The following is a 72,089-nucleotide window of genomic DNA, read 5'->3' on the forward strand; positions in this document are numbered from 1 at the left end:
CGTGAACACTATCACCATGAGCACTGTCACCATGAGCACTATCACCATGGGCAGTGTCACTGTGAACACTATTACCATGGATACTATCACGAAGGGCACTGTCACCGTGACCACTATCACAATGGGCACTCTCACCATAGGCACTGTCACCATCAACACTATCATCATGGGCAGTGCCACCATGAGGAATTTCACCATGGGAACTCCAACCATGTACATCGGCAGCTTTAGCACAGTCACCATGGGCTGTGTCACCATGTGCACTGTCACCATGGGCAGTGTCACCAAGCGAACTGTCACCATGAGCACTGTCACCGTGGGCAATGTCACCATGAGCACAGTCACTGCGGGCACTGTCACCATGGGAACTGTCACCATGAGCACTATCACCGTGAGGACTATAACCATGGGCACTGTGACCGTGAGCAATATCACCATGAACACTGTCACCATGGGAAATGTCACCGTGGGCAATGTCACCGTGTGCACTGTCAACATGAGCACTGTCACCATGGGAAATGTCACCATGGGCACTGTCACCATGGGCAGGGTCATCATGAGCACTGTCACCATGGGCACTCTCATGATGGACACTGTCACCATGAGCACTATCATCATGGGCAGGGCAACCATGAGGAATTTCACCATGGGAACTCCAGCCATGTATACCGCCAGCTTGAGCACTGTCACCATGGGCACTTTCAACATGGCCACTGTCACCATGTACACTGTCACCATGGACACTGTCATCATGAGCTCTGTTTCCATGGGAAATGTCACCATGAGCACTGTCATCTTGGGAACTGCCACCATGGACACTGCCACCATGAGCACTGTAACCATTGGCTCTGCCACAGTGAGCATTGTCACCGTGAGCACTGTCACCATGGGAACTCTCACCATGAGCACTGTCACCATGGGAAATGTCATTATGGGCAGTGTCACCATGGGCACTATCACCGTGAGCACTGTCTCCATGAGCACTATTACCATGAACACTATCACCATGAGCACTATCACCAAGGGCATTGTCACCATGAGCACTATCACCGTGAGCACTATCACCATGGGCAGTGTTACCTTGAGCAATATCAGCATGGGCACTGTCACGGTGAGCACTATTACAATGGGCACTTTCCCCTTGAGCACTATCACCGTGAGCACTGTCATCGTGGGCATTGTCACCATGTGCACTGTCCCCATGAGCACTGTCACCATGAGCACTATCACCATGGGTACTGTCACCATGGGAACGGTCACCATGGGCAATGTCAACATGAGCACTATCACCATGCGAACTGTCACCATGAGCACTATCACTAAGGGCACTGTCACCATGAGCACTGTCACAGTGGGAACCTTCACCATGAGCACTCTCACCATGGGTACTGTCACCATCGGCAATTTCAACATGGGCACTGTCACCATGCGAACTGTCACCATGTACACTATCATCATGGGCAGTGCCACCATGAGGAATTTCAACATGGGAACACCAACCCTGTACACCGCCAGCATGAGCACAGTCACCATGGGCATTATCACCATGAGCACTGTCACCGTGGGAACTTTCAACATGGGCACTATCAGCATGTGAACTGTCACCATGGGCAGTGTCACCATGAGCACTATCACCAAAGGCACTGTCAACGTGAGCACTATCACCATGAGCACTATTACCATGGGCAGTGTCACCGTGAGCAATATCACCATGGGCAGTGTCACCATGGGCACTATCACCATGAGCACTATCACCAAGGGAACTGTCACCGTGAGCACTATCATCGTGAGCACTCTCACCCTGAACACTGTCACCATGAGCACTGTCACCATGAGCACTGTCACAGTGGGAACCTTCACCATGAGCACTCTCACCATGGGTACTGTCACCATCAGCAATTTCAACATGGGCACTGTCACCATGCGAACTGTCACCATGAGCACTATCACCATGAGCACTATCACCAAGGGCACTGTCACCGTGAGCACTGTCACATTGAGCACTGTCACAGTGGGCACTGTCACTATGAGCACTATCACAATGGGCACTGTCACCATAGGCCCTGTCACCATGGACACTGTCACCATGAGCACTATCATTATGGGCAGTGCTACCATGAGGAATTTCACCATCGGAACTCCAACCAGGTACACCGCAAGCATGAGCACAGTCACCATGGGCAGTGCCACCATGAGCACTGTCACCATGGGCACTTTCAACATGGGCTCTGTCACCATGTGAACTGTCACCATGAGCACTATCACCATGAGCACTGTCTCCATGAGCATAGTCACCGTGGGCACTGTCGCCATGAGCACTGTCACCATGGGCACAGTTACCATGGGAACTGTCACCATGAGCACTATCACCATGGGTAGTGTCACCGTGAGCAAAATCACCATGGGCACTGTCACTGTGAGCACTATTAACATGGGTATTATCACCAAGGGCACTGTCACCGTGAGCACTGTCACCATGAGCACTGTCACCGTGGGCACTGTCACCATGAGCACTGTCATCATGGGCACTGTCACCATGGACACTGTCACCATGAACACTATCACCATGGGCAGTGCCACCATAAGGAATTTCACCATGGGAACTCCAACCATGTACACTGCCAGCATGAGCACAGTCACCATGGGCAATGTCACCATGAGCACTGCCATCATGGGGACTTTCAACATGGGCACTGTCACCATACGAACTATCACCATGAGCACTATCACCATGAGCAGTATTACCATGAGCACTATCACCAAGGGCATTGTCAATGTGAGCACTATCACCGTGAGCAATATCACCATGAGCACTGTCACCATGAGCATTGTCACCGTGGGCAATGTCACCATGGGCACTGCAACCATGGGAACTGTCTTCATGAGCACTGTCACCATGAGCACTATCACCATGGGTAGTGTCACCATGAACAATATCAACATGGATGCTGTCACCGTGAGCACTATTACTATGGGCCCTATCACCATGGGCACTGTAACTGTGAGCACTGTAACTATGAGCACTGTCACCGTGGGCGCTGTCAACATGAGCACTGTCTCCATGGGCATTGTCAACATGAACATTGTCACCATGGGAACTCTCACCATGAGCACTGTCACCATGGGCAATTTCAACATGAGCACTGTCACCATGCACACTGTCACCATGGGCACTCTCACCATAGGCACTGTCACCATGGACACTGTCACCATGGGAACTGTCACCATGAGCACTGCCACCATGGGAAATGTCACTATGGGCAGTGTCACCATGGGCACTGTCACCATGGGCAGTGTCACCATGAGCACTATTACCATGAGCACCATCACCATGAGCACTATCTCCATGGGCACTGTCACATTGAGAACTATTACCAAGGATACTATCACCAAAGGCACTGTCATCGTGAGCACTATCACCATGAGCACTGTCACTGTGGGCATTGCCACCATGAGCACTGTCATCATGGCCACTGTCACCATGCGAACTGCCACCCTGAGCACTATCACAGTGGGCACTGTCACCATGAGCACTGTCACCATAGGCACTGTATCCATGGTAACTGTCACCATTGGCACTATCACGGTGAGCACTATCACCATGGGAACTGTCACCTTGGGAAAGGTCACCATGCGCACTGTAACCATTGGCACTGCCACAGTGAGAACTGTCACAGTGAGCACTATCACCATGGGCACTGTCACCATGTGCACTGTCACCATGGGAACTCTCACCATGAGCACTGTCACCATGGGAAATGTCACTATGGGCAGTGTCACCATGTGCACTGTCACCATCGGTAGTGTCAACACGAGCACTATTACCATGAGCACTATCACCGTGAGCACTGTCACCGTGGGCTATGTCACCATGTGCACTGTCACCATGAGCAATATCACCATGGGAAGTGTCAACATGGGAACTGTCACCATGGGCACTGTCAACGTGAGCACTGTCAGCATGGGAACTCTCACCAGGAGCACTGTCTCCATCGGAAATGTCACCATGGACACTGTTCACCATGGGAAGTGTCACCATGAGCACTGTCACCATGGGAACTGTCACTATGGACACTGTCTCCATCGGCACTCTCACCATGGGCACTGTCACTGTGGAAAATGTCACCATGGGCACTGTAACCATCTACACGGTCCCGAGGAGCACTATCACCATGGACACTGTATCCATCAGCATTGTCCCCATGGGCACTGTCAACATGAGCACTGTCATCCATCAGCACTGTCGCCATGGGAACTCTCACTATGAGGACTGTCACAATTGGAAATGTCACTATGGGTATTGTCACCAAGGGCACTGTCACCATGGGCACTGTCAACATGAGCACTGTCACCATGGGCACTGTCACCATGGGCACTATCACAATGGACACTGTCAACATGGGAAATGTCACCATGGTCACTGTCACCATGAGCACTTTCTACATGGGCACTGTCACCTTGTGAAATGTCACCATGGGCAGTGTCACCGTGAGCACTGTCACCATTGGCACTGTCACCATGGACACTGTCACCATGTACACTATCATCATGGGCAGTGCCACCATGAGGAATTTCAACATGGGAACACCAACCCTGTACACCGCCAGCATGAGCACAGTCACCATGGGCATTATCACCATGAGCACTGTCACCGTGGGAACTTTCAACATGGGCACTATCAGCATGTGAACTGTCACCATGGGCAGTGTCACCATGAGCACTATCACCAAAGGCACTGTCAACGTGAGCACTATCACCATGAGCACTATTACCATGGGCAGTGTCACCGTGAGCAATATCACCATGGGCAGTGTCACCATGGGCACTATCACCATGAGCACTATCACCAAGGGAACTGTCACCGTGAGCACTATCATCGTGAGCACTCTCACCCTGAGCACTGTCACCATGAGCACTGTCACCATGAGCACTGTCACAGTGGGAACCTTCACCATGAGCACTCTCACCATGGGTACTGTCACCATCGGCAATTTCAACATGGGCACTGTCACCATGCGAACTGTCACCATGTACACTATCATCATGGGCAGTGCCACCATGAGGAATTTCAACATGGGAACACCAACCCTGTACACCGCCAGCATGAGCACAGTCACCATGGGCATTATCACCATGAGCACTGTCACCGTGGGAACTTTCAACATGGGCACTATCAGCATGTGAACTGTCACCATGGGCAGTGTCACCATGAGCACTATCACCAAAGGCACTGTCAACGTGAGCACTATCACCATGAGCACTATTACCATGGGCAGTGTCACCGTGAGCAATATCACCATGGGCAGTGTCACCATGGGCACTATCACCATGAGCACTATCACCAAGGGAACTGTCACCGTGAGCACTATCATCGTGAGCACTCTCACCCTGAACACTGTCACCATGAGCACTGTCACCATGAGCACTGTCACAGTGGGAACCTTCACCATGAGCACTCTCACCATGGGTACTGTCACCATCAGCAATTTCAACATGGGCACTGTCACCATGCGAACTGTCACCATGAGCACTATCACCATGAGCACTATCACCAAGGGCACTGTCACCGTGAGCACTGTCACATTGAGCACTGTCACAGTGGGCACTGTCACTATGAGCACTATCACAATGGGCACTGTCACCATAGGCACTGTCACCATGGACACTGTCACCATGAGCACTATCATTATGGGCAGTGCTACCATGAGGAATTTCACCATCGGAACTCCAACCAGGTACACCGCAAGCATGAGCACAGTCACCATGGGCAGTGCCACCATGAGCACTGTCACCATGGGCACTTTCAACATGGGCTCTGTCACCATGTGAACTGTCACCATGAGCACTATCACCATGAGCACTGTCTCCATGAGCATAGTCACCGTGGGCACTGTCGCCATGAGCACTGTCACCATGGGCACAGTTACCATGGGAACTGTCACCATGAGCACTATCACCATGGGTAGTGTCACCGTGAGCAAAATCACCATGGGCACTGTCACTGTGAGCACTATTAACATGGGTATTATCACCAAGGGCACTGTCACCGTGAGCACTGTCACCATGAGCACTGTCACCGTGGGCACTGTCACCATGAGCACTGTCATCATGGGCACTGTCACCATGGACACTGTCACCATGAACACTATCACCATGGGCAGTGCCACCATAAGGAATTTCACCATGGGAACTCCAACCATGTACACTGCCAGCATGAGCACAGTCACCATGGGCAATGTCACCATGAGCACTGCCATCATGGGGACTTTCAACATGGGCACTGTCACCATACGAACTATCACCATGAGCACTATCACCATGAGCAGTATTACCATGAGCACTATCACCAAGGGCATTGTCAATGTGAGCACTATCACCGTGAGCAATATCACCATGAGCACTGTCACCATGAGCATTGTCACCGTGGGCAATGTCACCATGGGCACTGCAACCATGGGAACTGTCTTCATGAGCACTGTCACCATGAGCACTATCACCATGGGTAGTGTCACCATGAACAATATCAACATGGATGCTGTCACCGTGAGCACTATTACTATGGGCACTATCACCATGGGCACTGTAACTGTGAGCACTGTAACCATGAGCACTGTCACCGTGGGCGCTGTCAACATGAGCACTGTCTCCATGGGCATTGTCAACATGAACATTGTCACCATGGGAACTCTCACCCTGAGCACTGTCACCATGGGCAATTTCAACATGAGCACTGTCACCATGCACACTGTCACCATGGGCACTCTCACCATAGGCACTGTCACCATGGACACTGTCACCATGGGCACTGTCACCATGAGCACTGTCACCATGGGAACTGTCACCATGAGCACTGCCACCATGGGAAATGTCACTATGGGCAGTGTCACCATGGGCACTGTCACCATGGGCAGTGTCACCATGAGCACTATTACCATGAGCACCATCACCATGAGCACTATCTCCATGGGCACTGTCACATTGAGAACTATTACCATGGATACTATCACCAAAGGCACTGTCATCGTGAGCACTATCACCATGAGCACTGTCACTGTGGGCATTGCCACCATGAGCACTGTCATCATGGCCACTGTCACCATGCGAACTGCCACCCTGAGCACTATCACAGTGGGCACTGTCACCATGAGCACTGTCACCATAGGCACTGTATCCATGGTAACTGTCACCATTGGCACTATCACGGTGAGCACTATCACCATGGGAACTGTCACCATGGGAACGGTCACAATGGGCAATGTCAACATTAGCACTGTCACCATGGCAATTCTCACAATGAGCACTGTCACCATGGGCACTGTCACCATGGGCACAGTCACCATGGGTACTGTCACCATGGGCACTTTCAAAGTGGGCACTGTCACCATGCGAACTGTCACCATGAGCACTGTCATCATGAACTCTGTTACCATGGGAAATATCACCATGAGCACTGTCATCTTGGAAACCGCCACCATGGACACTGCCACCATGAACAATGTTACCATTGGCACTGCCACAGTGAGCACGGTCACCGTGAGCACTGTCACCATGGGAACTGTCACCATGTGCACTGTCACCATGGGAACTCTCACCATGAGCACTGTCACCATAAGAAATGTCACTATCGGGAGTGTCACCATGGGCACTGTCACCATGGGCAGTGTCACCATGAGCACTATTACCATGAACACTATCACCATGAGCACTATCACCAAGGGCAGTGTCACCCTGAGCGCTATCACCATGAGCACTATCACCATGGGCAGTGTCACCATGAGCAATATCAACATGGGCACTGTCACGGTGAGCACTATTACAATGGTCACTATCGCCATGAGCACTATCACCGTGAGCATTGTCACTGTGGGCATTGTCACCGTGTGCACGGTCACCATGAGCACTGTCACCATGAGCACTATCACCATGGGAACTCTCACCATCGGAAGGGTCACCATGGGCAATGTCAACCTGAGCACTCTCAACATGAGAACTCTCACCATGAGCACTGTCACCATGGGAAATGTCACCATGGACACTGTCACCATGAACACTATCATCATGGGTAGTGCCACCATAAGGAATTTCACCATGGGAACTCCAACCATGTACAACGCCAGCATGAGCACATTCACCATGGGCAGTGTCACAATGAGCACTGCCACCATGGGCACTTTCATCATGGGCACTGTCACCATACGAACCGTCACCGTGAGCACTATTACCATGAGCACTATCACCAAGGGCACTGTCAGCGTGAGCACTATCACCGTGAGCACTATCACCGTGAGCACTGTCACCATGAGAAATTTCACAGTGGGCACTGTCACGATGAGCACTGTCACCAAGGGCATTGTCAACATAAGCATTGTCATCATGGGAACTCTCACCATGAGCACTATCACCATGGGAAATGTCACCATGGGCACTGTCACCATAGGTATTGTCACCATGGACACTCTCACCATGAGCACTATCATCATGGGCATTGCCACCATAAGGAATTTCACCATGGGAACTCCAACCATGTACACCGCCAGCATGAGCACATTCACCATGGGCCGTGTCACCATGAGCACTATCACCATGAGCACTGTCACCATGGGCACTATCACCATGGGAACTGTCACCACCGGAACGGTCACCATGGACACTGTTAAGGTTAGCACTGTCACCATGGAAACTCTCACCATGAGCATTGTCACCGTGGGCACTGTCAACATGAGCACTGTCACCTTGGACACCGTCACCATGGGCACTGTCACCATGGGCACTCTCACCATAGGCACTGTCACCATGGACACTGTCACCATGGGCACTTTCACCATGAGCACTATCATCATGGGCAGTGCCACCATAAGGAATTTCACCATTGTAACACCAACCATGTACACCGCCAGCATGAGCACAGTCAACATGGGGACTGTCAACATGAGCACTGTCACCATGTGAAATGTCTCCATGAACACTATCACCATGAGCACTATCACCAAGGGCACTGTCACCATGAGCACTATCACCGTGAACACTATCACCATGAGCACTGTCACCATGAGCACTATCACCATGGGCAGTGTCACTGTGAACACTATTACCATGGATACTATCACGAAGGGCACTGTCACCGTGACCACTATCACAATGGGCACTCTCACCATAGGCACTGTCACCATCAACACTATCATCATGGGCAGTGCCACCATGAGGAATTTCACCATGGGAACTCCAACCATGTACATCGGCAGCTTTAGCACAGTCACCATGGGCTGTGTCACCATGTGCACTGTCACCATGGGCAGTGTCACCAAGCGAACTGTCACCATGAGCACTGTCACCGTGGGCAATGTCACCATGAGCACAGTCACTGCGGGCACTGTCACCATGGGAACTGTCACCATGAGCACTATCACCGTGAGGACTATAACCATGGGCACTGTGACCGTGAGCAATATCACCATGAACACTGTCACCATGGGAAATGTCACCGTGGGCAATGTCACCGTGTGCACTGTCAACATGAGCACTGTCACCATGGGAAATGTCACCATGGGCACTGTCACCATGGGCAGGGTCATCATGAGCACTGTCACCATGGGCACTCTCATGATGGACACTGTCACCATGAGCACTATCATCATGGGCAGGGCAACCATGAGGAATTTCACCATGGGAACTCCAGCCATGTATACCGCCAGCTTGAGCACTGTCACCATGGGCACTTTCAACATGGCCACTGTCACCATGTACACTGTCACCATGGACACTGTCATCATGAGCTCTGTTTCCATGGGAAATGTCACCATGAGCACTGTCATCTTGGGAACTGCCACCATGGACACTGCCACCATGAGCACTGTAACCATTGGCTCTGCCACAGTGAGCATTGTCACCGTGAGCACTGTCACCATGGGAACTCTCACCATGAGCACTGTCACCATGGGAAATGTCATTATGGGCAGTGTCACCATGGGCACTATCACCGTGAGCACTGTCTCCATGAGCACTATTACCATGAACACTATCACCATGAGCACTATCACCAAGGGCATTGTCACCATGAGCACTATCACCGTGAGCACTATCACCATGGGCAGTGTTACCTTGAGCAATATCAGCATGGGCACTGTCACGGTGAGCACTATTACAATGGGCACTTTCCCCTTGAGCACTATCACCGTGAGCACTGTCATCGTGGGCATTGTCACCATGTGCACTGTCCCCATGAGTACTGTCACCATGAGCACTATCACCATGGGTACTGTCACCATGGGAACGGTCACCATGGGCAATGTCAACATGAGCACTATCACCATGCGAACTGTCACCATGAGCACTATCACTAAGGGCACTGTCACCATGAGCACTGTCACAATGGGAACCTTCACCATGAGCACTCTCACCATGGGTACTGTCACCATCGGCAATTTCAACATGGGCACTGTCACCATGCGAACTGTCACCATGTACACTATCATCATGGGCAGTGCCACCATGAGGAATTTCAACATGGGAACACCAACCCTGTACACCGCCAGCATGAGCACAGTCACCATGGGCATTATCACCATGAGCACTGTCACCGTGGGAACTTTCAACATGGGCACTATCAGCATGTGAACTGTCACCATGGGCAGTGTCACCATGAGCACTATCACCAAAGGCACTGTCAACGTGAGCACTATCACCATGAGCACTATTACCATGGGCAGTGTCACCGTGAGCAATATCACCATGGGCAGTGTCACCATGGGCACTATCACCATGAGCACTATCACCAAGGGAACTGTCACCGTGAGCACTATCATCGTGAGCACTCTCACCCTGAGCACTGTCACCATGAGCACTGTCACCATGAGCACTGTCACAGTGGGAACCTTCACCATGAGCACTCTCACCATGGGTACTGTCACCATCGGCAATTTCAACATGGGCACTGTCACCATGCGAACTGTCACCATGAGCACTATCACCATGAGCACTATCACCAAGGGCACTGTCACCGTGAGCACTGTCACATTGAGCACTGTCACAGTGGGCACTGTCACTATGAGCACTATCACAATGGGCACTGTCACCATAGGCCCTGTCACCATGGACACTGTCACCATGAGCACTATCATTATGGGCAGTGCTACCATGAGGAATTTCACCATCGGAACTCCAACCAGGTACACCGCAAGCATGAGCACAGTCACCATGGGCAGTGCCACCATGAGCACTGTCACCATGGGCACTTTCAACATGGGCTCTGTCACCATGTGAACTGTCACCATGAGCACTATCACCATGAGCACTGTCTCCATGAGCATAGTCACCGTGGGCACTGTCGCCATGAGCACTGTCACCATGGGCACAGTTACCATGGGAACTGTCACCATGAGCACTATCACCATGGGTAGTGTCACCGTGAGCAAAATCACCATGGGCACTGTCACTGTGAGCACTATTAACATGGGTATTATCACCAAGGGCACTGTCACCGTGAGCACTGTCACCATGAGCACTGTCACCGTGGGCACTGTCACCATGAGCACTGTCATCATGGGCACTGTCACCATGGACACTGTCACCATGAACACTATCACCATGGGCAGTGCCACCATAAGGAATTTCACCATGGGAACTCCAACCATGTACACTGCCAGCATGAGCACAGTCACCATGGGCAATGTCACCATGAGCACTGCCATCATGGGGACTTTCAACATGGGCACTGTCACCATACGAACTATCACCATGAGCACTATCACCATGAGCAGTATTACCATGAGCACTATCACCAAGGGCATTGTCAATGTGAGCACTATCACCGTGAGCAATATCACCATGAGCACTGTCACCATGAGCATTGTCACCGTGGGCAATGTCACCATGGGCACTGCAACCATGGGAACTGTCTTCATGAGCACTGTCACCATGAGCACTATCACCATGGGTAGTGTCACCATGAACAATATCAACATGGATGCTGTCACCGTGAGCACTATTACTATGGGCACTATCACCATGGGCACTGTAACTGTGAGCACTGTAACCATGAGCACTGTCACCGTGGGCGCTGTCAACATGAGCACTGTCTCCATGGGCATTGTCAACATGAACATTGTCACCATGGGAACTCTCACCCTGAGCACTGTCACCATGGGCAATTTCAACATGAGCACTGTCACCATGCACACTGTCACCATGGGCACTCTCACCATAGGCACTGTCACCATGGACACTGTCACCATGGGCACTGTCACCATGAGCACTGTCACCATGGGAACTGTCACCATGAGCACTGCCACCATGGGAAATGTCACTATGGGCAGTGTCACCATGGGCACTGTCACCATGGGCAGTGTCACCATGAGCACTATTACCATGAGCACCATCACCATGAGCACTATCTCCATGGGCACTGTCACATTGAGAACTATTACCAAGGATACTATCACCAAAGGCACTGTCATCGTGAGCACTATCACCATGAGCACTGTCACTGTGGGCATTGCCACCATGAGCACTGTCATCATGGCCACTGTCACCATGCGAACTGCCACCCTGAGCACTATCACAGTGGGCACTGTCACCATGAGCACTGTCACCATAGGCACTGTATCCATGGTAACTGTCACCATTGGCACTATCACGGTGAGCACTATCACCATGGGAACTGTCACCTTGGGAAAGGTCACCATGCGCACTGTAACCATTGGCACTGCCACAGTGAGAACTGTCACAGTGAGCACTATCACCATGGGCACTGTCACCATGTGCACTGTCACCATGGGAACTCTCACCATGAGCACTGTCACCATGGGAAATGTCACTATGGGCAGTGTCACCATGTGCACTGTCACCATCGGTAGTGTCAACACGAGCACTATTACCATGAGCACTATCACCGTGAGCACTGTCACCGTGGGCTATGTCACCATGTGCACTGTCACCATGAGCAATATCACCATGGGAAGTGTCAACATGGGAACTGTCACCATGGGCACTGTCAACGTGAGCACTGTCAGCATGGGAACTCTCACCAGGAGCACTGTCTCCATCGGAAATGTCACCATGGACACTGTTCACCATGGGAAGTGTCACCATGAGCACTGTCACCATGGGAACTGTCACTATGGACACTGTCTCCATCGGCACTCTCACCATGGGCACTGTCACTGTGGAAAATGTCACCATGGGCACTGTAACCATCTACACGGTCCCGAGGAGCACTATCACCATGGACACTGTATCCATCAGCATTGTCCCCATGGGCACTGTCAACATGAGCACTGTCATCCATCAGCACTGTCGCCATGGGAACTCTCACTATGAGGACTGTCACAATTGGAAATGTCACTATGGGTATTGTCACCAAGGGCACTGTCACCATGGGCACTGTCAACATGAGCACTGTCACCATGGGCACTGTCACCATGGGCACTATCACAATGGACACTGTCAACATGGGAAATGTCACCATGGTCACTGTCACCATGAGCACTTTCTACATGGGCACTGTCACCTTGTGAAATGTCACCATGGGCAGTGTCACCGTGAGCACTGTCACCATTGGCACTGTCACCATGGACACTGTCACCATGTACACTATCATCATGGGCAGTGCCACCATGAGGAATTTCAACATGGGAACACCAACCCTGTACACCGCCAGCATGAGCACAGTCACCATGGGCATTATCACCATGAGCACTGTCACCGTGGGAACTTTCAACATGGGCACTATCAGCATGTGAACTGTCACCATGGGCAGTGTCACCATGAGCACTATCACCAAAGGCACTGTCAACGTGAGCACTATCACCATGAGCACTATTACCATGGGCAGTGTCACCGTGAGCAATATCACCATGGGCAGTGTCACCATGGGCACTATCACCATGAGCACTATCACCAAGGGAACTGTCACCGTGAGCACTATCATCGTGAGCACTCTCACCCTGAGCACTGTCACCATGAGCACTGTCACCATGAGCACTGTCACAGTGGGAACCTTCACCATGAGCACTCTCACCATGGGTACTGTCACCATCGGCAATTTCAACATGGGCACTGTCACCATGCGAACTGTCACCATGTACACTATCATCATGGGCAGTGCCACCATGAGGAATTTCAACATGGGAACACCAACCCTGTACACCGCCAGCATGAGCACAGTCACCATGGGCATTATCACCATGAGCACTGTCACCGTGGGAACTTTCAACATGGGCACTATCAGCATGTGAACTGTCACCATGGGCAGTGTCACCATGAGCACTATCACCAAAGGCACTGTCAACGTGAGCACTATCACCATGAGCACTATTACCATGGGCAGTGTCACCGTGAGCAATATCACCATGGGCAGTGTCACCATGGGCACTATCACCATGAGCACTATCACCAAGGGCACTGTCACCGTGAGCACTGTCACATTGAGCACTGTCACAGTGGGCACTGTCACTATGAGCACTATCACAATGGGCACTGTCACCATAGGCACTGTCACCATGGACACTGTCACCATGAGCACTATCATTATGGGCAGTGCTACCATGAGGAATTTCACCATCGGAACTCCAACCAGGTACACCGCAAGCATGAGCACAGTCACCATGGGCAGTGCCACCATGAGCACTGTCACCATGGGCACTTTCAACATGGGCTCTGTCACCATGTGAACTGTCACCATGAGCACTATCACCATGAGCACTGTCTCCATGAGCATAGTCACCGTGGGCACTGTCGCCATGAGCACTGTCACCATGGGCACAGTTACCATGGGAACTGTCACCATGAGCACTATCACCATGGGTAGTGTCACCGTGAGCAAAATCACCATGGGCACTGTCACTGTGAGCACTATTAACATGGGTATTATCACCAAGGGCACTGTCACCGTGAGCACTGTCACCATGAGCACTGTCACCGTGGGCACTGTCACCATGAGCACTGTCATCATGGGCACTGTCACCATGGACACTGTCACCATGAACACTATCACCATGGGCAGTGCCACCATAAGGAATTTCACCATGGGAACTCCAACCATGTACACTGCCAGCATGAGCACAGTCACCATGGGCAATGTCACCATGAGCACTGCCATCATGGGGACTTTCAACATGGGCACTGTCACCATACGAACTATCACCATGAGCACTATCACCATGAGCAGTATTACCATGAGCACTATCACCAAGGGCATTGTCAATGTGAGCACTATCACCGTGAGCAATATCACCATGAGCACTGTCACCATGAGCATTGTCACCGTGGGCAATGTCACCATGGGCACTGCAACCATGGGAACTGTCTTCATGAGCACTGTCACCATGAGCACTATCACCATGGGTAGTGTCACCATGAACAATATCAACATGGATGCTGTCACCGTGAGCACTATTACTATGGGCACTATCACCATGGGCACTGTAACTGTGAGCACTGTAACCATGAGCACTGTCACCGTGGGCGCTGTCAACATGAGCACTGTCTCCATGGGCATTGTCAACATGAACATTGTCACCATGGGAACTCTCACCCTGAGCACTGTCACCATGGGCAATTTCAACATGAGCACTGTCACCATGCACACTGTCACCATGGGCACTCTCACCATAGGCACTGTCACCATGGACACTGTCACCATGGGCACTGTCACCATGAGCACTGTCACCATGGGAACTGTCACCATGAGCACTGCCACCATGGGAAATGTCACTATGGGCAGTGTCACCATGGGCACTGTCACCATGGGCAGTGTCACCATGAGCACTATTACCATGAGCACCATCACCATGAGCACTATCTCCATGGGCACTGTCACATTGAGAACTATTACCATGGATACTATCACCAAAGGCACTGTCATCGTGAGCACTATCACCATGAGCACTGTCACTGTGGGCATTGCCACCATGAGCACTGTCATCATGGCCACTGTCACCATGCGAACTGCCACCCTGAGCACTATCACAGTGGGCACTGTCACCATGAGCACTGTCACCATAGGCACTGTATCCATGGTAACTGTCACCATTGGCACTATCACGGTGAGCACTATCACCATGGGAACTGTCACCATGGGAACGGTCACAATGGGCAATGTCAACATTAGCACTGTCACCATGGCAATTCTCACAATGAGCACTGTCACCATGGGCACTGTCACCATGGGCACAGTCACCATGGGTACTGTCACCATGGGCACTTTCAAAGTGGGCACTGTCACCATGCGAACTGTCACCATGAGCACTGTCATCATGAACTCTGTTACCATGGGAAATATCACCATGAGCACTGTCATCTTGGAAACCGCCACCATGGACACTGCCACCATGAACAATGTTACCATTGGCACTGCCACAGTGAGCACGGTCACCGTGAGCACTGTCACCATGGGAACTGTCACCATGTGCACTGTCACCATGGGAACTCTCACCATGAGCACTGTCACCATAAGAAATGTCACTATCGGGAGTGTCACCATGGGCACTGTCACCATGGGCAGTGTCACCATGAGCACTATTACCATGAACACTATCACCATGAGCACTATCACCAAGGGCAGTGTCACCCTGAGCGCTATCACCGTGAGCACTATCACCATGGGCAGTGTCACCATGAGCAATATCAACATGGGCACTGTCACGGTGAGCACTATTACAATGGTCACTATCGCCATGAGCACTATCACCGTGAGCATTGTCACTGTGGGCATTGTCACCGTGTGCACGGTCACCATGAGCACTGTCACCATGAGCACTATCACCATGGGAACTCTCACCATCGGAAGGGTCACCATGGGCAATGTCAACCTGAGCACTCTCAACATGAGAACTCTCACCATGAGCACTGTCACCATGGGAAATGTCACCATGGACACTGTCACCATGAACACTATCATCATGGGTAGTGCCACCATAAGGAATTTCACCATGGGAACTCCAACCATGTACAACGCCAGCATGAGCACATTCACCATGGGCAGTGTCACAATGAGCACTGCCACCATGGGCACTTTCATCATGGGCACTGTCACCATGCGAACCGTCACCGTGAGCACTATTACCATGAGCACTATCACCAAGGGCACTGTCAGCGTGAGCACTATCACCGTGAGCACTATCACCGTGAGCACTGTCACCATGAGAAATTTCACAGTGGGCACTGTCACGATGAGCACTGTCACCAAGGGCATTGTCAACATAAGCATTGTCATCATGGGAACTCTCACCATGAGCACTATCACCATGGGAAATGTCACCATGGGCACTGTCACCATAGGTATTGTCACCATGGACACTCTCACCATGAGCACTATCATCATGGGCATTGCCACCATAAGGAATTTCACCATGGGAACTCCAACCATGTACACCGCCAGCATGAGCACATTCACCATGGGCCGTGTCACCATGAGCACTATCACCATGAGCACTGTCACCATGGGCACTATCACCATGGGAACTGTCACCACCGGAACGGTCACCATGGACACTGTTAAGGTTAGCACTGTCACCATGGAAACTCTCACCATGAGCATTGTCACCGTGGGCACTGTCAACATGAGCACTGTCACCTTGGACACCGTCACCATGGGCACTGTCACCATGGGCACTCTCACCATAGGCACTGTCACCATGGACACTGTCACCATGGGCACTTTCACCATGAGCACTATCATCATGGGCAGTGCCACCATAAGGAATTTCACCATTGTAACACCAACCATGTACACTGCCAGCATGAGCACAGTCAACATGGGGACTGTCAACATGAGCACTGTCACCATGTGAAATGTCTCCATGAACACTATCACCATGAGCACTATCACCAAGGGCACTGTCACCATGAGCACTATCACCGTGAACACTATCACCATGAGCACTGTCACCATGAGCACTATCACCATGGGCAGTGTCACTGTGAACACTATTACCATGGATACTATCACGAAGGGCACTGTCACCGTGACCACTATCACAATGGGCACTCTCACCATAGGCACTGTCACCATCAACACTATCATCATGGGCAGTGCCACCATGAGGAATTTCACCATGGGAACTCCAACCATGTACATCGGCAGCTTTAGCACAGTCACCATGGGCTGTGTCACCATGTGCACTGTCACCATGGGCAGTGTCACCAAGCGAACTGTCACCATGAGCACTGTCACCGTGGGCAATGTCACCATGAGCACAGTCACTGCGGGCACTGTCACCATGGGAACTGTCACCATGAGCACTATCACCGTGAGGACTATAACCATGGGCACTGTGACCGTGAGCAATATCACCATGAACACTGTCACCATGGGAAATGTCACCGTGGGCAATGTCACCGTGTGCACTGTCAACATGAGCACTGTCACCATGGGAAATGTCACCATGGGCACTGTCACCATGGGCAGGGTCATCATGAGCACTGTCACCATGGGCACTCTCATGATGGACACTGTCACCATGAGCACTATCATCATGGGCAGGGCAACCATGAGGAATTTCACCATGGGAACTCCAGCCATGTATACCGCCAGCTTGAGCACTGTCACCATGGGCACTTTCAACATGGCCACTGTCACCATGTACACTGTCACCATGGACACTGTCATCATGAGCTCTGTTTCCATGGGAAATGTCACCATGAGCACTGTCATCTTGGGAACTGCCACCATGGACACTGCCACCATGAGCACTGTAACCATTGGCTCTGCCACAGTGAGCATTGTCACCGTGAGCACTGTCACCATGGGAACTCTCACCATGAGCACTGTCACCATGGGAAATGTCATTATGGGCAGTGTCACCATGGGCACTATCACTGTGAGCACTGTCTCCATGAGCACTATTACCATGAACACTATCACCATGAGCACTATCACCAAGGGCATTGTCACCATGAGCACTATCACCGTGAGCACTATCACCATGGGCAGTGTTACCTTGAGCAATATCAGCATGGGCACTGTCACGGTGAGCACTATTACAATGGGCACTTTCCCCTTGAGCACTATCACCGTGAGCACTGTCATCGTGGGCATTGTCACCATGTGCACTGTCCCCATGAGCACTGTCACCATGAGCACTATCACCATGGGTACTGTCACCATGGGAACGGTCACCATGGGCAATGTCAACATGAGCACTATCACCATGCGAACTGTCACCATGAGCACTATCACTAAGGGCACTGTCACCATGAGCACTGTCACAGTGGGAACCTTCACCATGAGCACTCTCACCATGGGTACTGTCACCATCGGCAATTTCAACATGGACACTGTCACCATGCGAACTGTCACCATGTACACTATCATCATGGGCAGTGCCACCATGAGGAATTTCAACATGGGAACACCAACCCTGTACACCGCCAGCATGAGCACAGTCACCATGGGCATTATCACCATGAGCACTGTCACCGTGGGAACTTTCAACATGGGCACTATCAGCATGTGAACTGTCACCATGGGCAGTGTCACCATGAGCACTATCACCAAAGGCACTGTCAACGTGAGCACTATCACCATGAGCACTATTACCATGGGCAGTGTCACCGTGAGCAATATCACCATGGGCAGTGTCACCATGGGCACTATCACCATGAGCACTATCACCAAGGGAACTGTCACCGTGAGCACTATCATCGTGAGCACTCTCACCCTGAACACTGTCACCATGAGCACTGTCACCATGAGCACTGTCACAGTGGGAACCTTCACCATGAGCACTCTCACCATGGGTACTGTCACCATCAGCAATTTCAACATGGGCACTGTCACCATGCGAACTGTCACCATGAGCACTATCACCATGAGCACTATCACCAAGGGCACTGTCACCGTGAGCACTGTCACATTGAGCACTGTCACAGTGGGCACTGTCACTATGAGCACTATCACAATGGGCACTGTCACCATAGGCCCTGTCACCATGGACACTGTCACCATGAGCACTATCATTATGGGCAGTGCTACCATGAGGAATTTCACCATCGGAACTCCAACCAGGTACACCGCAAGCATGAGCACAGTCACCATGGGCAGTGCCACCATGAGCACTGTCACCATGGGCACTTTCAACATGGGCTCTGTCACCATGTGAACTGTCACCATGAGCACTATCACCATGAGCACTGTCTCCATGAGCATAGTCACCGTGGGCACTGTCGCCATGAGCACTGTCACCATGGGCACAGTTACCATGGGAACTGTCACCATGAGCACTATCACCATGGGTAGTGTCACCGTGAGCAAAATCACCATGGGCACTGTCACTGTGAGCACTATTAACATGGGTATTATCACCAAGGGCACTGTCACCGTGAGCACTGTCACCATGAGCACTGTCACCGTGGGCACTGTCACCATGAGCACTGTCATCATGGGCACTGTCACCATGGACACTGTCACCATGAACACTATCACCATGGGCAGTGCCACCATAAGGAATTTCACCATGGGAACTCCAACCATGTACACTGCCAGCATGAGCACAGTCACCATGGGCAATGTCACCATGAGCACTGCCATCATGGGGACTTTCAACATGGGCACTGTCACCATACGAACTATCACCATGAGCACTATCACCATGAGCAGTATTACCATGAGCACTATCACCAAGGGCATTGTCAATGTGAGCACTATCACCGTGAGCAATATCACCATGAGCACTGTCACCATGAGCATTGTCACCGTGGGCAATGTCACCATGGGCACTGCAACCATGGGAACTGTCTTCATGAGCACTGTCACCATGAGCACTATCACCATGGGTAGTGTCACCATGAACAATATCAACATGGATGCTGTCACCGTGAGCACTATTACTATGGGCACTATCACCATGGGCACTGTAACTGTGAGCACTGTAACCATGAGCACTGTCACCGTGGGCGCTGTCAACATGAGCACTGTCTCCATGGGCATTGTCAACATGAACATTGTCACCATGGGAACTCTCACCCTGAGCACTGTCACCATGGGCAATTTCAACATGAGCACTGTCACCATGCACACTCTCACCATGGGCACTCTCACCATAGGCACTGTCACCATGGACACTGTCACCATGGGCACTGTCACCATGAGCACTGTCACCATGGGAACTGTCACCATGAGCACTGCCACCATGGGAAATGTCACTATGGGCAGTGTCACCATGGGCACTGTCACCATGGGCAGTGTCACCATGAGCACTATTACCATGAGCACCATCACCATGAGCACTATCTCCATGGGCACTGTCACATTGAGAACTATTACCATGGATACTATCACCAAAGGCACTGTCATCGTGAGCACTATCACCATGAGCACTGTCACTGTGGGCATTGCCACCATGAGCACTGTCATCATGGCCACTGTCACCATGCGAACTGCCACCCTGAGCACTATCACAGTGGGCACTGTCACCATGAGCACTGTCACCATAGGCACTGTATCCATGGTAACTGTCACCATTGGCACTATCACGGTGAGCACTATCACCATGGGAACTGTCACCATGGGAAAGGTCACCATGCGCACTGTAACCATTGGCACTGCCACAGTGAGAACTGTCACAGTGAGCACTATCACCATGGGCACTGTCACCATGTGCACTGTCACCATGGGAACTCTCACCATGAGCACTGTCACCATGGGAAATGTCACTATGGGCAGTGTCACCATGTGCACTGTCACCATCGGTAGTGTCAACACGAGCACTATTACCATGAGCACTATCACCGTGAGCACTGTCACCGTGGGCCATGTCACCATGTGCACTGTCACCATGAGCAATATCACCATGGGAACTGTCACCATGGGCACTGTCAACGTGAGCACTGTCAGCATGGGAACTCTCACCAGGAGCACTGTCTCCATCGGAAATGTCACCATGGACACTGTTCACCATGGGAAGTGTCACCATGAGCACTGTCACCATGGGAACTGTCACTATGGACACTGTCTCCATCGGCACTCTCACCATGGGCACTGTCACTGTGGAAAATGTCACCATGGGCACTGTAACCATCTACACGGTCCCGAGGAGCACTATCACCATGGACACTGTATCCATCAGCATTGTCCCCATGGGCACTGTCAACATGAGCACTGTCATCCATCAGCACTGTCGCCATGGGAACTCTCACTATGAGGACTGTCACAATTGGAAATGTCACTATGGGTATTGTCACCAAGGGCACTGTCACCATGGGCACTGTCAACATGAGCACTGTCACCATGGGCACTGTCACCATGGGCACTATCACAATGGACACTGTCAACATGGGAAATGTCACCATGGTCACTGTCACCATGAGCACTTTCTACATGGGCACTGTCACCTTGTGAAATGTCACCATGGGCAGTGTCACCGTGAGCACTGTCACCATTGGCACTGTCACCATGGACACTGTCACCATGTACACTATCATCATGGGCAGTGCCACCATGAGGAATTTCAACATGGGAACACCAACCCTGTACACCGCCAGCATGAGCACAGTCACCATGGGCATTATCACCATGAGCACTGTCACCGTGGGAACTTTCAACATGGGCACTATCAGCATGTGAACTGTCACCATGGGCAGTGTCACCATGAGCACTATCACCAAAGGCACTGTCAACGTGAGCACTATCACCATGAGCACTATTACCATGGGCAGTGTCACCGTGAGCAATATCACCATGGGCAGTGTCACCATGGGCACTATCACCATGAGCACTATCACCAAGGGAACTGTCACCGTGAGCACTATCATCGTGAGCACTCTCACCCTGAGCACTGTCACCATGAGCACTGTCACCATGAGCACTGTCACAGTGGGAACCTTCACCATGAGCACTCTCACCATGGGTACTGTCACCATTGGCAATTTCAACATGGGCACTGTCACCATGCGAACTGTCACCATGAGCACTATCACCATGAGCACTATCACCAAGGGCACTGTCACCGTGAGCACTGTCACAGTGGGCACTGTCACTATGAGCACTATCACAATGGGCACTGTCACCATAGGCACTGTCACCATGGACACTGTCACCATGAGCACTATCATTATGGGCAGTGCTACCATGAGGAATTTCACCATCGGAACTCCAACCAGGTACACCGCAAGCATGAGCACAGTCACCATGGGCAGTGCCACCATGAGCACTGTCACCATGGGCACTTTCAACATGGGCTCTGTCACCATGTGAACTGTCACCATGAGCACTATCACCATGAGCACTGTCTCCATGAGCATAGTCACCGTGGGCACTGTCGCCATGAGCACTGTCACCATGGGCACAGTTACCATGGGAACTGTCACCATGAGCACTATCACCATGAGCACTATCACCATGGGTAGTGTCACCGTGAGCAAAATCACCATGGGCACTGTCACTGTGAGCACTATTAACATGGGTATTATCACCAAGGGCACTGTCACCGTGAGCACTGTCACCATGAGCACTGTCACCGTGGGCACTGTCACCATGAGCACTGTCATCATGGGCACTGTCACCATGGACACTGTCACCATGAACACTATCACCATGGGCAGTGCCACCATAAGGAATTTCACCATGGGAACTCCAACCATGTACACTGCCAGCATGAGCACAGTCACCATGGGCAATGTCACCATGAGCACTGCCATCATGGGGACTTTCAACATGGGCACTGTCACCATACGAACTATCACCATGAGCACTATCACCATGAGCAGTATTACCATGAGCACTATCACCAAGGGCATTGTCAATGTGAGCACTATCACCGTGAGCAATATCACCATGAGCACTGTCACCATGAGCATTGTCACCGTGGGCAATGTCACCATGGGCACTGCAACCATGGGAACTGTCTTCATGAGCACTGTCACCGTGAGCACTATCACCATGGGTAGTGTCACCATGAACAATATCAACATGGATGCTGTCACCGTGAGCACTATTACTATGGGCCCTATCACCATGGGCACTGTAACTGTGAGCACTGTAACCATGAGCACTGTCACCGTGGGCGCTGTCAACATGAGCACTGTCTCCATGGGCATTGTCAACATGAACATTGTCACCATGGGAACTCTCACCATGAGCACTGTCACCATGGGCAATTTCAACATGAGCACTGTCACCATGCACACTGTCACCATGGGCACTCTCACCATAGGCACTGTCACCATGGACACTGTCACCATGGGCACTGTCACCATGAGCACTGTCCCCATGGGAACTGTCACCATGAGCACTGCCACCATGGGAAATGTCACTATGGGCAGTGTCACCATGGGCACTGTCACCATGGGCAGTGTCACCATGAGCACTATTACCATGAGCACCATCACCATGAGCACTATCTCCATGGGCACTGTCACATTGAGAACTATTACCATGGATACTATCACCAAAGGCACTGTCATCGTGAGCACTATCACCATGAGCACTGTCACTGTGGGCATTGCCACCATGAGCACTGTCATCATGGCCACTGTCACCATGCGAACTGCCACCCTGAGCACTATCACAGTGGGCACTGTCACCATGAGCACTGTCACCATAGGCACTGTATCCATGGTAACTGTCACCATTGGCACTATCACGGTGAGCACTATCACCATGGGAACTGTCACCATGGGAAAGGTCACCATGCGCACTGTAACCATTGGCACTGCCACAGTGAGAACTGTCACAGTGAGCACTATCACCATGGGCACTGTCACCATGTGCACTGTCACCATGGGAACTCTCACCATGAGCACTGTCACCATGGGAAATGTCACTATGGGCAGTGTCACCATGTGCACTGTCACCATCGGTAGTGTCAACACGAGCACTATTACCATGAGCACTATCACCGTGAGCACTGTCACCGTGGGCTATGTCACCATGTGCACTGTCACCATGAGCAATATCACCATGGGAAGTGTCAACATGGGAACTGTCACCATGGGCACTGTCAACGTGAGCACTGTCAGCATGGGAACTCTCACCAGGAGCACTGTCTCCATCGGAAATGTCACCATGGACACTGTTCACCATGGGAAGTGTCACCATGAGCACTGTCACCATGGGAACTGTCACTATGGACACTGTCTCCATCGGCACTCTCACCATGGGCACTGTCACTGTGGAAAATGTCACCATGGGCACTGTAACCATCTACACGGTCCCGAGGAGCACTATCACCATGGACACTGTATCCATCAGCATTGTCCCCATGGGCACTGTCAACATGAGCACTGTCATCCATCAGCACTGTCGCCATGGGAACTCTCACTATGAGGACTGTCACAATTGGAAATGTCACTATGGGTATTGTCACCAAGGGCACTGTCACCATGGGCACTGTCAACATGAGCACTGTCACCATGGGCACTGTCACCATGGGCACTATCACAATGGACACTGTCAACATGGGAAATGTCACCATGGTCACTGTCACCATGAGCACTTTCTACATGGGCACTGTCACCTTGTGAAATGTCACCATGGGCAGTGTCACCGTGAGCACTGTCACCATTGGCACTGTCACCATGGACACTGTCACCATGTACACTATCATCATGGGCAGTGCCACCATGAGGAATTTCAACATGGGAACACCAACCCTGTACACCGCCAGCATGAGCACAGTCACCATGGGCATTATCACCATGAGCACTGTCACCGTGGGAACTTTCAACATGGGCACTATCAGCATGTGAACTGTCACCATGGGCAGTGTCACCATGAGCACTATCACCAAAGGCACTGTCAACGTGAGCACTATCACCATGAGCACTATTACCATGGGCAGTGTCACCGTGAGCAATATCACCATGGGCAGTGTCACCATGGGCACTATCACCATGAGCACTATCACCAAGGGAACTGTCACCATGAGCACTATCATCGTGAGCACTCTCACCCTGAGCACTGTCACCATGAGCACTGTCACCATGAGCACTGTCACAGTGGGAACCTTCACCATGAGCACTCTCACCATGGGTACTGTCACCATCGGCAATTTCAACATGGGCACTGTCACCATGCGAACTGTCACCATGAGCACTATCACCATGAGCACTATCACCAAGGGCACTGTCACCGTGAGCACTGTCACATTGAGCACTGTCACAGTGGGCACTGTCACTATGAGCACTATCACAATGGGCACTGTCACCATAGGCACTGTCACCATGGACACTGTCACCATGAGCACTATCATTATGGGCAGTGCTACCATGAGGAATTTCACCATCGGAACTCCAACCAGGTACACCGCAAGCATGAGCACAGTCACCATGGGCAGTGCCACCATGAGCACTGTCACCATGGGCACTTTCAACATGGGCTCTGTCACCATGTGAACTGTCACCATGAGCACTATCACCATGAGCACTGTCTCCATGAGCATAGTCACCGTGGGCACTGTCGCCATGAGCACTGTCACCATGGGCACAGTTACCATGGGAACTGTCACCATGAGCACTGTCACCATGAGCACTGTCACCGTGGGCACTGTCACCATGAGCACTGTCATCATGGGCACTGTCACCATGGACACTGTCACCATGAACACTATCACCATGGGCAGTGCCACCATAAGGAATTTCACCGTGGGAACTCCAACCATGTACACTGCCAGCATGAGCACAGTCACCATGGGCAATGTCACCATGAGCACTCCCATCATGGGGACTTTCAACCTGGGCACTGTCACCATACGAACTATCACCATGAGCACTATCACCATGAGCAGTATTACCATGAGCACTATCACCAAGGGCATTGTCAATGTGAGCACTATCACCGTGAGCAATATCACCATGAGCACTGTCACCATGAGCATTGTCACCGTGGGCAATGTCACCATGGGCACTGCAACCATGGGAACTGTCTTCATGAGCACTGTCACCGTGAGCACTATCACCATGGGTAGTGTCACCATGAACAATATCAACATGGATGCTGTCACCGTGAGCACTATTACTATGGGCCCTATCACCATGGGCACTGTAACTGTGAGCACTGTAACTATGAGCACTGTCACCGTGGGCGCTGTCAACATGAGCACTGTCTCCATGGGCATTGTCAACATGAACATTGTCACCATGGGAACTCTCACCATGAGCACTGTCACCATGGGCAATTTCAACATGAGCACTGTCACCATGCACACTGTCACCATGGGCACTCTCACCATAGGCACTGTCACCATGGACACTGTCACCATGGGCACTGTCACCATGAGCACTGTCCCCATGGGAACTGTCACCATGAGCACTGCCACCATGGGAATTGTCACTATGGGCAGTGTCACCATGGGCACTGTCACCATGGGCAGTGTCACCATGAGCACTATTACCATGAGCACCATCACCATGAGCACTATCTCCATGGGCACTGTCACATTGAGAACTATTACCATGGATACTATCACCAAAGGCACTGTCATCGTGAGCACTATCACCATGAGCACTGTCACTGTGGGCATTGCCACCATGAGCACTGTCATCATGGCCACTGTCACCATGCGAACTGCCACCCTGAGCACTATCACAGTGGGCACTGTCACCATGAGCACTGTCACCATAGGCACTGTATCCATGGTAACTGTCACCATTGGCACTATCACGGTGAGCACTATCACCATGGGAACTGTCACCATGGGAAAGGTCACCATGCGCACTGTAACCATTGGCACTGCCATAGTGAGAACTGTCACAGTGAGCACTATCACCATGGGCACTGTCACCATGTGCACTGTCACCATGGGAACTCTCACCATGAGCACTGTCACCATGGGAAATGTCACTATGGGCAGTGTCACCATGTGCACTGTCACCATCGGTAGTGTCAACACGAGCACTATTACCATGAGCACTATCACCGTGAGCACGGTCACCGTGGGCCATGTCACCATGTGCACTGTCACCATGAGCAATATCACCATGGGAACTGTCACCATGGGCACTGTCAACGTGAGCACTGTCAGCATGGGAACTCTCACCAGGAGCACTGTCTCCATCGGAAATGTCACCATGGACACTGTTCACCATGGGAAGTGTCACCATGAGCACTGTCACCATGGGAACTGTCACTATGGACACTGTCTCCATCGGCACTCTCACCATGGGCACTGTCACTGTGGAAAATGTCACCATGGGCACTGTAACCATCTACACGGTCCCGAGGAGCACTATCACCATGGACACTGTATCCATCAGCATTGTCCCCATGGGCACTGTCAACATGAGCACTGTCATCCATCAGCACTGTCGCCATGGGAACTCTCACTATGAGGACTGTCACAATTGGAAATGTCACTATGGGTATTGTCACCAAGGGCACTGTCACCATGGGCACTGTCAACATGAGCACTGTCACCATGGGCACTGTCACCATGGGCACTATCACCAAAGGCACTGTCAACGTGAGCACTATCACCATGAGCACTATTACCATGGGCAGTGTCACCGTGAGCAATATCACCATGGGCTGTGTCACCATGGGCACTATCACCATGAGCACTATCACCAAGGGAACTGTCACCGTGAGCACTATCATCGTGAGCACTCTCACCCTGAGCACTGTCACCATGAGCACTGTCACCATGAGCACTGTCACAGTGGGAACCTTCACCATGAGCACTCTCACCATGGGTACTGTCACCATGAGCACTGTCACTATGGGCACTCTCACCATGGGAACTGTCACCATGAGCACTATCACCGTGAGCACTATCACCATGGGTAGTGTCACCATGAGCAATATCACCATGGGCACTGTCAACATGAGCACTATTACCATGGGCAATATCACCATGAGCACTATCACCGTGAGCACTGTCACCGTGGGCACTGTCACCGTGTGCACTGTCCCCATGAGCACTGTCACCATGAGCACTATCACCATGAGAACTGTCACCATGGGAATGGTCACCATGGGCACTCTCAACATGAGCACTGTCACCATGGGAACTCTCACCATGAGCACTGTCACCATGGCCAGTGTCACCATGGCCACTCTCACCATAAGCATTGTCTCCAAGGGAAATGTCACCATGGGCACTCTCACCATGTGCACTGTCACAATGCGCACTGTCATCATGGGCACTGCCACCATGAGAACTTTCACCATGGGAATTCCCACCATGGATATGGCCACCTTGAGCACTGTCACCATGAGCACTGTCACCATGGGCACTGTCACCATGGGCACTCTCACCATGGGCACTGTTGACCATGGACACTGTCCCCATGGGCACTGTGAACATGAGCACTGTCACCATGGTAAGTCTTACCATGAACACTGTCACCATGGGAAATGTCACCATGGGCACTCTCAGCATGTGCACTGTCACAATGCGCACTGTCATCATGGGCACTGCCACCATGAGAACTTTCACCATGGGAATTCCCACCATGGATATGGCCACCTTGAGCACTGTCACCATGAGCACTGTCACCATGGGCACTGTCACCATGGGCACTCTCACCATGGGCACTGTTGACCATGGACACTGTCCCCATGGGCACTGTGAACATGAGCACTGTCACCATGGTAAGTCTTACCATGAACACTGTCACCATGGGAAATGTCACCATGGGCACTCTCAGCATGTGCACTGTCACAATGCGCACTGTCATCATGGGCACTGCCACCATGAGAACTTTCACCATGGGAATTCCCACCATGGATATGGCCACCTTGAGCACTCTCACCATGAGCACTGTCACCATGGGCACTGTCACCATGGGCACTCTCACCATGGGCACTGTTGACCATGGACACTGTCACCATGGGCACTGTGAACATGAGCACTGTCACCATGGGAACTCTCACCATGAGCACTGTCACCATGGGCACTGCCACCATGGGCACATTCAAAATGGGCACTGTCACCATGTGAACTGTCACCGTGAGCACTATTAACATGGGTACTATCACCAAGGGCACTTTTACCGTGAGCAGTGTCACAATGAGCACTGTCACCATGGGCACTGTCACCCTGAGCACTGTCATCATGGGCAGTGTCACCATAGGAACTGTCACCATGAGCACTGTCACTGTGGGCACTATCACCGTGAACACTATCACAATGGGCTCTGTCACCATAGGCACTGTCACCATGGACACTGTCACCATGAGCACTATCATTATGGGCAGTGCTACCATGAGCAATTTCACCATCGGAACTCCAACCATGTACACCGCCAGCATGAGCACAGTCAACATGGGCAGTGTCACCATGAGCACTTTCACCATGGGCACTTTCAACATGGGCCCTATCACCATGCGAACTGTCACCATGAGCACTATCATCATGAGCACTGTCACCATGAGCACTATCACCGTGAGCACTGTCACCATGAGCATAGTCACCATGGGCACTGTCACAATGAGCACTATGACCGTGTGCACTATCACCATAGGCAGTGTCACCGTGAGCAATATCACCATGGGCACTCTCACCGTGACCACTATGACCATGGGTACTATCACCAAGGGAACTGTCACCATGAGCACTGTCACCATGAGCAATGTCACCGTGGGCACTGTCACCATGAGCACTGTCATCATGGGCACTGTCACCATCGAACTGTCACCATTAGAACTGTCACTGAGGGCACTATCACCATGATAACTATCACAATGGACACTGTCACCATAGGCACTGTCACCATGGACACTGTCACCATGAACACTATCATCATGGGCAGTGCCACCATGAGGAATTTCACCATGGGAACTCCAACCATGTACACCGCCAGCTTTAGCACAGTCACCATGGGTTGTGTGACCATGAGCATTGTAACCATGGGCACTGTCACCATGCGAACTCTCACCATGAGCACTGTCACCGTGGGCAATGTCACCATGAGCACTTTCACCATGGGAACTGTCACCATGAACACTATCACCGTGAGCACTATAACCATGGGCAGTGTCACCATGAGCAATATTACCATTAACATTATCACCGTGAGCACTGTCACTGTGGGCACTGTCACCGTGTGCACTGTCAAAATGAGCACTGTCACCATGGGAAATATCACCTTGGGCACTGTCACCATGGGCAGTGTCACCATTAGCATTGTTACCATGGGCACTCTCACGATGTACACTGTCACCATGAGCACCATTATCATGGGTAGTGCCACCATGAGGAATTTCACCATGGGAACTCCAACCTTCTACACCGCCAGCATGAGCACAGTCACTATGGGCAGTGTCACCATGAGAACTGTTACCATGGGCAATTTCAACATGGCCACTGTCACCATGTGCACTGTCACCATGGACACTGTCATCCTGAGTTCTGTTACCATGGGCAGTGTCACCATGAGCACTGTCACCATGACCACTTTCATCATGGGCACTATCATCATGGGCAGTGCTACCATGAAGAATTTCACCATCGGAATTCCAACCAGGTACACAGCCAGCATGAGCACATTCACCATGGGCATTATCACCATGAGCACTGTCACCATGGGCACTTTCAACATGGGCCCTGTCAGCATGCGAACTGTCACCATGAGCACTATCACCGTGAGCACGGTCTCCATGAGCATAATCACCATGGGCACTGTCACCATGAGCACTGTCACCATGGGCACTGTAACCTTGGGAACCGTCACCATGAGCACTATCACCATGGGCAGTGTCACCGTGAGCAATATCACCATGGGCACTGTCACCGTGAGCACTATTAACAAGGATACTATCACCAAGGTCACTGTCACCGTGAGCACTGTGACCATGAGCACTGTCACCGTGGGCACTGTCACCATGAGCACTGTCATCATGGGAACTGTCACCATGGGGACTGTCACCATTAGCACTGTCACTGTGGGCACTATCACCGTGAGCACAATCACAATGGGCACTGTCACCATACGCACTGTCACCATGGACAATGTCACCATGAACACTATCATCATGGGCAGTGCCACCATAAGGAATTTCACCATGGGAACTCCAACCATGTACACTCCCAGCATGAGCACAGTCACCATGGGCAGTGTCACCATGAGCACTGCCACCATGGGCACTTTCGACATGGGCACTGTCACCATGCGAACTATCACCATGAGCAATTTCACCATGAGCAGTATTACCATGTGCACTATCACCAAGGGCACTGTCAATGTGAGCACTGTCACCGTGAGGACTATCACCATGAGCACTGTCACCATGAGCATTTTCACCGTGGGCACTGTCACCAGTAGCACTGTCACCATGGGCACTGTAACCATGGGAACTGTCACCATGAGCACTATCAACGTGAGCACTATCACCATAGGAAGTGTCACCGTGAACAGTATCACCATGGGTACTGTCACCATGAGCACTATTACCATGGGCACTATCACCATGGGCATTGTCACTGTGAGCACTGCCACCATGAGCACTGTCACTGTGGGCACTGTCATCATGAGCACTATCACCGTGAGGACAATAACCATGGGCAGTGTCACCGTGAGCAATATCACCATGAACACTGTCACCATGAGCACTGTCATCATCGACACTGTCACCATGGGGACTGTCACTATTACAACTGTCACTGTGGGCACTATCACCGTGAGCACTATCACAATGGGCACTGTCACCATAGGCACTGTCTCCATGGACACTGTCACCATGAACACTATCATCATGGGCAGTGCCAACATGAGGAATTTCAGATTGGGAACTCCAACCATGTACATCGGCAGCTTTAGAACAGTCACCATGGGCTGTGTCACCATGAGCACTGTCACCATGGGGACTGTCACCATGCGAACTGTCACCATGAACACTGTCACCATGGGAACTGTCACCATGAGCACTATCACCGTGAGGACTATAACCATGGGCACTGTCACAGTGAGCAATATCACCATTAACACTGTAACCATGGGAAATGTCACCTTGGGCACTGTCACCTTGTGCACTGTCAACATGAGCACTGTCACCATGGGAAATGTCACCATGGGCACTGTCACCATGGGCAGTGTCATCATGAGCACTGTCACCAAGTGCACTCTCACGATGGACACTGTCACCATGAGCACTATCATCATGGGCAGTGCCACCATGAGGAATTTCACCATGGGAACTCCAACCATGTACACCGCCAGCATGAGCACAGTCACCATGGGCAGTGTCACCATGAGCAATGTCACCATGGGCACTTTCGACATGGGCAATGTCACCATGGACACTGTCATCATGAGCTCTCTTACCATGGGAAATGTCACCATGAGCACTGTCATCTTGGGAACTGCCACCATGGACACTGCCCCCATGAGCACTGTAACCAATGTCACTGCCACAGTGAGCACTGTCACCGTGAACACTGTCACCATGGGAACTTTCACCATGTGCACTGTCAATATGGGAACTCTCACCATGAGCACTGTCACCATGGGAAATGTCACTATGGGCAGTGTCTCCATGGGCACTGTCACCATGGGCAGTGTCACCATGAGCAGTATTACCATGAGCACTATCACCATGAGCGCTATCACCAAGGGCAGTGTCACCGTGAACAATATCAACATGGGCAACGTCACCGTGAGCACTATTACAATGGGCACTATCGCCATGAGAACTATCACCGTGATCACTGTCACCGTGGGGATTGTCACCATGTACACTGTCACCATGAGCACTGTCACCATGAGCACTATCATCATGGGCATTGCCACCATAAGAAATTTCCCCATGGGAACTCCAACCATGTACACCGCCAGCATGATCACAGTCACCATGGGCAGTGTCACCATGAGCACTCTCAACATGAGCACTATCACCATGAACACTATCACCGTGGGCATTGTCACCGTGACCACTATCACCATGGGCAGTGTCACCGTGAGCAATATCACTATGGGCACTTTCATGTGAGCACTATTACCATGGGTACTATCAGCAAGGGCACTCTCACTGTGAGCACTGTCACCGTGGGCACTGTCACCATGAGCACTGTCATCATGGGCACTGTCAGCATGCGAACTGCCACCATGAGCACTATCACCGTGGGCACTGTCACCATGAGAACTGTCACCATGGGCACTGTATCCATGGGAACTGTCACCCTGGGCACTATCACGGTGAGCACTATCACCATGGGAACTGTCACCATGGGAACGGTCACCATGGGCACTATCAAGGTGAGAACTGTCACCATGGGTACTCTCACCATGAGCACTGTCGCCGTGGGCACTGTCAACATGAGCACTGTCACCATGGACACTATCACCATGGGCACTGTCACCATGGGCACTGTCACCATTGGCACTGTCAACATCAACACTGTCACCATGGGAACTCTCACCATGAGCACTGTCACATTGGGAAATGTCACCATGGGCACAGTCACCATGGGAAATGTCACCATGGGCACTGTCACCATGGGCACTGTCACTATGGACACTGTCACAGTGAGCGCTATCATCATGGGCAGTGCCACCATGAGGAATTTCACCATGAGAATTCCAACCATGTACACCGCCAGCTTTAGCGCAGTCACCATGGGCTGTGTCACCATGAGCACTGTCACCATGGGCAATGTCAACATGCGAACTGTCACCATGAGCACTGTCACCGTTGGCAATGTCACCATGAGCACTATCATCATGGGCATTGCCACCATAAGGAATTTCACCATGGGAACTCCAACCATGTACACCACCAGCATGAGCACAGTCACCATGGGCAGTGCCAACATGAGCACTGTCACCATGGGCACTTTTAACATGGGCCCTGTTGCCATGCGAACTGTCACCATGAGCAGTATGTCTGTGAGCACTGTCACCATGAGCACAGTCACCGCGGGCACTGTCACCATGAGCACTGTCACCATGGGCACTGTAACCATGGGAACTGTCACCCTGAGCACTATCACCGTGAGCACTATCACCATGGGCAGTGTCACCATGAGCAATATCACCATGGGCACTGTCACCGTGACCTCTATTACCATGGGTACTATCACCAAGGTTACTGTCACCGTGAGCACTGTCACCATGAGCAATGTCTCCGTGGGAACTGTCACCATTAGAACTGTCACTGAGGGCACTATCACCGTGAGCACTATCACAATGGGCACTGTCACCATAGGCACTGTCACCATGGACATTGTCACGATGAACACTATCATCATGGGCAGTGCCACCATAAGGAATTTCACCATGAGAACTCCAAACATGTACACCGCCAGCAAGAGCACAGTCACCATGGGCAGTGTCACCATGAGCACTGCCTTCATGGAGACTTTCAACATGGGCACTGTCACCATGCGAACTATCACCATGAGCACTATCACCATGAGCACTATCACCAAGGTAACTGTCACCATGAGCACTATCACCATGAGCACTATCACCATGGGCACTGTAACCGTGAGCAATATTAACATGGGTACTATCACCAAAGGCACTGTCAAGGTGAGCACTGTCATCATGGACACTGTCACCATGGGCACACTCACCATGGTCACTGTCACCATGGGCACTGTCAACATGAGCACTGTCACCATGGGAAATGTCACTATGGGCAGTGTCACCATGGGCACTGTCACCATGGGCAGTGTCACCATGTGCACTATTACCATGAGCACTATCACCAAGGGCACTGTCACCGTGAGCACTTTCACCGTGAGCACTATCACAGTGGGAACTTTTACCATGAGCACTATCATCATGGGCACTGTCACCATAGGAACTGTCACAATGAGCACTGTCACTTTGGGCACTATCACCATGAGCACTATCACAATGGGCACTGTCACCATAGGCACTGTCACCATGGACACTTTCACCGTGAGCACTATCATCATGGGCAGTGCTACCATGAGGAATTTCATCATCGGAACTCCAACCATGTACACCGCCAGCATGAGCAATATCACCATGGGCAATGTCACCATGAGCACTTTTACCATGGGTACTATCACCAAGGGCACTGTCACCATGAGCACTGTCACCATGAGCACTGTCACCGTGGGCACTGTCACCATAAGCACTGTCATCATGGGCACTGTCACCATTGGAACTGTCACCATTAGAACTGTCCCTGTGGGCCCTATCACCGTGAGCACTATCACAATGGGAACTGTCACCATAGGCAATGTCACCATGGACACTGTCACCATGAGCACTATCATTATGGGCAGTGCCACCATGAGGAATTTCACCATGGGATCTCCAAGCATGTACACAGCCAGCATGAGCATAGTCACCATGGGCAGTGACACCATGAGCAGTGTCACCATGGGCACTTTCAACATGGCCACTGTCACCATGGGCACTGTCTCCATAGACACTGTCATCATGAGCTCTCTTACCATGGGAAATGTCACCATGAGCACTGTCATCTTGGGAACTGCCACCATGGACACTGCCACCATGAGCACTGTAACCATTGGCACTGCCACAGTGAGCACTGTCACCATGGGAACTGTCACCGTGAGCACTATTACCATGAGTACTATCATCAAGGGCACTGTCACCGTGAGCACTGTCACTATGAGCATTGTCAGAATGGGCATTGTCACCATGAGCACTGTCATCATGGGCAGTGTCACCGTGAGCAATATCACCATGGGCACTGTAACCATGGGAATGTCACCGTGAGCACTATCACCATGGGCAGCGTCACCGTGAGCAATATCACCATGGGCCATGTCAACGTGACCACTATTACCATGGGTACTATCACCAAGGGCACTGTCACCGTGAGCACTCTCACCATGAGAAATGTCACCGTGGGCACTGTCACCATGAGCACGGTCATCATGGGCACTGTCACCATGGAATTGTCACCATTAGAACTGTCACTGAGGGAACTATCACCGAGAGCACTATCACAATGGACACTGTCACCATAGGCACTGTCACCATGGACACTGTCACCATCAACACTATCATCATGGGCAGTGCCACCATGAGGAATTTCACCATGGGAACTCCAACCATGTACACCGCCAGCTTTAGCACAGTCACCATGGGTTGTGTGACCATGAGCACTGTAACCATGGGCACTGTCACCATGCGAACTCTCACCATGAGCACTGTCACCGTGGGCAATGTCACCATGAGCACTATCACCGTGGGCACTGTCACCTTGGGAACTGTCACCATGAGCACTATCACTGTGAGCACTATAACCATGGGCAGTGTCACCATGAGCAATATTTCCATTAACACTATCACCGTGAGCACTGTCACTGTCGGCACTGTCACCGTGTGCACTGTCAAAATGAGCACTGTCACCATGGGAATATCACCTTGGGCACTGTCACCATGGGCAGTTTCACCATGAGCATTGTTACCATGGGCACTCTCACGATGTACACTGTCACCATGAGCACTATTATCATGGGTAGTGCCACCATGAGCACTGTAACCATTGGCACTGCCACAGTGAGCACTGTCACCATGAGCACTGTCACCATCGGAACTGTCACCATGTGCACTGTCACCATGGGAACTCTCACCATGGGAAATGTCACTTTGGGCAGTGTCACCATGGGCACTGTCACCATGGGCAGCGTAAACATGAGCAGTATTACCATGAGCACTGTCACCATGAGCACTATCACCATGGGAACTCTCACCATCGGAAGGGTCACCATGGGCAATGTCAACCTGAGCACCCTCAACATGAGAACTCTCACCATGAGCACTGTCACCATGGGAAATGTCACCATGGACACTGTCACCATGAACACTATCATCATGGGTAGTGCCACCATAAGGAATTTCACCATTGTAACACCAACCATGTACACCGCCAGCATGAGCACAGTCAACATGGGGACTGTCAACATGAGCACTGTCACCATGTGAAATGTCTCCATGAACACTATCACCATGAGCACTATCACCAAGGGCACTGTCACCATGAGCACTATCACCATGGGCAGTGTCACTGTGAACACTATTACCATGGATACTATCACGAAGGGCACTGTCACCGTGACCACTATCACAATGGGCACTCTCACCATAGGCACTGTCACCATGGACACTGTCACCATCAACACTATCATCATGGGCAGTGCCACCATGAGGAATTTCACCATGGGAACTCCAACCATATACATTGGCAGCTTTAGCACAGTCACCATGGGCTGTGTCACCATGTGCACTGTCACCATGGGCAGTGTCACCAAGCGAACTGTCACCATGAGCACTGTCACCGTGGGCAATGTCACCATGAGCACAGTCACTGCGGGCACTGTCACCATGGGAACTGTCACCATGAGCACTATCACCGTGAGGACTATAACCATGGGCACTGTGACCGTGAGCAATATCACCATGAACACTGTCACCATGGGAAATGTCACCGTGGGCAATGTCACCGTGTGCACTGTCAACATGAGCACTGTCACCATGGGAAATGTCACCATGGGCACTGTCACCATGGGCAGGGTCATCATGAGCACTGTCACCATGGGCACTCTCATGATGGACACTGTCACCATGAGCACTATCATCATGGGCAGGGCAACCATGAGGAATTTCACCATGGGAACTCCAGCCATGTATACCGCCAGCTTGAGCACTGTCACCATGGGCACTTTCAACATGGCCACTGTCACCATGTACACTGTCACCATGGACACTGTCATCATGAGCTCTGTTTCCATGGGAAATGTCACCATGAGCACTGTCATCTTGGGAACTGCCACCATGGACACTGCCACCATGAGCACTGTAACCATTGGCTCTGCCACAGTGAGCATTGTCACCGTGAGCACTGTCACCATGGGAACTCTCACCATGAGCACTGTCACCATGGGAAATGTCATTATGGGCAGTGTCACCATGGGCACTGTCACCGTGAGCACTGTCTCCATGAGCACTATTACCATGAACACTATCACCATGAGCACTATCACCAAGGGCATTGTCACCATGAGCACTATCACCGTGAGCACTATCACCATGGGCAGTGTTACCTTGAGCAATATCAGCATGGGCACTGTCACGGTGAGCACTATTACAATGGGCACTTTCCCCTTGAGCACTATCACCGTGAGCACTGTCATCGTGGGCATTGTCACCATGTGCACTGTCCCCATGAGCACTGTCACCATGAGCACTATCACCATGGGTACTGTCACCATGGGAACGGTCACCATGGGCAATGTCAACATGAGCACTATCACCATGCGAACTGTCACCATGAGCACTATCACTAAGGGCACTGTCACCATGAGCACTGTCACCATGAGCACTGTCACAGTGGGAACATTCACCATGAGCACTCTCACCATGGGTACTGTCACCATCGGCAATTTCAACATGGGCACTGTCACCATGCGAACTGTCACCATGTACACTATCATCATGGGCAGTGCCACCATGAGGAATTTCAACATGGGAACACCAACCCTGTACACCGCCAGCATGAGCACAGTCACCATGGGCATTATCACCATGAGCACTGTCACCATGGGAACTTTCAACATGGGCACTATCAGCATGTGAACTGTCACCATGGGCAGTGTCACCATGAGCACTATCACCAAAGGCACTGTCAACGTGAGCACTATCACCATGAGCACTATTACCATGGGCAGTGTCACCGTGAGCAATATCACCATGGGCAGTGTCACCATGGGCACTATCACCATGAGCACTATCACCAAGGGAACTGTCACCGTGAGCACTATCATCGTGAGCACTCTCACCCTGAGCACTGTCACCATGAGCACTGTCACCATGAGCACTGTCACAGTGGGAACCTTCACCATGAGCACTCTCACCATGGGTACTGTCACCATCGGCAATTTCAACATGGGCACTGTCACCATGCGAACTGTCACCATGAGCACTATCACCATGAGCACTATCACCAAGGGCACTGTCACCGTGAGCACTGTCACATTGAGCACTGTCACAGTGGGCACTGTCACTATGAGCACTATCACAATGGGCACTGTCACCATAGGCACTGTCACCATGGAAACTGTCACCATGAGCACTATCATTATGGGCAGTGCTACCATGAGGAATTTCACCATCGGAACTCCAACCAGGTACACCGCAAGCATGAGCACAGTCACCATGGGCAGTGCCACCATGAGCACTGTCACCATGGGCACTTTCAACATGGGCTCTGTCACCATGTGAACTGTCACCATGAGCACTATCACCATGAGCACTGTCTCCATGAGCATAGTCACCGTGGGCACTGTCGCCATGAGCACTGTCACCATGGGCACAGTTACCATGGGAACTGTCACCATGAGCACTATCACCATGGGTAGTGTCACCGTGAGCAAAATCACCATGGGCACTGTCACTGTGAGCACTATTAACATGGGTATTATCACCAAGGGCACTGTCACCGTGAGCACTGTCACCATGAGTACTGTCACCGTGGGCACTGTCACCATGAGCACTGTCATCATGGGCACTGTCGCCATGAGCACTGTCACCATGGGCACAGTTACCATGGGCACTGTCACCATGCGAACTGTCACCATGAGCACTATCACCATGAGCACTATCACCAAGGGCACTGTCACCGTGAGCACTGTCACATTGAGCACTGTCACAGTGGGCACTGTCACTATGAGCACTATCACAATGGGCACTGTCACCATAGGCACTGTCACCATGGACACTGTCACCATGAGCACTATCATTATGGGCAGTGCTACCATGAGGAATTTCACCATCGGAACTCCAACCAGGTACACCGCAAGCATGAGCACAGTCACCATGGGCAGTGCCACCATGAGCACTGTCACCATGGGCATTTTCAACATGGGCTCTGTCACCATGTGAACTGTCACCATGAGCACTATCACCATGAGCACTGTCTCCATGAGCATAGTCACCGTGGGCACTGTCGCCATGAGCACTGTCACCATGGGCACAGTTACCATGGGAACTGTCACCATGAGCACTATCACCATGAGCACTATCACCATGGGTAGTGTCACCGTGAGCAAAATCACCATGGGCACTGTCACTGTGAGCACTATTAACATGGGTATTATCACCAAGGGCACTGTCACCGTGAGCACTGTCACCATGAGCACTGTCACCGTGGGCACTGTCACCATGAGCACTGTCATCATGGGCACTGTCACCATGGACACTGTCACCATGAACACTATCACCATGGGCAGTGCCACCATAAGGAATTTCACCATGGGAACTCCAACCATGTACACTGCCAGCATGAGCACAGTCACCATGGGCAATGTCACCATGAGCACTGCCATCATGGGGACTTTCAACATGGGCACTGTCACCATACGAACTATCACCATGAGCACTATCACCATGAGCAGTATTACCATGAGCACTATCACCAAGGGCATTGTCAATGTGAGCACTATCACCGTGAGCAATATCACCATGAGCACTGTCACCATGAGCATTGTCACCGTGGGCAATGTCACCATGGGCACTGCAACCATGGGAACTGTCTTCATGAGCACTGTCACCGTGAGCACTATCACCATGGGTAGTGTCACCATGAACAATATCAACATGGATGCTGTCACCGTGAGCACTATTACTATGGGCACTATCACCATGGGCACTGTAACTGTGAGCACTGTAACCATGAGCACTGTCACCGTGGGCGCTGTCAACATGAGCACTGTCTCCATGGGCATTGTCAACATGAACATTGTCACCATGGGAACTCTCACCATGAGCACTGTCACCATGGGCAATTTCAACATGAGCACTGTCACCATGCACACTGTCACCATGGGCACTCTCACCATGGGCACTCTCACCATAGGCACTGTCACCATGGACACTGTCACCATGGGCACTGTCACCATGAGCACTGTCACCATGGGAACTGTCACCATGAGCACTGCCACCATGGGAAATGTCACTATGGGCAGTGTCACCATGGGCACTGTCACCATGGGCAGTGTCACATTGAGCACTATTACCATGAGCACCATCACCATGAGCACTATTTCCATGGGCACTGTCACATTGAGAACTATTACCATGGATACTATCACCAAAGGCACTGTCATCGTGAGCACTATCACCATGAGCACTGTCACTGTGGGCATTGCCACCATGAGCACTGTCATCATGGCCACTGTCACCATGCGAACTGCCACCCTGAGCACTATCACAGTGGGCACTGTCACCATGAGCACTGTCACCATAGGCACTGTATCCATGGTAACTGTCACCATTGGCACTATCACGGTGAGCACTATCACCATGGGAACTGTCACTATGGGAAAGGTCACCATGCGCACTGTAACCATTGGCACTGCCACAGTGAGAACTGTCACAGTGAGCACTATCACCATGGGCACTGTCACCATGTGCACTGTCACCATGGGAACTCTCACCATTAGCACTGTCACCATGGGAAATGTCACTATGGGCAGTGTCACCATGTGCACTGTCACCATCGGTAGTGTCAACACGAGCACTATTACCATGAGCACTATCACCGTGAGCACTGTCACCGTGGGCCATGTCACCATGTGCACTGTCACCATGAGCAATATCACCATGGGAACTGTCACCATGGGCACTGTCAACGTGAGCACTGTCAGCATGGGAACTCTCACCAGGAGCACTGTCTCCATCAGAAATGTCACCATGGACACTGTTCACCATGGGAAGTGTCACCATGAGCACTGTCACCATGGGAACTGTCACTATGGACACTGTCTCCATCGGCACTCTCACCATGGGCACTGTCACTGTGGAAAATGTCACCATGGGCACTGTAACCATCTACACGGTCCCGAGGAGCACTATCACCATGGACACTGTATCCATCAGCATTGTCCCCATGGGCACTGTCAACATGAGCACTGTCATCCATCAGCACTGTCGCCATGGGAACTCTCACTATGAGGACTGTCACAATTGGAAATGTCACTATGGGTATTGTCACCAAGGGCACTGTCACCATGGGCACTGTCAACATGAGCACTGTCACCATGGGCACTGTCACCATGGGCACTATCACAATGGACACTGTCAACATGGGAAATGTCACCATGGTCACTGTCACCATGAGCACTTTCAACATGGGCACTGTCACCTTGTGAAATGTCACTATGGGCAGTGTCACCGTGAGCACTGTCACCATTGGCACTGTCACCATGGACACTGTCACCATGTACACTATCATCCTGGGCAGTGCCACCATGAGGAATTTCAACATGGGAACACCAACCCTGTACACCGCCAGCATGAGCACAGTCACCATGGGCATTATCACCATGAGCACTGTCACCGTGGGAACTTTCAACATGGGCACTATCAGCATGTGAACTGTCACCATGGGCAGTGTCACCATGAGCACTATCACCAAAGGCACTGTCAACGTGAGCACTATCACCATGAGCACTATTACCATGGGCAGTGTCACCGTGAGCAATATCACCATGGGCAGTGTCACCATGGGCACTATCACCATGAGCACTATCACCAAGGGAACTGTCACCGTGAGCACTATCATCGTGAGCACTCTCACCCTGAGCACTGTCACCATGAGCACTGTCACCGTCGGTACTGTCACCATGAGCACTGTCACTATGGGCACTCTCACCATGGGAACTGTCACCATGAGCACTATCACCGTGAGCACTATCACCATGGGTAGTGTCACCATGAGCAATATCACCATGGGCACTGTCAACATGAGCACTATTACCATGGGCAATATCACCATGAGCACTATCACCGTGAGCACTGTCACCGTGGGCACTGTCACCGTGGGCACTGTCCCCATGAGCACTGTCACCATGAGCACTATCACCATGAGAACTGTCACCATGGGAACGGTCACCATGGGCACTCTCAACATGAGCACTGTCACCATGGGAACTCTCACCATGAGCACTGTCACCATGGCCAGTGTCACCATGGCCACTCTCACCATAAGCACTGTCTCCAAGGGAAATGTCACCATGGGCACTCTCACCATGTGCACTGTCACAATGCGCACTGTCATCATGGGCACTGCCACCATGAGAACTTTCACCATGGGAATTCCCACCATGGATATGGCCACCTTGAGCACTGTCACCATGAGCACTGTCACCATGGGCACTGTCACCATGGGCACTCTCAGCATGGGCACTGTTACCATGGACACTGTCACCATGAGCACTATCATCATGGGCAATGCCACAATGAGGAATTTCACCATGGCATCTCCCACCATGTACACCGCCAGCATGAGCACTGTCACCATGGGCAGTGTCACCATGAGCAGTCTCACCATGGGCACTTTCAACATGGGCACTGTCACCATGCGAACTGTCACCATGAGCACTATCACTATGAGCACTATCACCATGAGCACTATCAGAAATGGCACTGTCACCGTGAGCTCTGTCACCATGAGCACTGTCACCGTGGGCAATGTCACCATGAGCACTTACACCGTGGGCACTGTCACCAATGGAACTGTCACCATGAGCACTGTCCCTATGGGCACTGTCACCATGGGAACTGTCACCATGAGCACTATCACCATGAGCACTATCACCATGGGCATTGTCACAGTGAGCAATATCACCATGGGCACTGTCAACGTGAGCACTATCACCATGAGCACTATCACCGTGAGCACTCTCACCGTGGGCACTGTCACCATGTGCTCTGTCACCATGAGCACTGTGACCATGAGAACTATCACCATGGGAACTGTCACCATGGGAACGGTCACCATGGGAAATGTCAACATGAGCACTGTCACCATGGGAACTCTCACCATGATCACTGTCACCATGGGAAATGTCACAATGATCCATGACAACTTTCCTCAAAATTCTCCAGTACGCCTTCATCACAATACTCCATGCCCCTTGTCATCACAATGCTCCATGGCCAGTGTAATCCCAAGGATCCATGACCGTGTCATCACAATGCTCAATGATCACTGTCATCACAATACTCCTTGACCACTTTCACCACAATGTTCTATGCCCCTGTCATCACAAAGTCCCATGTCCCATGTCACCACAATGCTCCATGACCACAGTCATCACAATTCTCCATGACCCTTGTCCTCACAATGCTCCATCCCCTTCCCATCACAATGCTCCATTTCCCCTGTAATCACAACGCACCATGCCCTTGTCATCTCAATGCTCCATGGCCCCTGTAATCACAAGGATCCATGACTGTGTCATCACAATGCTCAATGAACACTGTCATCACAATGCTCCTTGACCACTTTCATCACAATGTTCTATGAACCCTGTCATCACCAAGCCCCATGACCTATGTCATCACAATGCTCCCTGGTGCTTTTCATCACAATGCTCCATGACAATTTTCAACACAGTGCTCCATGACCATAGTCATCCCAATGCTCCATGACACCTATTATCACAATGCTCCATGGCCTTTCTCATCACAGTGCTCCATGGCCTCTGTAATCACAGTGTTCCTTGACCCCTTTCATCACAATGCTCCATGACCTCTGTCATCACAATTCCCCTTGACACCTGTCATCACAATACTCCATGGTCCTTGTGATCACAATGCTCCATGACACCTGTCATCACAATGCTCCATAACCCTTGTCATCACAAAGCTCCATGATCCCTGTATTCACAATCATCCATGACCCCTTTCCTCACAAATTTCCAGTACCCCTTTCATCACATTGTTCCATGCTACTTGTCATCACTATGCTCCATGCTGTTGTCATCACAATGCTCCATGGCACCTGTAAACACAATGCTCCATGCCCTTGTCATGACAATGCTCTAGAACTCTTGTCATCACAATGCTCCATGCCCATGTCATCAAAGATGTCCGTGATCCATGTCTTCACAATGTTCCATGGCCTTTGTCATCACAATGCACAATGACCAGTTTCATCAGAATCCTCGCTCACACCTTTCATCACAATGCTCCATGGCCCTTGTCATTACAATTCCCCCTGACCCTTTTCATCACAATGCTCCATGACACCTGTCATCACAATGCACCATGACTTTTTTCATCACAATGCTCCATGGTCCCTGTAATCACGTTTTTCTATGACAACTTTCATCACATTGCCACATGACATCTGTCATCACAATGCTCCATGGCCATTGTGATCACAATGCTCCATGAACCCTGTCATCCCAATGCTCCACGGTCGTTGTAGTCAGAATCATCCATGAACCCATTCATCACAATGCTTCATGGCCCCTGTAATCATAATGCTCCATGCCCTTTTCATGACACTGTTCCAGAACCCTTGTCATCAAAATGATCCATGCCCGTGTCATAACAATGCTCCAGGCCCCTTGTCATCACTATGCTCCCTGGGGCTTTTCATCACAATATCTCATGATCCCTTTCACCACAATGCTCCATGACACCTTTCATCACAATGCTCCATGACCATTGTCGTCAAAATGCTCCATGGTCTTTGTCATCACAGTTCTCCATTACCCCTGTAATTACAGTGCTCCATGACCCCTTTCATCACAAAGATGCATGACCACTGTCATCACAATGCTCCATGACCCCTGTCATCACAATGCTCCATGACTTTTGTCATCACAATGCTCCATGGCGCTTTTCATCACAATGCTCAATGACCACTTTCATCACAGCGCTCCATAACACATTTAGTCACAATGCTCCATGGTCCTTGTCATCACAATGTTCCATGACAGCTTGCCTCACAGTGCTCCATGACTACTTTCATCACACTACCCCATAGCCATTTTCATCAATTTGCCCCATGACCCCTTTCATCACAAAGCTCCATGACCACTTTCATTACAATGTCCCAAGCCCCCTCTCATCGCAAACCTCCAAGATCCCTGTAATCACGATGATCCATGCCCCCTGTCATCACAATGCCCCATGACCCCTGTCATCACAATGCCCCATCACCCCGGTCACCACAATGCTCCATGGCCCTTGTCATCATAATGCTATGTGACTTCTGTCATCACAATGCTCCATGAACCTTGTCATCACAAGCTCCATGATCCTTGTAATCACAATGCTCCATGCCCTTGTCATCACAATGCTCCAGAACTCTTCTCATCACAATTCTCCATGCCCGTGTCATCACAATGCTCCATGAAAATGTCATCACAATGCTCCAGGACTCTTGTCATCACAATACTCCATGGCGCATTTCATCACAATTATCTATGACTACTTTCATCACAACGCTCCATGAACTCTTTCATCACAATGCTCCATGGCCCTTGTCATTACAATGTCCCATGACCCCTTTTATCTCAGTGCTCCATGACCACTTTCATCACAATGCTCCATAACCCATTTGATCACAATGCTCCATGGCCCTTGTCATAACAATGTCCCATGACCCACTTTACCTCAATGCTCCATGACCCCTTTCATCACTATGCTCCATGACCATTGTCATCACAATTCTCCATGGCCCTATCATCACAATGCTCCATGACCCCTGTGATCACAATGCTCCATGGCCCTTTTCATCACAATGCTCCATGATCGCTGTAATCACAATGATCCATGACATCTTTCCTCACAATTCTCCAGTACGCCTCTCGTCACAATGCTCCACTCCTCTTTTCATCACAATGCTGAATGCAGTTGTCATCACAATGCTCCATGGCCCCTGTAATCACAATTCTCCATGCCCTTGTCATCCAAAAGCTCCAGAAGTCATGTCATCACAATGCTACATTCCCTTGTCATCAAATGCTCCATGACCCTTGTTGTCACAATGTCCCATGACCCATTTTATCTCAAAGCTCCATGACCCCTTTCATCACAATGGTCTATGAGCAGTGTCATCACAATGCTCCATGCCCCTATCATCAAAATGTTCCATGACCCCTGTAATCGCAATGCTCCATGGCTTTTGTCATCACAATGTTCCCTGCCCCTATCATCGCAATGCTCCATGACCACTGTCATCACAATGCCCAATAACCTCTCATCACAATGCTCCATGATACCTGTCATCACAATGCACCATGACCCTTGTCATCACAATGCTCCATGATCCCTGTAATCACAACGATCCATGTACCATTTCCTCACAATGCTCCAATACTACTTTCATCACAATGCTCCATGCCACTTGTCATCACAATGCTCAATGGCCTGTTTCCTCACAATGCTCCAGTATCCCATTCATCACAAGGCTCCATGCCAATGGTCATCACAATGCTACATGCCCTGGTCATCACAATGACCCATGATCCCTTTAATCACAATGCTCCATGACACCTTTCATCACAATGCTCCATGGCCCCTGTAATCACAATGCTCCATGCCTCTGTCATCACAATGCTCCAGAACTCTTCTCATCACAATTCTCCATGCCCGTGTCATCCCAGTTCTCCATGACAGTGTCATCAGAATGCTCGCGGACTCTTGTCATCACAATGCTCCATGGCGCTTTTCATCACAATGCTCCATGACCACTTGCATCACAACGCTCCATAACCCATTTAATAACAATACTCCATGGCTCTTGTCATAACAAGGCACAATGACCCTTTCATCACAATGCTCCATGACCTCTGTCATCACAATGATCCATAACACCTTTCCGCACAATGCTCCATTACCCTTTTCTTCACAGTGCTCCATGCCACTTCTCATCACAATGCACCATGCCCTTGTCATCACGATGCTCCAGAAGTCATGTCATCACCAATGCTCCATGGCCCTTGTCATCAAAATGCTCCAGAAGTTATCTCATCACAAGGCTCCATGACCGTGTCCTCACAATGCTCAATGAGCACTGTCATCACAATGCTCCATGACCACTTTCATCACAATGCTCCACGCACCCTGTCATCACTATGCCCCATGATTCCTGTCATCACAATGCCTCATGGCCCTTGCCATCACAATGCTCCATGACCCTTGTCTTCACAATGCCCCATGACCCCTGCCATCACAATGCTCCATGATCCCTGTAATCACAAACATCCATGACCCCTTTCATCAAAATGCTCCAGTATCACATTCATCAAATTGCTCCATGCCCCTTTTCATCACAATGTTCCATATCCTTGTCATCACAATGCTCTATGGCCCCTGTAATCAATCACAAGGCTCCATGCCCTTGTCATCACAATACTCCAGCACACTTCTCAACACAATTCTCCATGCCCGTGTCATCCCAATGCTCCATGAAAATGTCATCACAATGCTCCAGGACTCTTGTCATCACAATGCTCCATGACACCTTTCATCACAATGCTCCATAGCTTGGTCATCACAATGCTCCATGTCGCCTCTAATCACAGTGCTTCATGAACCCGTTCATTAAAATGCTCCATGCCCACTGTCATCACAGTGCCCCATGACTCCTGTCATCACAATGCTCCATGACCCTTGTCATCACAAAGCTCCCTGGCCCTTGTCATCACAATTTCCGATGACCCCCTTTATCTCAAAGTTCCATGACACTTGTCATCACAATGCTCCATGAACCCTGTAATCACAATGATCCATGACAGTTTTCCGCACAATGCTCCATTACCCCTTTCATCACAATGCACCATGCCTTTGTCATCACAATGCTCCATGATCCCTGTAATCACAATGCTCCATGCCCCCTGTCATCACAATGCCGCATGACTCCGGTTATCACAATGTTACATGCCCCTTGTCATCGCAATGCTCCATGAACCCTGTCATCACAGTGCTCATGACCCTTGCCATCACAATGATCCATGACAGTTTTCCTCACAATGCTCCATTACCCCTTTCATCACAATGCTCCATGGCTTGGTCATCACAATGCACCATGCCTTTGTCATCACAATGCTCCATGATCCCTGTAATCACAATGATCCATGACCCCTTTCCTCACAATGCTCCAGGACGCCTTTCATCACAATGATCCATGCCACTTTTCATCACAATGCTCCATGCCCCCTGTCATCACAATGCCGCATGACTCCGGTTATCACAATGTTACATGCCCCTTGTCATCGCAATGCTCCATGAACCCTGTCATCACAGTGCTTCATGACCCTTGCCATCACAATGTTCCATGAACCCTATAATCTCAATGCTCCATGACCCCTTTCATCACAATGCTCCATGACCACATTCATCACACTTCTCCGTGTCCCTTGTCATCACAATGGTCCATGCCCTTGTCATCAAATGCTCCATGGCCCCTGTAATCACAAATCTCCATGCCCATGTCATCACAATGCTCCATGAAAATGCCATCACAATGCTCCAAGACTCTTGTCATCACAATACTCCATGGTGCTTTTCATCACAATGCTCCATGACCACTTTCTTCACAAAGCTCCATGACCATTGTCATCACAATGCTACATAACCCCTGACATCGCAATGATCCATGACCCCTTTCATCACAATGCTCAATGATGCCTGTCATCACAATGTTCCATGGCCTTTGTCTTCACATTTCTCCATGGCTACTGTAATTACAGTGCTCCATAATTCCTTTCATCACAATGCTCCATGGCCCCTGTCATCACAATGTCCCATGACCCCTTTTATCTCAATGCTCCATGTCCCCTTTCATCACAATGCTCCATGACCATTGTCATCACAATGCTCTATGCCTCTATCATCACAATGCTACATGACCCCTGACATCGCAATGATCCATGACTCCTTTTATCACAATGCTCCATGATGCCTGTCATCACAATGTTCCATGGCCTTTATCTTCACAATTCTCCATGGCTCCTGTAATTACAGTGTTCCATAAACCCTTTCATCACAATGCTCCATGGCCCTTGTCATCACAATGTCCTATGACCCCTTTTATCTCAATGTTCCGTGTCCCCTTTCTTAACAATGTTCCATGACCACTTTCATCACAATGCTCCATAACCCATTTGATCACAATGCTCCTTGGCCCTTGTCATCACAATGCTCCAATGCGCTTTTCATCACAATGCTGCATGAACACTTGCCTCACAGTGCTCCAAGACCACATTCATCAAAATGCCCCATAGCCATTGTCATCAATTTTCCCCTTGACCCCTTTCATCACAATGCTCCATGACCATTTTCATCACAATGGTCCATGCCCTTGTCATCAAATGCTCCATGGCCCCTGTAATCACAAATCTCCATGCCCATGTCATCACAATGCTCCATGAAAATGTCATCACAATGCTCCAAGACTCTTGTCATCGCAATACTCCATGGTGCTTTTCATCACAATGCTCCATGACCCCTTTCATCACAATGCTCCATGACCCTTGTCATCACAATGTCCCTTGACCCCTTTTATCTCAATGCTCTATGTCCCCTTTCATCACAATCCTCCATGACCACATTCATCACAATCCTCGATAACCCATTTGATCACAATGCTCCATGGCTCTTGTCATCACAATGCTCCATAGCACTTTTCATCACAATTCTCCATGACCACTTTCTTCACAATGCTCCATGACCATTGTCATCACAATGCTACATGACCCCTGACATCGCAATGATCCATGACCCCTTTCATCACAATGCTCCATGACGCCTGTCATCACAATGTTCCATGGCCTTTATCTTCACAATTCTCCATGGCTCCTGTAATTACAGTGTTCCATAAACCCTTTCATCACAATGCTCCATGGCCCTTGTCATCACAATGTCCTATGACCCCTTTTATCTCAATGTTCCGTGTCCCCTTTCTTAACAATGTTCCATGACCACTTTCCTCACAATGCTCCATAACCCATTTGATCACAATGCTCCTTGGCCCTTGTCATCACAATGCTCCAATGTGCTTTTCATCACAATGCTGCATGACCACTTGCCTCACAGTGCTCCATGACCACATTCATCAAAATGCCCCATAGCCATTGTCATCAATTTTCCCCTTGACCCCTTTCATCACAATGCTCCATGACCACTTTCATCACAATGTCCCATGCCCCTGTCATCACAATGCTCCATGATCCCTGTAATCACAATGATCCATTCCCACTGTCATCACAATGTCCCATGCCCCCTTTCATCACAATGCCCCATGACCCCTGTCATCACAATGCTCCATGGCCCTTGTCATCACAATGCTCCATGACCCCTGTCATCACAATTCTCTAGTACCGCTTTCATCACAATGCTCCATGCCCTTTGTCATCACAATACTCCATGCACTTGTCATCAAATGTTCCATGGCCCCTGTAATCACAATGCTCCATACCTTTGTCATCTCAATGCTCCAGAACTCTTCTCATCACAATTCTCCATGCCTGTGTCATAACAATGCTCCATGAAAATGTCATCACTACGCTCCAGGACACTTGTCATCACAATGATCCATGACCACTTTCATCACACCGTTCCATAACCCATTTGATCACAATGTTCCATGGCCCTTGTCATCACAATGCTCCATGATACCTTTCATCACAATGCTCAACGATCCTTGTCATCACAATGTCCCATGACCCATTTTATCTCAATGCTCCATGACCCCTTTTATCACAATGGTCTATGACCATTGTCATCACAATGCTCAATGCCCCTATCATCACAATGCTCCATGACCCCTGTCATCTCAGTGATCCCTGACCCCTTTCATCACAATGCTCCGTGATGCCTGTCATCACAATGTTCCATGGCCTTTGTCATCAGAATGCTCCATGGCCCCTGTAATCACAGTGTTCCATGACCCCTATTATCACAAGTACAGATGACCACTGTCATCACTATTCTCCATGGCCCTTGTCATCTCTATGCTCCATGACCCTGTCATCACAATGCTCCATGACCCTTGTCATCACAATGCTCTTTGATCCCTGTAATCACAATGATCCATGTACCATTTCCTCACAATGCTCCAATACCTCTTTCATCACAATGCTCCATGCCACTTGTCATCACAATGTTCCATGCCCTTGCCATCGCAATGCTCAATGGCCCGTTTCCTCACAACGCTCCAGTCACCCATTTATCTCAAGGCTGCATGCCAATGCTCATCACAATGCTACTTGCCCTTGTAATCACAATGATCCATGATCCCTTTCATCACAATGCTCCATGACACCTTTCATCACAATGCTCCATGGCCCCTGTAATCACAATGCTCCATGACCACTTTCATCACAACGCTCCATAAACCACTTAATCACAATGTTCCATGGCTCTTGTCATAACAAGGCCCAATGAAACTTTTCATCACAATGCTCCATGACCCCTTTCATCAGAATACTCCATGGTTTTGTCATCACAATGCTCCATGTCGTATGTAATCACATTGCTCCATGAACCCGTTCATTACAATGCTCCATGCCCACTGTCATCACAAATCCCCGTGACCACTGTCATCACAATGCTCCATGGCCGTTGTCATCTCAAAGCTCCATGACCCCTGTCATAACAGTGATCCATAACACCTTTCCTCACAATGCTCCATTAACCGTTTCATCACAATTCTCCATGCCACTTGTCATCACAATGCTCCATGCACTTGTCATCACAGTGCTCCATGGCCCATTTCCTAACAATGCTCCAGTACCCCTTTCATCACAGGGCTCCATGCCACTTGTCATCACAATGCCCCAGGACCCCTCTAATCACAATGCTCCATGGTGCTTTTCATCACAATGCCCCATCACCCCTGTCATCACAATGCTCCATGGCCCTTGTCGTCATAATGCTATGTGACTTCTGTCATCACAATGCTCCATGAACCTTGTCATCACAAGCTCCATGATCCTTGTAATCACAATGCTCCATGCCCTTGTCATCACAATGCTCCAGAACTCTTCTCATCACAATTCTCCATGCCCGTGTCATCACAATGCTCCATGAAAATGTCATCACAATGCTCCAGGACTCTTGTCATCACAATACTCCATGGCGCATTTCATCACAATTATCTATGACCACTTTCATCACAACGCTCCATGAACTCTTTCATCACAATGCTCCATGGCCCTTGTCATTACAATGTCCCATGACCCCTTTTATCTCAGTGCTCCATGACCACTTTCATCACAATGTTCCATAACCCATTTGATCACAATGCTCCATGGCCCTTGTCATCACAATGTCGCATGACCCACTTTACCTCAATGCTCCATGACCCCTTTCATCACTATGCTCCATGACCATTGTCATCACAATTCTCCATGGCCCTATCATCACAATGCTCCATGACCCCTGTGATCACAATGCTCCATGGCCCTTTTCATCACAATGCTCCATGAACCCTGTCATCACAATGCTCCATGATCGCTGTAATCACAATGGTCCATGACATCTTTCCTCACAATTCTCCAGTACGCCTCTCGTCACAATGCTCCACTCCTCTTTTCATCACAATGCTGAATGCAGTTGTCATCACAATGCTCCATGGCCCCTGTAATCACAATTCTCCATGCCCTTGTCATCCAAAAGCTCCAGAAGTCATGTCATCACAATGCTACATTCCCTTGTCATCAAATGCTCCATGACCCTTGTTGTCACAATGTCCCATGACCCATTTTATCTCAAAGCTCCATGACCCCTTTCATCACAATGGTCTATGAGCAGTGTCATCACAATGCTCCATGCCCCTATCATCAAAATGTTCCATGACCCCTGTAATCGCAATGCTCCATGGCTTTTGTCATCACAATGTTCCCTGCCCCTATCATCGCAATGCTCCATGACCACTGTCATCACAATGCCCAATAACCTCTCATCACAATGCTCCATGATACCTGTCATCACAATGCACCATGACCCTTGTCATCACAATGCTCCATGATCCCTGTAATCACAACGATCCATGTACCATTTCCTCACAATGCTCCAATACTACTTTCATCACAATGCTCCATGCCACTTGTCATCACAATGCTCAATGGCCTGTTTCCTCACAATGCTCCAGTATCCCATTCATCACAAGGCTCCATGCCAATGGTCATCACAATGCTACATGCCCTGGTCATCACAATGACCCATGATCCCTTTAATCACAATGCTCCATGACACCTTTCATCACAATGCTCCATGGCCCCTGTAATCACAATGCTCCATGCCTCTGTCATCACAATGCTCCAGAACTCTTCTCATCACAATTCTCCATGCCCGTGTCATCCCAGTTCTCCATGACAGTGTCATCAGAATGCTCGCAGACTCTTGTCATCACAATGCTCCATGGCGCTTTTCATCACAATGCTCCATGACCACTTGCATCACAACGCTCCATAACCCATTTAATAACAATACTCCATGGCTCTTGTCATAACAAGGCACAATGACCCTTTCATCACAATGCTCCATGACCTCTGTCATCACAATGATCCATAACACCTTTCCGCACAATGCTCCATTACCCTTTTCTTCACAGTGCTCCATGCCACTTCTCATCACAATGCACCATGCCCTTGTCATCACGATGCTCCAGAAGTCATGTCATCACCAATGCTCCATGGCCCTTGTCATCAAAATGCTCCAGAAGTTATCTCATCACAAGGCTCCATGACCGTGTCCTCACAATGCTCAATGAGCACTGCCATCACAATGCTCCATGACCACTTTCATCACAATGCTCCACACACCCTGTCATCACTATGCCCCATGATTCCTGTCATCACAATGCCTCATGACCCCTGCCATCACAATGCTCCATGATCCCTGTAATCACAAACATCCATGACCCCTTTCATCAAAATGCTCCAGTATCACATTCATCAAATTGCTCCATGCCCCTTTTCATCACAATGTTCCATATCCTTGTCATCACAATGCTCTATGGCCCCTGTAATCACAAGGCTCCATGCCCTTGTCATCACAATACTCCAGCACACTTCTCAACACAATTCTCCATGCCCGTGTCATCCCAATGCTCCATGAAAATGTCATCACAATGCTCCAGGACTCTTGTCATCACAATGCTCCATGACACCTTTCATCACAATGCTCCATGGCTTGGTCATCATAATGCTCCATGTCGCCTCTAATCACAGTGCTTCATGAACCCGTTCATTAAAATGCTCCATGCCCACTGTCATCACAGTGCCCCATGACTCCTGTCATCACAATGCTCCATGACCCTTGTCATCACAAAGCTCCCTGGCCCTTGTCATCACAATTTCCGATGACCCCCTTTATCTCAAAGTTCCATGACACTTGTCATCACAATGCTCCATGAACCCTGTAATCACAATGATCCATGACAGTTTTCCTCACAATGCTCCATTACCCCTTTCGTCACAATGCTCCATGGCTTGGTCATCACAATGCACCATGCCTTTGTCATCACAATGCTCCATGATCCCTGTAATCACAATGATCCATGACCCCTTTCCTCACAATGCTCCAGGACGCCTTTCATCACAATGATCCATGCCGCTTTTCATCACAATGCTCCATGCCCCCTGTCATCACAATGCCGCATGACTCCGGTTATCACAATGTTACATGCCCCTTGTCATCGCAATGCTCCATGAACCCTGTCATCACAGTGCTTCATGACCCTTGCCATCACAATGCTCCATGAACCCTATAATCTCAATGATCCATGACCTCTTTCATCACAATGCTCCATGACCACTTTCATCACACTTCTCCGTGTCCCTTGTCATCACAATGGTCCATGCCCTTGTCATCAAATGCTCCATGGCCCCTGTAATCACAAATCTCCATGCCCATGTCATCACAATGCTCCATGAAAATGCCATCACAATGCTCCAAGACTCTTGTCATCACAATACTCCATGGTGCTTTTCATCACAATGCTCCATGACCACTTTCTTCACAAAGCTCCATGACCATTGTCATCACAATGCTACATAACCCCTGACATCGCAATGATCCATGACCCCTTTCATCACAATGCTCAATGATGCCTGTCATCACAATGTTCCATGGCCTTTGTCTTCACATTTCTCCATGGCTACTGTAATTACAGTGCTCCATAATTCCTTTCATCACAATGCTCCATGGCCCCTGTCATCACAATGTCCCATGACCCCTTTTATCTCAATGCTCCATGTCCCCTTTCATCACAATGCTCCATGACCATTGTCATCACAATGCTCTATGCCTCTATCATCACAATGCTACATGACCCCTGACATCGCAATGATCCATGACTCCTTTTATCACAATGCTCCATGATGCCTGTCATCACAATGTTCCATGGCCTTTATCTTCACAATTCTCCATGGCTCCTGTAATTACAGTGTTCCATAAACCCTTTCATCACAATGCTCCATGGCCCTTGTCATCACAATGTCCTATGACCCCTTTTATCTCAATGTTCCGTGTCCCCTTTCTTAACAATGTTCCATGACCACTTTCATCACAATGCTCCATAACCCATTTGATCACAGTGCTCCTTGGCCCTTGTCTTCACAATGCTCCAATGCGCTTTTCATCACAATGCTGCATGAACACTTGCCTCACAGTGCTCCAAGACCACATTCATCAAAATGCCCCATAGCCATTGTCATCAATTTTCCCCTTGACCCCTTTCATCACAATGCTCCATGACCATTTTCATCACAATGGTCCATGCCCTTGTCATCAAATGCTCCATGGCCCCTGTAATCACAAATCTCCATGCCCATGTCATCACAATGCTCCATGAAAATGTCATCACAATGCTCCAAGACTCTTGTCATCGCAATACTCCATGGTGCTTTTCATCACAATGCTCCATGACCCCTTTCATCACAATGCTCCATGGCCCTTGTCATCACAATGTCCCTTGACCCCTTTTATCTCAATGCTGTATGTCCCCTTTCATCACAATCCTCCATGACCACATTCATCACAATCCTCGATAACCCATTTGATCACAATGCTCCATGGCTCTTGTCATCACAATGCTCCATAGCACTTTTCATCACAATTCTCCATGACCACTTTCTTCACAATGCTCCATGACCATTGTCATCACAATGCTACATGACCCCTGACATCGAAATGATCCATGACCCCTTTCATCACAATGCTCCATGACGCCTGTCATCACAATGTTCCATGGCCTTTATCTTCACAATTCTCCATGGCTCCTGTAATTACAGTGTTCCATAAACCCTTTCATCACAATGCTCCATGGCCCTTGTCATCACAATGTCCTATGACCCCTTTTATCTCAATGTTCCGTGTCCCCTTTCTTAACAATGTTCCATGACCACTTTCCTCACAATGCTCCATAACCCATTTGATCACAATGCTCCTTGGCCCTTGTCATCACAATGCTCCAATGTGCTTTTCATCACAATGCTGCATGACCACTTGCCTCACAGTGCTCCATGACCACATTCATCAAAATGCCCCATAGCCATTGTCATCAATTTTCCCCTTGACCCCTTTCATCACAATGCTCCATGACCACTTTCATCACAATGTCCCATGCCCCTGTCATCACAATGCTCCATGATCCCTGTAATCACAATGATCCATTCCCACTGTCATCACAATGCTCCATGGCCCTTGTCATCACAATGCTCCATGAACCCTGTCATCCCAATTCTCTAGTACCGCTTTCATCACAATGCTCCATGCCCTTTGTCATCACAATACTCCATGCACTTGTCATCAAATGTTCCATGGCCCCTGTAATCACAATGCTCCATACCTTTGTCATCTCAATGCTCCAGAACTCTTCTCATCACAATTCTCCATGCCTGTGTCATAACAATGCTCCATGAAAATGTCATCACTACGCTCCAGGACACTTGTCATCACAATGATCCATGACCACTTTCATCACACCGTTCCATAAACCATTTGATCACAATGTTCCATGGCCCTTGTCATCACAATGCTCCATGACACCTTTCATCACAATGCTCAACGATCCTTGTCATCACAATGTCCCATGACCCATTTTATCTCAATGCTCCATGACCCCTTTTATCACAATGGTCTATGACCATTGTCATCACAATGCTCAATGCCCCTATCATCACAATGCTCCATGACCCCTGTCATCTCAGTGATCCCTGACCCCTTTCATCACAATGCTCCGTGATGCCTGTCATCACAATGTTCCATGGCCTTTGTCATCAGAATGCTCCATGGCCCCTGTAATCACAGTGTTCCATGACCCCTATTATCACAAGTACAGATGACCACGGTCATCACTATTCTCCATGGCCCTTGTCATCTCTATGCTCCATGACCCTGTCATCACAATGCTCCATGACCCTTGTCATCACAATGCTCTTTGATCCCTGTAATCACAATGATCCATGTACCATTTCCTCACAATGCTCCAATACCTCTTTCATCACAATGCTCCATGCCACTTGTCATCACAATGTTCCATGCCCTTGCCATCGCAATGCTCAATGGCCCGTTTCCTCACAACGCTCCAGTCACCCATTTATCTCAAGGCTGCATGCCAATGCTCATCACAATGCTACTTGCCCTTGTAATCACAATGATCCATGATCCCTTTCATCACAATGCTCCATGACACCTTTCATCACAATGCTCCATGGCCCCTGTAATCACAATGCTCCATGACCACTTTCATCACAACGCTCCATAAACCACTTAATCACAATGTTCCATGGCTCTTGTCATAACAAGGCCCAATGAAACTTTTCATCACAATGCTCCATGACCCCTTTCATCAGAATACTCCATGGTTTTGTCATCACAATGCTCCATGTCGTATGTAATCACATTGCTCCATGAACCCGTTCATTACAATGCTCCATGCCCACTGTCATCACAAATCCCCGTGACCACTGTCATCACAATGCTCCATGGCCGTTGTCATCTCAAAGCTCCATGACCCCTGTCATAACAGTGATCCATAACACCTTTCCTCACAATGCTCCATTAACCGTTTCATCACAATTCTCCATGCCACTTGTCATCACAATGCTCCATGCACTTGTCATCACAGTGCTCCATGGCCCATTTCCTAACAATGCTCCAGTACCCCTTTCATCACAGGGCTCCATGCCACTTGTCATCACAATGCCCCAGGACCCCTCTAATCACAATGCTCCATGGTGCTTTTCATCACAATGCCCCATCACCCCTGTCATCACAATGCTCCATGGCCCTTGTCATCATAATGCTATGTGACTTCTGTCATCACAATGCTCCATGAACCTTGTCATCACAAGCTCCATGATCCTTGTAATCACAATGCTCCATGCCCTTGTCATCACAATGCTCCAGAACTCTTCTCATCACAATTCTCCATGCCCGTGTCATCACAATGCTCCATGAAAAAATGTCATCACAATGCTCCAGGACTCTTGTCATCACAATACTCCATGGCGCATTTCATCACAATTATCTATGACCACTTTCATCACAACGCTCCATGAACTCTTTCATCACAATGCTCCATGGCCCTTGTCATTACAATGTCCCATGACCCCTTTTATCTCAGTGCTCCATGACCACTTTCATCACAATGCTCCATAACCCATTTGATCACAATGCTCCATGGCCCTTGTCATCACAATGTCGCATGACCCACTTTACCTCAATGCTCCATGACCCCTTTCATCACAATTCTCCATGGCCCTATCATCACAATGCTCCATGACCCCTGTGATCACAATGCTCCATGGCCCTTTTCATCACAATGCTCCATGAACCCTGTCATCACAATGCTCCATGATCGCTGTAATCACAATGGTCCATGACATCTTTCCTCACAATTCTCCAGTACGCCTCTCGTCACAATGCTCCACTCCTCTTTTCATCACAATGCTGAATGCAGTTGTCATCACAATGCTCCATGGCCCCTGTAATCACAATTCTCCATGCCCTTGTCATCCAAAAGCTCCAGAAGTCATGTCATCACAATGCTACATTCCCTTGTCATCAAATGCTCCATGACCCTTGTTGTCACAATGTCCCATGACCCATTTTATCTCAAAGCTCCATGACCCCTTTCATCACAATGGTCTATGAGCAGTGTCATCACAATGCTCCATGCCCCTATCATCAAAATGTTCCATGACCCCTGTAATCGCAATGCTCCATGGCTTTTGTCATCACAATGTTCCCTGCCCCTATCATCGCAATGCTCCATGACCACTGTCATCACAATGCCCAATAACCTCTCATCACAATGCTCCATGATACCTGTCATCACAATGCACCATGACCCTTGTCATCACAATGCTCCATGATCCCTGTAATCACAATGATCCATGTACCATTTCCTCACAATGCTCCAATACTACTTTCATCACAATGCTCCATGCCACTTGTCATCACAATGCTCAATGGCCTGTTTCCTCACAATGCTCCAGTATCCCATTCATCACAAGGCTCCATGCCAATGGTCATCACAATGCTACATGCCCTGGTCATCACAATGACCCATGATCCCTTTAATCACAATGCTCCATGACACCTTTCATCACAATGCTCCATGGCCCCTGTAATCACAATGCTCCATGCCTCTGTCATCACAATGCTCCAGAACTCTTCTCATCACAATTCTCCATGCCCGTGTCATCCCAGTTCTCCATGACAGTGTCATCAGAATGCTCGCAGACTCTTGTCATCACAATGCTCCATGGCGCTTTTCATCACAATGCTCCATGACCACTTGCATCACAACGCTCCATAACCCATTTAATAACAATACTCCATGGCTCTTGTCATAACAAGGCACAATGACCCTTTCATCACAATGCTCCATGACCTCTGTCATCACAATGATCCATAACACCTTTCCGCACAATGCTCCATTACCCTTTTCTTCACAGTGCTCCATGCCACTTCTCATCACAATGCACCATGCCCTTGTCATCACGATGCTCCAGAAGTCATGTCATCACCAATGCTCCATGGCCCTTGTCATCAAAATGCTCCAGAAGTTATCTCATCACAAGGCTCCATGACCGTGTCCTCACAATGCTCAATGAGCACTGCCATCACAATGCTCCATGACCACTTTCATCACAATGCTCCACACACCCTGTCATCACTATGCCCCATGATTCCTGTCATCACAATGCCTCATGACCCCTGCCATCACAATGCTCCATGATCCCTGTAATCACAAACATCCATGACCCCTTTCATCAAAATGCTCCAGTATCACATTCATCAAATTGCTCCATGCCCCTTTTCATCACAATGTTCCATATCCTTGTCATCACAATGCTCTATGGCCCCTGTAATCACAAGGCTCCATGCCCTTGTCATCACAATACTCCAGCACACTTCTCAACACAATTCTCCATGCCCGTGTCATCCCAATGCTCCATGAAAATGTCATCACAATGCTCCAGGACTCTTGTCATCACAATGCTCCATGACACCTTTCATCACAATGCTCCATGGCTTGGTCATCACAATGCTCCATGTCGCCTCTAATCACAGTGCTTCATGAACACGTTCATTAAAATGCTCCATGCCCACTGTCATCACAGTGCCCCATGACTCCTGTCATCACAATGCTCCATGACCCTTGTCATCACAAAGCTCCCTGGCCCTTGTCATCACAATTTCCGATGACCCCCTTTATCTCAAAGTTCCATGACACTTGTCATCACAATGCTCCATGAACCCTGTAATCACAATGATCCATGACAGTTTTCCTCACAATGCTCCATTACCCCTTTCGTCACAATGCTCCATGGCTTGGTCATCACAATGCACCATGCCTTTGTCATCACAATGCTCCATGATCCCTGTAATCACAATGATCCATGACCCCTTTCCTCACAATGCTCCAGGACGCCTTTCATCACAATGATCCATGCCGCTTTTCATCACAATGCTCCATGCCCCCTGTCATCACAATGCCGCATGACTCCGGTTATCACAATGTTACATGCCCCTTGTCATCGCAATGCTCCATGAACCCTGTCATCACAGTGCTTCATGACCCTTGCCATCACAATGCTCCATGAACCCTATAATCTCAATGATCCATGACCTCTTTCATCACAATGCTCCATGACCACTTTCATCACACTTCTCCGTGTCCCTTGTCATCACAATGGTCCATGCCCTTGTCATCAAATGCTCCATGGCCCCTGTAATCACAAATCTCCATGCCCATGTCATCACAATGCTCCATGAAAATGCCATCACAATGCTCCAAGACTCTTGTCATCACAATACTCCATGGTGCTTTTCATCACAATGCTCCATGACCACTTTCTTCACAAAGCTCCATGACCATTGTCATCACAATGCTACATAACCCCTGACATCGCAATGATCCATGACCCCTTTCATCACAATGCTCAATGATGCCTGTCATCACAATGTTCCATGGCCTTTGTCTTCACATTTCTCCATGGCTACTGTAATTACAGTGCTCCATAATTCCTTTCATCACAATGCTCCATGGCCCCTGTCATCACAATGTCCCATGACCCCTTTTATCTCAATGCTCCATGTCCCCTTTCATCACAATGCTCCATGACCATTGTCATCACAATGCTCTATGCCTCTATCATCACAATGCTACATGACCCCTGACATCGCAATGATCCATGACTCCTTTTATCACAATGCTCCATGATGCCTGTCATCACAATGTTCCATGGCCTTTATCTTCACAATTCTCCATGGCTCCTGTAATTACAGTGTTCCATAAACCCTTTCATCACAATGCTCCATGGCCCTTGTCATCACAATGTCCTATGACCCCTTTTATCTCAATGTTCCGTGTCCCCTTTCTTAACAATGTTCCATGACCACTTTCATCACAATGCTCCATAACCCATTTGATCACAGTGCTCCTTGGCCCTTGTCTTCACAATGCTCCAATGCGCTTTTCATCACAATGCTGCATGAACACTTGCCTCACAGTGCTCCAAGACCACATTCATCAAAATGCCCCATAGCCATTGTCATCAATTTTCCCCTTGACCCCTTTCATCACAATGCTCCATGACCATTTTCATCACAATGGTCCATGCCCTTGTCATCAAATGCTCCATGGCCCCTGTAATCACAAATCTCCATGCCCATGTCATCACAATGCTCCATGAAAATGTCATCACAATGCTCCAAGACTCTTGTCATCGCAATACTCCATGGTGCTTTTCATCACAATGCTCCATGACCCCTTTCATCACAATGCTCCATGGCCCTTGTCATCACAATGTCCCTTGACCCCTTTTATCTCAATGCTCTATGTCCCCTTTCATCACAATCCTCCATGACCACATTCATCACAATCCTCGATAACCCATTTGATCACAATGCTCCATGGCTCTTGTCATCACAATGCTCCATAGCACTTTTCATCACAATTCTCCATGACCACTTTCTTCACAATGCTCCATGACCATTGTCATCACAATGCTACATGACCCCTGACATCGAAATGATCCATGACCCCTTTCATCACAATGCTCCATGACGCCTGTCATCACAATGTTCCATGGCCTTTATCTTCACAATTCTCCATGGCTCCTGTAATTACAGTGTTCCATAAACCCTTTCATCACAATGCTCCATGGCCCTTGTCATCACAATGTCCTATGACCCCTTTTATCTCAATGTTCCGTGTCCCCTTTCTTAACAATGTTCCATGACCACTTTCCTCACAATGCTCCATAACCCATTTGATCACAATGCTCCTTGGCCCTTGTCATCACAATGCTCCAATGTGCTTTTCATCACAATGCTGCATGACCACTTGCCTCACAGTGCTCCATGACCACATTCATCAAAATGCCCCATAGCCATTGTCATCAATTTTCCCCTTGACCCCTTTCATCACAATGCTCCATGACCACTTTCATCACAATGTCCCATGCCCCTGTCATCACAATGCTCCATGATCCCTGTAATCACAATGATCCATTCCCACTGTCATCACAATGCTCCATGGCCCTTGTCATCACAATGCTCCATGAACCCTGTCATCCCAATTCTCTAGTACCGCTTTCATCACAATGCTCCATGCCCTTTGTCATCACAATACTCCATGCACTTGTCATCAAATGTTCCATGGCCCCTGTAATCACAATGCTCCATACCTTTGTCATCTCAATGCTCCAGAACTCTTCTCATCACAATTCTCCATGCCTGTGTCATAACAATGCTCCATGAAAATGTCATCACTACGCTCCAGGACACTTGTCATCACAATGATCCATGACCACTTTCATCACACCGTTCCATAAACCATTTGATCACAATGTTCCATGGCCCTTGTCATCACAATGCTCCATGACACCTTTCATCACAATGCTCAACGATCCTTGTCATCACAATGTCCCATGACCCATTTTATCTCAATGCTCCATGACCCCTTTTATCACAATGGTCTATGACCATTGTCATCACAATGCTCAATGCCCCTATCATCACAATGCTCCATGACCCCTGTCATCTCAGTGATCCCTGACCCCTTTCATCACAATGCTCCGTGATGCCTGTCATCACAATGTTCCATGGCCTTTGTCATCAGAATGCTCCATGGCCCCTGTAATCACAGTGTTCCATGACCCCTATTATCACAAGTACAGATGACCACGGTCATCACTATTCTCCATGGCCCTTGTCATCTCTATGCTCCATGACCCTGTCATCACAATGCTCCATGACCCTTGTCATCACAATGCTCTTTGATCCCTGTAATCACAATGATCCATGTACCATTTCCTCACAATGCTCCAATACCTCTTTCATCACAATGCTCCATGCCACTTGTCATCACAATGTTCCATGCCCTTGCCATCGCAATGCTCAATGGCCCGTTTCCTCACAACGCTCCAGTCACCCATTTATCTCAAGGCTGCATGCCAATGCTCATCACAATGCTACTTGCCCTTGTAATCACAATGATCCATGATCCCTTTCATCACAATGCTCCATGACACCTTTCATCACAATGCTCCATGGCCCCTGTAATCACAATGCTCCATGACCACTTTCATCACAACGCTCCATAAACCACTTAATCACAATGTTCCATGGCTCTTGTCATAACAAGGCCCAATGAAACTTTTCATCACAATGCTCCATGACCCCTTTCATCAGAATACTCCATGGTTTTGTCATCACAATGCTCCATGTCGTATGTAATCACATTGCTCCATGAACCCGTTCATTACAATGCTCCATGCCCACTGTCATCACAAATCCCCGTGACCACTGTCATCACAATGCTCCATGGCCGTTGTCATCTCAAAGCTCCATGACCCCTGTCATAACAGTGATCCATAACACCTTTCCTCACAATGCTCCATTAACCGTTTCATCACAATTCTCCATGCCACTTGTCATCACAATGCTCCATGCACTTGTCATCACAGTGCTCCATGGCCCATTTCCTAACAATGCTCCAGTACCCCTTTCATCACAGGGCTCCATGCCACTTGTCATCACAATGCCCCAGGACCCCTCTAATCACAATGCTCCATGGTGCTTTTCATCACAATGCCCCATCACCCCTGTCATCACAATGCTCCATGGCCCTTGTCATCATAATGCTATGTGACTTCTGTCATCACAATGCTCCATGAACCTTGTCATCACAAGCTCCATGATCCTTGTAATCACAATGCTCCATGCCCTTGTCATCACAATGCTCCAGAACTCTTCTCATCACAATTCTCCATGCCCGTGTCATCACAATGCTCCATGAAAAAATGTCATCACAATGCTCCAGGACTCTTGTCATCACAATACTCCATGGCGCATTTCATCACAATTATCTATGACCACTTTCATCACAACGCTCCATGAACTCTTTCATCACAATGCTCCATGGCCCTTGTCATTACAATGTCCCATGACCCCTTTTATCTCAGTGCTCCATGACCACTTTCATCACAATGCTCCATAACCCATTTGATCACAATGCTCCATGGCCCTTGTCATAACAATGTCCCATGACCCACTTTACCTCAATGCTCCATGACCCCTTTCATCACTATGCTCCATGACCATTGTCATCACAATTCTCCATGGCCCTATCATCACAATGCTCCATGGCCCTTTTCATCACAATGCTCCATGAACCCTGTCATCACAATGCTCCATGATCGCTGTAATCACAATGATCCATGACATCTTTCCTCACAATTCTCCAGTACGCCTCTCGTCACAATGCTCCACTCCTCTTTTCATCACAATGCTGAATGCAGTTGTCATCACAGTGCTCCATGGCCCCTGTAATCACAATTCTCCATGCCCTTGTCATCCAAAAGCTCCAGAAGTCATGTCATCACAATGCTACATTCCCTTGTCATCAAATGCTCCATGAACCTTGTTGTCACAATGTCCCATGACCCATTTTATCTCAAAGCTCCATGACCCCTTTCATCACAATGGTCTATGAGCAGTGTCATCACAATGCTCCATGCCCCTATCATCAAAATGTTCCATGACCCCTGTAATCGCAATGCTCCATGGCTTTTGTCATCACAATGTTCCCTGCCCCTATCATCGCAATGTTCCATGACCACTGTCATCACAATGCCCAATAACCTCTCATCACAATGCTCCATGATACCTGTCATCACAATGCACCATGACCCTTGTCATCACAATGCTCCATGATCCCTGTAATCACAACGATCCATGTACCATTTCCTCACAATGCTCCAATACTACTTTCATCACAATGCTCCATGCCACTTGTCATCACAATGCTCAATGGCCTGTTTCCTCACAATGCTCCAGTATCCCATTCATCACAAGGCTCCATGCCAATGGTCATCACAATGCTACATGCCCTGGTCATCACAATGACCCATGATCCCTTTAATCACAATGCTCCATGACACCTTTCATCACAATGCTCCATGGCCCCTGTAATCACAATGCTCCATGCCTCTGTCATCACAATGCTCCAGAACTCTTCTCATCACAATTCTCCATGCCCGTGTCATCCCAGTTCTCCATGACAGTGTCATCACAATGCTCCATGGCGCTTTTCATCACAATGCTCCATGACCACTTGCATCACAACGCTCCATAACCCATTTAAAAACAATACTCCATGGCTCTTGTCATAACAAGGCACAATGACCCTTTCATCACAATGCTCCATGACCTCTGTCATCACAATGATCCATAACACCTTTCCGCACAATGCTCCATTACCCTTTTCTTCACAGTGCTCCATGCCACTTCTCATCACAATGCACCATGCCCTTGTCATCACGATGCTCCAGAAGTCATGTCATCACCAATGCTCCATGGCCCTTGTCATCAAAATGCTCCAGAAGTTATCTCATCACAAGGCTCCATGACCGTGTCCTCACAATGCTCAATGAGCACTGTCATCACAATGCTCCATGACCACTTTCATCACAATGCTCCACGCACCCTGTCATCACTATGCCCCATGATTCCTGTCATCACAATGCCTCATGGCCCTTGCCATCACAATGCTCCATGACCCTTGTCTTCACAATGCCCCATGACCCCTGCCATCACAATGCTCCATGATCCCTGTAATCACAAACATCCATGACCCCTTTCATCAAAATGCTCCAGTATCACATTCATCAAATTGCTCCATGCCCCTTTTCATCACAATGTTCCATATCCTTGTCATCACAATGCTCTATGGCCCCTGTAATCAATCACAAGGCTCCATGCCCTTGTCATCACAATACTCCAGCACACTTCTCAACACAATTCTCCATGCCCGTGTCATCCCAATGCTCCATGAAAATGCCATCACAATGCTCCAGGACTCTTGTCATCACAATGCTCCATGACACCTTTCATCACAATGCTCCATGGCTTGGTCATCACAATGCTCCATGTCGCCTCTAATCACAGTGCTTCATGAACCCGTTCATTAAAATGCTCCATGCCCACTGTCATCACAGTGCCCCATGACTCCTGTCATCACAATGCTCCATGACCCTTGTCATCACAAAGCTCCCTGGCCCTTGTCATCACAATTTCCGATGACCCCCTTTATCTCAAAGTTCCATGACACTTGTCATCACAATGCTCCATGAACCCTGTAATCACAATGATCCATGACAGTTTTCCTCACAATGCTCCATTACCCCTTTCGTCACAATGCTCCATGGCTTGGTCATCACAATGCACCATGCCTTTGTCATCACAATGCTCCATGATCCCTGTAATCACAATGCTCCATGCCCCCTGTCATCACAATGCCGCATGACTCCGGTTATCACAATGTTACATGCCCCTTGTCATCGCAATGCTCCATGAACCCTGTCATCACAGTGCTTCATGACCCTTGCCATCACAATGCTCCATGAACCCTATAATCTCAATGATCCATGACCCCTTTCATCACAATGCTCCATGACCACTTTCATCACACTTCTCCGTGTCCCTTGTCATCACAATGGTCCATGCCCTTGTCATCAAATGCTCCATGGCCCCTGTAATCACAAATCTCCATGCCCATGTCATCACAATGCTCCATGAAAATGCCATCACAATGCTCCAAGACTCTTGTCATCACAATACTCCATGGTGCTTTTCATCACAATGCTCCATGACCACTTTCTTCACAAAGCTCCATGACCATTGTCATCACAATGCTACATAACCCCTGACATCGCAATGATCCATGACCCCTTTCATCACAATGCTCAATGATGCCTGTCATCACAATGTTCCATGGCCTTTGTCTTCACATTTCTCCATGGCTACTGTAATTACAGTGCTCCATAATTCCTTTCATCACAATGCTCCATGGCCCCTGTCATCACAATGTCCCATGACCCCTTTTATCTCAATGCTCCATGTCCCCTTTCATCACAATGCTCCATGACCATTGTCATCACAATGCTCTATGCCTCTATCATCACAATGCTACATGACCCCTGACATCGCAATGATCCATGACTCCTTTTATCACAATGCTCCATGATGCCTGTCATCACAATGTTCCATGGCCTTTATCTTCACAATTCTCCATGGCTCCTGTAATTACAGTGTTCCATAAACCCTTTCATCACAATGCTCCATGGCCCTTGTCATCACAATGTCCTATGACCCCTTTTATCTCAATGTTCCGTGTCCCCTTTCTTAACAATGTTCCATGACCACTTTCATCACAATGCTCCATAACCCATTTGATCACAGTGCTCCTTGGCCCTTGTCATCACAATGCTCCAATGCGCTTTTCATCACAATGCTGCATGAACACTTGCCTCACAGTGCTCCAAGACCACATTCATCAAAATGCCCCATAGCCATTGTCATCAATTTTCCCCTTGACCCCTTTCATCACAATGCTCCATGACCATTTTCATCACAATGGTCCATGCCCTTGTCATCAAATGCTCCATGGCCCCTGTAATCACAAATCTCCATGCCCATGTCATCACAATGCTCCATGAAAATGTCATCACAATGCTCCAAGACTCTTGTCATCGCAATACTCCATGGTGCTTTTCATCACAATGCTCCATGACCCCTTTCATCACAATGCTCCATGGCCCTTGTCATCACAATGTCCCTTGACCCCTTTTATCTCAATGCTCTATGTCCCCTTTCATCACAATCCTCCATGACCACATTCATCACAATCCTCGATAACCCATTTGATCACAATGCTCCATGGCTCTTGTCATCACAATGCTCCATAGCACTTTTCATCACAATTCTCCATGACCACTTTCTTCACAATGCTCCATGACCATTGTCATCACAATGCTACATGACCCCTGACATCGAAATGATCCATGACCCCTTTCATCACAATGCTCCATGACGCCTGTCATCACAATGTTCCATGGCCTTTATCTTCACAATTCTCCATGGCTCCTGTAATTACAGTGTTCCATAAACCCTTTCATCACAATGCTCCATGGCCCTTGTCATCACAATGTCCTATGACCCCTTTTATCTCAATGTTCCGTGTCCCCTTTCTTAACAATGTTCCATGACCACTTTCCTCACAATGCTCCATAACCCATTTGATCACAATGCTCCTTGGCCCTTGTCATCACAATGCTCCAATGTGCTTTTCATCACAATGCTGCATGACCACTTGCCTCACAGTGCTCCATGACCACATTCATCAAAATGCCCCATAGCCATTGTCATCAATTTTCCCCTTGACCCCTTTCATCACAATGCTCCATGACCACTTTCATCACAATGTCCCATGCCCCTGTCATCACAATGCTCCATGATCCCTGTAATCACAATGATCCATTCCCACTGTCATCACAATGTCCCATGCCCCCTTTCATCACAATGCCCCATGACCCCTGTCATCACAATGCTCCATGGCCCTTGTCATCACAATGCTCCATGACCCCTGTCATCACAATTCTCTAGTACCGCTTTCATCACAATGCTCCATGCCCTTTGTCATCACAATACTCCATGCACTTGTCATCAAATGTTCCATGGCCCCTGTAATCACAATGCGCCATACCTTTGTCATCTCAATGCTCCAGAACTCTTCTCATCACAATTCTCCATGCCTGTGTCATAACAATGCTCCATGAAAATGTCATCACTACGCTCCAGGACACTTGTCATCACAATGATCCATGACCACTTTCATCACACCGTTCCATAAACCATTTGATCACAATGTTCCATGGCCCTTGTCATCACAATGCTCCATGACACCTTTCATCACAATGCTCAACGATCCTTGTCATCACAATGTCCCATGACCCATTTTATCTCAATGCTCCATGACCCCTTTTATCACAATGGTCTATGACCATTGTCATCACAATGCTCAATGCCCCTATCATCACAATGCTCCATGACCCCTGTCATCTCAGTGATCCCTGACCCCTTTCATCACAATGCTCCGTGATGCCTGTCATCACAATGTTCCATGGCCTTTGTCATCAGAATGCTCCATGGCCCCTGTAATCACAGTGTTCCATGACCCCTATTATCACAAGTACAGATGACCACGGTCATCACTATTCTCCATGGCCCTTGTCATCTCTATGCTCCATGACCCTGTCATCACAATGCTCCATGACCCTTGTCATCACAATGCTCTTTGATCCCTGTAATCACAATGATCCATGTACCATTTCCTCACAATGCTCCAATACCTCTTTCATCACAATGCTCCATGCCACTTGTCATCACAATGTTCCATGCCCTTGCCATCGCAATGCTCAATGGCCCGTTTCCTCACAACGCTCCAGTCACCCATTTATCTCAAGGCTGCATGCCAATGCTCATCACAATGCTACTTGCCCTTGTAATCACAATGATCCATGATCCCTTTCATCACAATGCTCCATGACACCTTTCATCACAATGCTCCATGGCCCCTGTAATCACAATGCTCCATGACCACTTTCATCACA

This window comes from Balaenoptera borealis (assembly GCF_965194805.1).
Source record: "Balaenoptera borealis genome assembly, chromosome: 10".
Taxonomy (NCBI): domain Eukaryota; kingdom Metazoa; phylum Chordata; class Mammalia; order Artiodactyla; family Balaenopteridae; genus Balaenoptera; species Balaenoptera borealis.